Raw genomic sequence first — 72,089 nt, forward strand, 5'->3', positions numbered from 1 at the left:
GTATTTAAATAACTAAACTTCTAAGAGAATTGCCTTAAAGCTTTACACATAATTGAGCAAGATCTAGCTGAGATTTTCGAGCATTAATGTTTGATATCTACATGGTCCTAGACGAAAAGGATACGGATCCTACATTTAGCACTGTGGCCATCTTGAAAAACTTGTTCTCAATGCACATGAATAAATGCTAGTTTTGTCACTGTGCTGTTAATAACAGTTTCGGTATGAATCCTACTTGGTCCAAAATAATATGGTGCCAATGTGAAAGCCAAACGGATGATTATACTGACAAAAAGATTTTCACTTGAAGACCTTTGTTTATGCCTGATTGGTCCGGTGTAAAAAAGTATTGATGTGCATCCAGAAATTTTCATTATGGTTGTTATCTTAAAACATGTTATTATTGATATCAGCCCAGATCAGCTGCATCTTATATTTTTACTAAAACGTTCTTATGATATATTGAGATCTTGTTGGTAATTTCGTTCATCCAGTCTGGAACATGAAACAGTAAGCAATACTTTCTAAAATACTTCATGTGATGTTCAGTGTTAACAAAACTTAGTGCCATTCTGACTTACAGAATGGTCTGAAACTAAAATCGTGCAAATGTGGGATTTCAATAAATCCATCATAAACTTTATATTGAAAACCTTACTATCACTATATCTTCACTAAACAATTCCCTACAATATCCAGTAGGTCCAAAATGATAATGCCGATGTGATGACGTTAAATTACTACCATGATGTTTATGATGAGAATCCTGTCAATGCTTCTTTCCCTAAATATATGGTTGGATTGATAATGAATTTCTCCAAAATGCCTTATGATATCCAGTTGGTCCTAAATAAAAAAGGTTCCATTAAGTCTTCCGACATAATGGTCATGGCAGCTATGTTTAACATCGTGTTATCAGTAGTGCACTGATAGTAACATCAATGCTGGGTTTTGTCTGAAACACAAAGTTGGTCCTCAGTGAAAAGATCAATGTGTCATCCAAAATGTTAGAACAGTTACACCTACTTATCCTATGCTGATCATCCTGCCAATGTAGTTTAATTTCTGCAATATATATGGTCCTGTAACCAAAAAGGATGAACCAAACCACAATATGCCTGATTCCAATGCCTTGAACAAATACAGCATATGATCACATGCACATTATGGATGGTTGTGTCAAGACAGAGTTTTCATTCAAACACTATAGCAATGGAAGACAGAGTTTTCATTCAAACACTATAGCAATGGCTTTGAATGATACATTCTATGTTGCACCACATTGGTTACAAATGAAAATATTGCAGAATTAACTACCACTGTATCCATAGTTTTTAGAAGGTATTTGAAAACAAGACCTAATTAATCATGCTGTCATTTCAAAGGTCATTGCTTACATTTTCATATTTCATTGACCATATGACCTCAGTACAGTGTATAGAAAGTGATTCATTTTGACTAGGCATTGCATTTAGTAATAGGTTAGTACTACAATATGTCTTTATAGCCAATGTATTAACAAAGGAATTCAGCTGTACTGGCTTGAGGGCATAATGACAACAAATATAAATCAACCAGTTTTGGTTAGACACAAACTGAGGGTATATCTGCATTATATTTTGAATGATGCCAGTTAAAAAAATGTATTATTCCAGACAAAAGTAATTGTAAATATAACATAACCTAGAATGCTGGTAATGACATCAAAGGAAGCACCATGAAACATAAATCTACCGGACTCACAGTACTAATTAAGTTCCCATAGTAAACATATGCAAACACCATGCTATCAAAAATTCAATAACAAAATATTTGAGTGTTCATGATCAAACCTATAAAAAAACATAGATGAAACCTGTATGTCAGCTTCTGTGTTGATGAAAGGATATGAGCCGTAGCATTTTCTGGACCTGCATTTGTTTGAAACATATGCTTTCAATTCCACACCAAAGAATCAGGTGCTAATTTTAGTAATGAGTGTTCCTAACTCAAGACTGTTAAAGGACAGAAATTCCATCATAAAACAATGTTTCTATTTTTTTCACTTACAACTAGGATAAGCTCTCAAAAAGATTCTTTTCCTAACATATAACTTATATTATTAACCAATCCTGGTCAGCTATGTTCACCCATTTCCAGGCTGGTTCCCATTTTTTCATATCACTAGCACCGTGTCCTACAGTGAACTTAAAACTGTCATGTGAATATGAAGACTTGAAACAAAGAAGAACATATTTTGCTACTATATTTGATTGACTGAGTTTCCCAAAATGATTGGAGATGGTTGCCACACCCTGCAGTTAGAACGAATTCAAGAATAGGATTAGACATCTTCTTTGGAATTTATTGGTCCCTACCACTTTGTGAGATTCTTTCATAATTCTTTGAAGGGTTTCACTATTTATTATGACAAGTTTGACTTGGCCTTGCATGCTGTAAATTATGTAAGGGTGGGAAGGGGGAATGAAATCTTTGTTTAATTATATAAACAAATGCTGCTACAAAGCAGAGCTGCAACACCTCATCTTCCTGAAACTTAGTTTTTAATAGCAAGGTCCTTTCCGACCAATATGCATTATTAATTGCATTAGTTATGGTATCTTAGATACACAGAGGGCATGTTTGAGGAAGACTGACCATGGAAAAGGGAAATGTAAGACACAAATAATAACACACACACACACACACACATATATATATATATAATTTGTATTGTGTGTTATTTTTGGAGATGTGACATTTAGAAATATTTTCATTTTTATTCACAATAGTGTCCATTGAATGTTCAATTTATATTGCAGGGAAATGAACTGGTTGTTGAATTAGAGTTAAAACACTGGTTGTGCATGTATTTCATAAAAATGATTACTTAGCTTGTATTGTATCATTTACAAAATAATATATGCAAAACTCTTTTCTATTGGAGAGAAAATAATAAGATAAAATGATAAAAAACAAAAATAAAACTAGAGAAACAATATCCAAGAATAACCTAATCTGCAACATGTTTCAGTTTCACCAGGTCACTCATTTATTATAATTTCATGAAGTTCTGCAACTGGTAAACAACATAATCATTCAAGGAATTTGTATAATTCTGCAAAACCTACACTTTTAATAAAATGGTTAGAAAGTGTTTTGATGTTAAATAGTGTGAACATAATGGAGCTAATTTTTCATGCCTTTAACATTATGGCTTGATCAATAACTCATAACACTGCACTCTTCTGACAACCATGTCTGACGGAAATATCAAAACTTGCAATCTCACAAAGGGTTTGCTATTGCTACTGACTCAGCTCTTTGTGCAGACGGGGGTAATTTGATTTCCAACTGACAAAAACACAACACTTTATAGATTTTTGGCATAGTGATAGAAGGATGTCTGGACTAATTAGATCTGTAAAAGGACATCTTAATGGGCTTCAAGGTAATTGGCAATGGATGTGCAGTTCAACATAGTGCATGTATTTCCTTGATAATGGACCAGCTGTGTTGCCAAGTGCTTTGTACCTATCTTGTGTTTTATTAATTTAGAAAAAGAGTGCATACGGTTACTGATATTTCTACAGAACTATTCTACAAAGAACTCTTTGTATTGTACAATATTGGATCATACAACAAATACTGAATATCTTACATAATCCTTGTGATTCTTGGTAAGATTAAGGTGAGTGGAACACGTATATATATGGCAAAAATGTTATTATTCATGTCTGTGTGTGCTTTTAGGATTGTAAACCTAGCTCTAACACTTTTTCAGTCGCATTGCTACAATGTCTGCAGTGTGGCAGTTTGTAGTGATGTCTACCACTGGGACATCATGCCACAGACATGTAGCACAATGTCCCACCCACTCACACTATCCATCCAGACCTAAGACTAATCTCTTAAAGTGGAGCACCTAGCGAGGCAGCTGTTAGTACCGTTTTGCAAGTCTTTGGTATGACTCGGTTGTGATTCGTACCCACAACCTGCTGCATCTGAGGCAGATGTTCTAACCACAAGCTCACCAGACTGGTCACTTTTATTCAAGTTTATTCATTCTATCATGAGCTCAAACCGTGAATATCTATCTTTGGAGCATTTCACAGTGCTAACTCTAACATACATGTGGATTCTCCAGCCTATAATGTGTTCATGCTGTCACTCAAACAACTCCTTATAAAAGTAAGTTACATACTGATATTCCGTAAACATAAAACTATCCGTCCATAGTGAAACAAATAATGAACACATGTTCAAGTACGGGGCCCCGAGTGGCCGAGTGGTCTAAAGCGCTCTCCGTTCCGGATCACTGCTATCTCACCTCTGTCTGCATAGGTTTGAGTTTAGGATTAGGCCAATGTGGGTATGTGAGTTATCTTGCCAGTAGCTTCTCAAGGGTCGGTGGTTCTTTCCAGTGTTTTCCCAGGTTCTTCCTCCACCATTAATACTGGCCGCCATGTATAGCCTATCGTGTGCTGAAAAATGGCGTTAAACCCTACAACAGCAACAACAACATGTTCAAGTACAGTTCATAGAAGAAGAAAAAAAAAATTCTTTCCTCAGAGAGAAAATTATAAATGTTAATTTGGATTTATACAATAAATGGGAATGCGTTTTGTACTTATATTTAGTAACAGGTATGCTATTATTTTACCTATGCCATGTTTTCAGTACATTAGTAAATCTTTTGTGTAGAGTCTCTCTTAATAACACTCTCTCTCTCAATCCTGATAGATACAAGATAGTGTTTGTTTTACATTTTTAATAGTTTACCTATTTTTGTGTATATGACATTATTTGTGTCACATATGTGTTTCTTATTCTACGGCTGGCATCAGACGTGTCTCACATTTGTGACCAAAATATGTCTGGTATATTGAACTTTACAAATAAAATTAGTCTCACAGCTACAGTAAAACAGTGGATTAATAATGACAATTCAGTGTTCAACCATTTGATAATGGGTTATTAATATTTATATTGTCAACTTCCTTAAACTGTCAAAATGATTAATTCAGGGCACACTAGAAGCACTCATGATAAATTAATTCCTCCAGAATTCTACATTTGACAATTTCGCATTTGGATATATAAGGCATAATGTAAAAGTTTAGAAAAAGTATATATGAATGAAAGAAGAATTAGGAGGCTGAAACAAACTTTTTTTAGAGACTATGTAGATAAAAGTTCATCAAGCAACATAATTATATGGTGTTAGCATCATTGTGTTTATTAAAAAAAACATTACTAGTTTGTATGTATATTTTACTTCAAATCACTTTAAGAACCTACTCATTAGCAAAAGAAATGATAGTCAAAAATGAACAAATTATTTTATTGCCATTGATCTAGTTATTACGCCACTGAGATGGTTATAATGAAACTCATGTTGTTATATCTGCAATTTATTTATGGGTATGAATTCATTATATGACTCGTTATATGACTTGGCTAATTACAATAATTTCAATATTAATATAAGCATTAAAACTAAACAACAATTAAGGAGTTACAAGTGTCTTCCCTCACTGATAATTCATGAAAAGGCTTAGATATGCATGCAAAATATAAAAAAAATACAAAATGTAAGACACATCAAATATTGCATCAGTAATGTCAATGAATATCCACTGTGTGCAACTTACTTCATAATCTGTGTTAATGACATCACTTATTAGGCAATAAACATAAAACAATGTCTTCAATGAATCTCTCCTAAGTTGGTTTTGATACTCAACAGTTCTCAGGCCTTGTTACACATGTATTTTCATAAATTTCTTTGGAATCTGTAAATAAGAGATAATGTATATAACCCTAGATTTATACTAATAAACAACTATATAAATCAGTGTATTCAAACTAATACATTTTGATAAGAATATAAGTGCTTTTAGGAAACAAAGAAAAAAACAGGGTGAAATGAAATATGGTTTGATAATAATTATCATTACATAATAACTAATAATCATGGACATCATACAGAGTTGTGACAAACATATCATTAACACATCCTCAGTTAAGTAATTTTAAATAATGCCTACAACCTTAAAAAAAAAATATTTTTTAAAGTTTAACTTACAGACGTATGTTTGTCACAGCATTTTCCGTTTAAAGAAGATATGGGGCTGATATCAAACTTGTCTCTGTGTAAATTAAAGTAACACTATCTATCTAATACTGAACTGAAGTTTTACATCTCTTCTACTGACAAAGGTCAACATGAATTTGACATTTGTAATTACTATATAACCTTTAGAAAGATAGTTTTCACTGACTACAGAAAACTTAAATTGCAAAAGTCATTTCACTTAAACAGATATGCAACATAATCAAACTTTTGTTTGCACTGAATGGTTATCATTGATACATTAAATTGGAAGCATTTACTGATTATACTAATATGGACACAGTCAATATATATGATCAAAACACTGTTCATTGATAGTTCCAAATTAGACAGCCTTGTGTAGTTTACACATTTTTTGCATACTTAGTGAAATAAATATGAATAAAATTAGACAATGCCATATAAATTGGCAAACCAAAATGAGATCAATTTCCATTAATATCTGATGTACAAGAAAACAGAAGAATATCTAGCATTGATATTTGGAAAACATTACAACAGACTGATACATCTGCCTCCTGTAGATAATTATATAAACTATGTCAAACGTCAAATACTGCCACTGTTTTTTTAGACCTACAGTAGGGAATCATGTAAGATTCCACAATCATATGAATATAATTAGTCTTTATTACTTCTGGGGCAGTTGAGTCCAAGAAAATTGAAATAAATTACTGATGAAGTTACCTTTGGATGTTTTGGGAATCTTCAGTGAGCTATACATCTGGGTGTCACTGTTAGCATAGGGGTGCAATTTTTCATAGGAATCACTTTCAGGCGACCTTAAGCTGTAAATTGAAATATTATTAGATATTTAAAATATAAGAGTGCTGAAAAGGTTAAAACAAAGTGCTCAATTGTTTACTTTTACAAACATTTAACTACCTGAATATGTAGGTTCAGCTAAAGACTGCTTCTCTCTTGCCAGTGATCACTCCTGTGACATATTTATATATCTAAGTTTAAAAATAACATTCAATATTAAAAGACAAAATGCGATACTGATTTCTTAATTGATGAATCAATTTATACTATCAATCATACAATTAATATTTGAAGATTATACACATGCAAATATTAATGTATCGTCTCTTATGTAATATTCCAATGATGTTCCAATACCTTTTATCGACATTTCTGTTTTCTTCTAATGTGATACCTGAGGAGAAATGGGAAGTGTGAGTTATAGCATCATAAAATAAGTGAAATACTTCACTCCAATAATCAGAATATTTTGTATATTGCTTTAGCCAAAGAGACAAATAAATAATGGAAATGAGATCAAAAAGACCTCACCAAATAGCATTAACTTTCATTTATATCAAATGGGTAACCAAAATTTTTAATTAAGTGACGAAAGTCTTACATTTTAATAATATACGAGAGCTGTATTTTCTCTGTTCTGAAAGCTAACTTGTTAAAAACACTTTTTGCTTTTTTAGCAGTTTACAAATTATAATACATTTGCATCATATCTAAAACCACAGAGTAAATAATAGAGAATGGAACAACTACACTATCAATATGTATATTATATATTATAATATGTATCATGCATATTCTGTATTTTACTCTCTCTTTCCCTCCCTCCCCCTACCTGCCTATCTCTCATATTATATGCTTCATTCATGTTGGGGAAAGGCTGAACCTCAGTAGGTGAACTCATTCCCCCATCCCAGCTGTTTCATTACCATTATAATCAAATAAGTGTAAACTTAAAATAAAAAATACAACATAAAAAGATATTAAATAAATGAATTCAATAAACAATTTGTTTTCTTCAGAAAGACATTATTCACCATTTCCAATTATTTGTCTGCCTTTGCAGCTTTCAATGAATTACTAACATACATCACCCTAAGAGATCCATTAAGAAAATTTCACCTTTGTATAAGGTTAGAGTGTTTCATGATCACAGTTAATTATTTAGTGATACAATTCATTCATTGTGCTGAATGATTAAGTTAGTCCCTAGGTGTTTACAAAAATTTCCAAATTCTGATTAATTAAAACAGCCAAGAGAGTTCCAGGAGGAGCAATTATTTATTATGAGTGTTAATCACGAATGTGATAGGATTCTTTGTCACATGACAATGTAAATTTTCATTTAGAAGGATGGAATTATACAAGGATAAATTTATCATGTTAAGAATGTATTAACATAGCTTAATAATTTAAAGGTTCAAACTTTATAAGCTTTGAATGCCATCTTTCTAAGAAACCATTCAAACTTTATAAGCTTTGAGTGCCACCGTTCTAAGAAACCATTCAAACTTTATAAGCTTTGAGTGCCATCTTTCTAAGAAACCATTCAAACTTTATAAGCTTTGAGTGCCACCGTTCTAAGAAACCATTCAAACTGTATAAGCTTTGAGTGCCATCTTTCTAAGAAACCATTCAAACTTTTTAAGCTTTGAGTACCATCTTTCTACGAAACCATTCAAACATTATAAGCTTTGAGTGCCATTTTTCTATGACACCATTCAAACTTTATAAGCTTTGAGTGCCATCTTTCTATGAAACCATTCAGAACACATGACTTGAGCTGACTGTTCAGACATTTATACAACTAATGGCAAAATCTATCACATATGTTTATTTACCATTAAGTTGTAGGTATTGGCTTGCTTCAGTTTCTTTGAAATGCAGTCCCTCATACTCTTTTCCACTGTCTCCATCTTGTTTGACAGAACTGGAGTTGGCATGATTTCTTCTTGTGATTGAAATGAAACACATGTCTTATATGCAATTTTTTGTATAAATAAGGACGAATGTTTCAAGCTTAGACTAAAATAAATCTACAAAATAAAGATTTTACTATACTGACCTTTGTGGTTTTCATATCTTTAATGCATGGGCTTTATGAAAGGTAGTTATTCAAGGTAAAATAAAAGTATACACCTCTATAAGACTTGTAATGTTAACATTTTTGTATAGTATATCATTTTTCCATTTAGAACTTTTATGTGACCCATGCCCTGTGTGATCCAAATTTAGAGCAATATCTTACATAATATTTCATATCTATTTTAGAGGTATAGGCAGGTTTTCTAAATATTGTTTTTACATTTACCACATATTTTATATTTTAATTAGTTTTAAAAGTCTTGCTTTATTGTCAAATCAAATATCTGTTGTGTATATGTTTTAGGATTCTCTAAGGAAACATTTGTTTAGTTCACTGCTCATGAAAACGTTTGGATTTTTTACACTATACTTTCAACAAGATTTTGTATTTTTATATAATATTTGTGCTTTTGCTTTGACTTCTTGTTTGATATTTGTATTTAAATCATGTACTTATTGAAGCCTAGCTAATTGGGTATGTAGGTGTCTTGATCCTTCTCTTTGAAATGACCCACCCACCCCTTAATTAACAAAATATATGTGTTACCTTGATGTAACCATCTATGCCAATGTGACCAATAAACTCAATATTGTTCATTTATTAAAAACACAACTGTACAGTAAGAGGACCTTGTTTAACAGAGAACGTGTTTTTAACAAACGGAGAAGAGGAAGGTCAATGGATAATTTGATACACATGGAAATAAAACTGTATGTGTTAATGGGTTGTATACGTAGCTTTTAACACAGTTCCAGTATTCAGTGTGTGAATTGTGTATAGCTGAATATATGAGGGAAGGCTTAATCTGAATGAATGGTCAACAAAGAAATTAAATTCCTGTCAGCAGCAAATAAAATGATTCCTCATGATGTAGGATAATTGAACCAGTCAATTGATTTCAAAGTTCAAGCAGAAAGTTATTTTTCTCAATTGATGGAAGCTGATGGTATATCCTGATATTACATTCAATTGTCTCAGTTTCTGGTAAAGTTGTCTATGGAACATGTAACAAATTTCCAACTACTAACCGAACTATAACCTGAAAATGATCTTTTGATTATTTCGCTTGCTGTTTGATTTATTTTAAACATGCACCTTGAAATTTACCCTGAAGATGCAGCTAGATCATTATCAGAAGATGCATTGAAAATTTGTCCAATGGTAGTGTCACATACACCTTTGCATGGACAATTATGATATCACCACATTTCCTTTCTTTCTGTTATGTTGTCTATATTGTAAAGATAGCCTTCAAAAACCAAAATTCTTTTTTCCTTTTGTGATCCAAGAAAGTCAAGAGACATACTGAATATTTTGCTGTTGATAAATTAAACAGATTTAATATCGCAAAGCTTAAATACTATCTCTTTCAAAAACCAACGTAATGAATAATTAATAACCAATTCAAAGATTATATGTATTTCAGCTACTCACAACTTGAAGACTAATGGCTGATACAAATATATAAAAGTAAACTGTTTCATTGAACATGTGTAAAAGTTTTAATAATACCCAGTAACAACTGATGGATTAGGGAAAAGCTTTAACTTAGGAAAGTTTCTATTGCAAAACATAGTAATGGGTCTTATTTGGTAACTGTAAATAAGGTACATAATTATATCAGCAGTTCTTTACTTTATTGCTGCATTTCACACAGTCTTTCCTTATGTCTATCAAAGAATGAGGCTAAACTTCAAAAGGATTATGTCTTATTGAGTAGATATTAAGATATCACTTTATTATGTGTGTTGTGTTGGTATTATATGGCAATTACTATTATTCAGTAATATTAATCTGGATCAGAAGAAAGTTTTAAAAATATGTATGTCTGAGCATGTGTTTGTGTGATTTGGATTTTTAATGTAGCTTTAACAATTTCTCAGTCATATCGCTATGATGTCTGCAGTTTGACAGTTTAAAGTGATGTCTAGCATTGGGGCATAATGCTGCAGACATGTAGCATGATGTCCCACCCAGTCACATTATTCTAACACCAGGCCAACCAATCCTAACACTAACCTCTTTATGCTGAGCGCATGGCAAAGCAGCTTTTAGTACCATTTTTATAAGTCATTTATTTCTTTAAAATACTAACTTACATGTATAGTCTTACATTTCACCAGGTTAAATGTGTAGACCTTCCATTGTTTACTACTTGCAAGTAACGTTGTATTATTTAGGTGTGTAGATCCTTGAAATCTGATGGTGGAAGGAAGGACACATTTATTTAGAAACAGGTTAGTTAAGAAAACAAAACAAGTGTAGACTGAAATAGCTTAATTTAATCAATGTAACATTTTTGGGTGTAACACCATTTTAGCCCATAATGGGCAATTCATGTAGGTATATGGTATAAAAGTATTTGCCTACATTTACACACCTAAATCCCTAAAGAATCTATTCGAATGTCATAAGTACTATAGGTAAATCACCAATATAAACAGCATGACAGCGCATATCAAAGCCATTGGATTAGAATTGATCACGTTTTCATTTTCACCATGATCCTTCTGTCAATGTATGCTTCATATTCCAACAAATTAAAAAGAACCTGTTAGAAAATATATGAAATATTTACAATTAATGTCTTCAATGGTTAAATACAGTCAAGAGGTTTGCCTGAATTGATGGAGCTATTCAGGTTTCTTTTAATACAGCTAAGTGATACATATGAGTGTGAATCTGTTGGAAAAATTGCTTTAGACATATAAAACAAAACTTCAGTTTTGATTAGTATTATACAACCATACAAATGTTTCATATTGTAACACCTTAATAAATTGTAATTAAAATTTGCCCTGATGCTATGTATTGTTCCAAACATAATAAGTCTAACGTACATTGGCAAAATACAACTGTATACTTTGCAATTTAACATTTGGTCAATTTAGGTCATTATTCATTCAATTAACCCCAATTACAACCCTTTTGAAGTTCTACCTGGTATTATTATATTTTGGTTATTATTAATAAAGAGACAATGGATTATCAAGGGTATAATTTATAGCTAGGTACATCCCTATACATTAAAAAAATGGCACTCTTACTCATGCATTTGCATGTCAGTACCAATATAGTTCCCATTTTAACACCATAGTCATGCAGCAATGTGTGATATCCACATTTTAAAAACTGACTAGTTTCGGACTTAATGATGTCTCAACATGAATCTCACCTTTTTTCATGCTCCCTCAATACATCATTGCCTGAAATTGAAATCAATAATTCTTTCAGGTATATTATCCTTTTTTAATTTCCAAAAAGTTACAAGTAGACCTTATGTGACCAGAGACTCAATTTAGAAATGCAATAACATAATCTTAGAAATGTATTAAATATAGTACATTATGTGTATTGTGTGCATATTAGCATTAAAGTACATGGTTTTTCAGAGCTAAATCTTCTCCTATGAAAAGTTTTATTACTTGTAATATAGATATTGCTTTTATTGTGTTTATAAAGAGCTCTTTGAAATGTTAAAGAAAAATTCTTTATATTAATGGACAATAACGGATGTCAATGTCTGAGTGTAAACAGTTAATAATATTTGCAAGGTGCAATTGAAAGACAGAAGACATAAATAAAATGGACAGAATGGAAAATACACATATTTACACGGGAAACTTAAAAGACAAAATGTACAATTGTAATAGATCCCATACATACATGTATTAGATAATTATAGACCATATTACACATAGATAATATACAATGATAATGGGTTGTCACTGAATATGAAATAGGCCAAGTATCATATCGACAAATGAAGATGATTCAATGTTCAATATACAACAGAGTTAAAAGTTTACTGCTAGTTAATCAAATTTCAAACATATAAAAAGGGATGAGAATAGTCAATGATATAACTCGTGTCTGTTTATTTTCTTCACTTATCTGCACATGCATTTAAAATGATACATTTTGAGATACTGATAATGATAATCTTCCTTACCATGTTCACTTTGTGTTTTATGTCGATTTCTTCTCCAAAGAAATATGCCTATTCCTATGACAAAGATACAGACAATTCCAGCACTTATGCCTCCGGCTATCCCAGCAACTGGCAAGCCAAGGCTTTCAGATGTACTTGGTACTGCAATAAGAACAACAGTAATTTAAATTACATTTATCATAGTGTAGACTTTGTCCAGTTGGTCACTGAGAAAAGTAATTTGATTCCTTTAGTAAGATCCCAAATAATCACAGCATTCCTTGGTCAATGTTTAGTAGAATGCGTTGCAAATTGAGTTCACTTTAATAAAGACTATAAATTAAATAATTGCTGATGCTTAACAAAGTCACTGATCTTTATGTCCTGCACCATGACAAAACACTAGTTTCCCTATGCCTACATTATGATCCTGAAATAGTTCAAGAACCAGCTTGTATAATAAGGCTTAGGAATAGGTGTGCACACTTCAAAATGAAAGCCTGGTTTACCACTTGCTTACCTTGTCATGATCAAATGAGTCAATGTACATGACAGACCTATGATGAAATGGGAACCAAAGAAGGTTACAAATCTCACCGTTTAATTTAAGGGGCTGGGGGTGAAATTTTCTTTGAAGGTGGCATATGTTGTTTTCATGTACCTAAAATCATTATTGTTTTCAACTAACAAAAGGGATATAGTAAGTAATTTTTTAACATATTTAAGGGCCATTGTACTATTTTTAAAGACATTTCCATGTTCACTCTAAACATTAGGTAATCAGTCTCTACTTTGGCTTATGTTTTTAATACATAAGCTGATACTTTGCCTGCCTGTACAGACAAGTTTAATAAATAATGGCTTATTACTGAAAGTATTGAATTGGGATGAATTTGTATCTCTCCTCACATATCACCTTTTTATCAGATATTTTTTTTAAATTAAGATTTCAAACACAGTATCACTAAAGGCTGCTGTGACTAAAATAAGATTTTTTCCTGCCATCTAGCTACCATATGGTTTGACACCCTCTCTCACTATTTAAATAATCTGCTTTGTTTTCAAACTTGTGTGTGTGTGAGTGACAGAGTGGAATGTTTTAACTACATGTATAGTGAGGCTTGCATACAGTGAGCACACGTAAGATAGGAAATGTTTATACATTGATGTGCTCTCACCTCATCTATGCATCATAACACAAAAGTTTAATGTACATCCACAGAACAGTTACACTCAATACACTCCAATTAGTGAGAAGCAATAATTTGGTTAGGAAACTCCTGGACATTCACTGGTTTGCAGAAAGTAGATGACTGTTATATACATGTTTTTAATAGGAAATTTGTCAGGGGGAAGTAATAATGCTGTTGCAAGTAGTTGGTAGCTGGGACAGGTTTGACTAAGATATATATATATATATAATTGTAAACTTTATAAGTATAAATGTAATATTTTCAGAAGCCAAATCACTTTGATTCTGTCTTTATAAATGGAAAATTACAAAACAAAAACAAACAAGACAAACAATATTGTATGCCTATGTTTTGTTGAAAGCATATTTGTATGCTGATATGTCATATGTGCTATAAAAAGTACACATATTCTGAAATAATGGGTACTACAAAATATGTCACGGAACTATAACCAACTGGTTTTCTTGTGTATTTGCATTCTGGATTAAAACCATTGAAAATAAAAGACATGAACAAATGCAATCTAAATTGGGTGTAATGTACTTATCAGTAGCAGCCTTAACATAACGTAAATGACCCAATTTCCATAGTGCTGGAAAAAAGAATGTTATCATGTCACATCCATATTACATAGTCCTGAAAATAAGAAATAAGAAATACAAAAAGATAAAATGAAATAAAATATAGAAAATAAGAAAATAAGAAATAATAATATCAGTAGATTAATATAATGACGAGGCATATGTGACGTTTCAAAATTCAATAATTTCAACTTTACTTTTATTACAGTATAATGAAAAGCATACATGATATAAAACTTTGATAGCTTGAGCTCCATTAACAGGTTAAGCATGTGTGATGCTATAAATAACTAGGATAGAAATATCTGCAGAAAGGAAACAATCTGATGGGAATAACATGAAATAATATTCAAATTCAGGATTTACCTGATGCAAGTTGAAACTTAATAAAACAGTATATATATATATATATATATATATATATATATATATATAAATAACTATGCTCTACTCTCTCATTTTATTATAATTTAACAGCAATATTTTTGAAACTCTACAAAATGAAAAATGGTCTAAAGAAAGTGGGTTAAAGTCTTTACAGATATAGCTGTTACACATTTTGTTTCTGTTGAGGACCATAGGCTCAGGCCTTTTGTTATTATAACATATAATCTGATGATCCCAGAAATGTGTACCTTCAACAACCACTGCTCCAAGTTTTTTCAAAAAATTCTGATGATGATTGGACAAGTTTTAATTTTCTTCAAATTTTCAAGGACAACGGCATAGGTAACAGGGGGTGTTTTGAATGTAGATGGTCTAGAAGGTCTGGGTCTTTGTTGTTTATGAATCTGAAGTGAAAGTGACCTTCATCCTAGGCTCTTTGTTGTGTAATAGGTCAGGTGACAGTTTGTATATAAGATGCAGGCTAGGCAATTATGTATTCCTTTCTTAATATCAGTCTGTAGAATCACATATATTCTCTTCAGTTATAATTTGAGAGGATTTATTGAAGTAAATTAGTCACTGGAAAAGTGCTCATTAACTTTTGAAGTAGACCACTATCATAGGATTACTGAGGATTCATTGAAAGACATTTTTGGTTATATCACTGTGATGTATCAAGACTGTAAATCAGGATATTCAAGATTACTGGAATTCATTCGGAACATTCTGTTCTTTTGAACTTGTGATAGAACAAGTATGTTTATTTGTGATTTAGTTCACAATCATGTACATTCATTTTAAATTTCCACTGTGCATTCTTGGGAAATGCGTTGCTGAATGCTTGTCAAATGTTACAAAAACTTGTTGGGTTCGCTTCTTTTACTTAGTTTAAGACCATAGAATCATCATACATAGAAAAAACTCGTCATCCATTTTTTAGAGTTAAAATTCTTTTATTGATTGTTCTATTTTTAGTATCAGTTACCATATTGGGCTTTAGACTTTGGCATAATTTAAACAAATTTTAAAGGTACTTATGCCATGATGTATTCTGTGAAGAATAGTCTCTTTCTGCTCAGGATTTTGAACAAAAGCGAAATGATTTAAAGACTTTATGATGTTTAATATCAACAGCCACATTTGGTGCAGGTGGGAAATATTTAAAATATTTATGTACATTTGGAAGATATTTATGCATGATGCTTCTGTCATATTCAATTTAGTATTCGTATTCCTTCTGAAAGATCTGCATAAAGGCTTTATACTTTCTAAGGAACTGTGGGATGGTGGATTGGCAAATATTATATAATCTTGAAAGGTACAATGCCAGACTGCTCAAAGGCAGAACTGATGAAATCAGTCAAGTAACATAGCTTTGAGAAGGAACTTTAATAAGATGTATGGATGGAAGATGCTCAGTGGATGCAGGATCATACTTTCTTGGCCTTAGGATGATAACTAAGTAATGAAGCCAATCAAAAATAACACTAGTTGATAAATTTTTCATTGTTTAACCAATATTTGATCTTCAATGTCAATCGGCAGATTTAGTCAATGATTTATGGTACAAGTTAAGCTCCATAAATTTGTACAAATTAGTAATAATGATGAGAGTTATTAGACATGTTTTCTTTCTTCACTTAATGAATGACATGATTTTACTAGTATGCGTACTTTTGGGATTTAATTTAACTTCTCCTAAACTGTACAAAAAATTAAGTGAATCCATGAAAAATGCATGCTATATTATCCTGTCTAATTGTCAATTATTCATTAAGTTCCTTAAATACTGAGGAAATTGTCCCTTTTATCAAATGGAGAGAGGAATATCTTAGCATACGTTTTAGTTCTGAGGTTGACTGAACAAACATTTCTCCCATAAACACAGCATTTTCCCATAGAACATGCTAGTTCTCTTACAGTAACATATTTTGATGCAGATACTGCAGTATGAAGTGACCAAATATTGTCTGGTTTCTATATAGTTTTCAATAGCAAAACCCAATAGTTTAATATTTATCTTTAACAAAATAAACACCTAGTATATCAAAACCAATACACACTTGCGGTCAAACTCTCCCGTGCAAACTCTCATCGACACTTGCCATGGAATAGCTAGTATTTCATGGATTAAGTAACATAATGTCATATTCTGTGAAGGTGACAAAGAAATAAAATAAAGAAATCAAATCACACCTGTCTTAGTTGTCTCATTGACTGTTGAAGATACCTGCGATCGATTATAAACATTCTCTGAGTAAATCCTAAATTCATATTTAGTACCATCCTTGAGATCAGTAATTGATGTATTCAGGGTGACATACTGTACACGTCCTCTTGGTTCTAACTTATTCAGCCAATTGGTCTTTCCATCCTCCCTGTACTCAATGACAAAGGTTTGTGAGGCTCCACCATGGAATCCTGCTTGCCATGTCAGCTGTAGACTATGAGTAGTGACACTGCCAGGAACAACACCAAGGTTGACTGGTGTCTCTGGAGAACCTTGTAAAAGAAACCATTCATCCCCACACATTTAAATGTGTAAATGATATTCAGATTGACAATAATATATTTAATATGTATCTATCACTCTAAACCCCTGATATTATAAAAGTCACAAAACCTGGATCAATAAATTCTACATTTGTAAACTGGCAGGAAACATTGTGCTTCTAGCCCTAACCCCTCCCTTCACTCCAATCCATTTGACCCAATTTAGCGTCGGGGTGAATAGATCTAAGAGGTAAAAAAAATGTAATAAATGCCACAACATGTTTAAAATCAAAATTTTATATAAAATGACAAGAAATATAGCACAAATGTTCAGACTTTAAAGACTAATCAATACTAAGTACCAGGTTATGTGCTTACTTCACAGACGTAACATGGCAACAATCTACAATGACACATATTACAATACATGACCTTATTGGGCAACACAGATGAATCAAGATGTGCAAATGAACTTGAATCTGGTTTAACACAGATTTATTATGTGACATAGCTTTGTTATGCATTCGTTTTATAACAGACAATCTTCAGTTTGATGACATACTTGATAATATTACAAGAAGGAAAAAATCAGCAATATACCACTAGAAAACAAGAACAATGTTGGAGAAAGCTCTATTTCTTCAGAACCAAAAATCATGCAATGACCATTGATGGTATTAAGAAATGTGACTTCGATAAATAAAACAAATTAACAAAAACTGTCAAAGTAATTAATTAATATCATCATATACAGAGCATTTCTGTACATTGTGATCTATGCCATAGTGAATAAAGCAGCAACTACAGTGCTTAACCTGGACGGAATATCTACATAGCATTTGGGGGAATTGGGATAATGAATCAATGTGCATCTTGAGGTGAAATGATGCTGGTCCAAAATGTGGAAAATTGCATTCAAATACATTTTCACATATGGTCTGTGTGGCACCAATCACAGAATACTGTATCCTGGATTTAGATTTTCTAAAACAATTTGAAATCTTCACAACTAGGGAAGGACATTGTTATCACTGGCAATGTATGGATCTCTGCAAAGGTCAAAATAATACAGTTTGTTGGTCTCAGATGGACTACACATCCTAGCAACAATGAGAAAGGCCCATGACACCAGTACATCACATTATCTCTCTGATGCAATCCTTGATGATATTGTTCAAGAGGATGAAGAAGAACAAGTCTGCCTAGTGAATATCTAGTTTGGTGTGGGGGCATACTTTACTCTTTCCCAGATGAAAAGTAAAATAAGGCATATATGGTGAGAAATCATCTATTGCCTTAAGTCCAAGCTGTAACTCCTATCAGACCCATGCACACTATTCCTCAGTCCTTTTTGGGGAAATTCTTAGCTAACAGGACATCAGTGTGACCGGATGAATGGAATCTGGCAATAGTAACAGGTAAGTAATACATTATCAAAATTAGTTTAATCAAAGGCCATTCTAATATCAGCAATACATAATCTGTTACTACTGAATACACTAATGATCTGTGATGGAGAGCGCTTTAGACCACTCAGCCACTCGGGGCCCCAACTGTCAAAGCAAACAAGATTATCACATTTTTTAGCACTATTAGTCCATTATTCATTGCTATTTTATTCTTCCTTCTAAACTGTTGTGTCCCCCCAAATTTAAATGAGGGAGATAAAGTAAACCCTGCCCTGGGGATACGATGTGCAATACTGGCTTAGTGTTTAAGTTACAGCCACTTAAAGTAAAATTTGTTCTGAAAAGCAGTAATTAGTTGTAATGTGTCTGATATCTGAGTTAACTGGATTCTTATGATTACTTCATTTTTCTAATGGTCTATGCTAATTGTGTTCTTGATTTGCATTGTTTATTTTTAATCTGACAATATATGCCTACTTTTATGATTGTTGTCACTGCAGGTATAATGCCATTTTTCAGCACAGGATAGGCTATACATGGCAGCCAAAATAACTGGCAAAAGAAGAACCAGGGGAAACCACATTGGAACTGCAGACTGCAGAGACATTTTAAAGGTTTCTAACTTAGGCTTGAAAATTTTAAGAGTCCCATCATGAACAGAAACTTTCTAAAGGTTTCTAAATTTGGCTTGGTAAGTTGAGGAGTCCCATCATGAACAGACTTTTAAAGGTTTGTAAGTTAAGAGTCCAATCACACACAGTTCATAATAAGGAATAATTCCTGAAGATGCTGAATAGTGATTAATTTAAGAAACATGGACAAAAAATGATTTCCTGGTAATCAATCCATTTAGAAAAAATTTTTGATGAAAAGCTTGTTTGGTGCCTCAATCAGGTTTTCGAGTATAATTTGTGCTGATCTTTGTTTTGTAGTCTTGAAAGTCAGTCAATAATGTGTTGGAACAATTTCCCCAAATGGTAACCAAATAGCCTTAACATGACAAAATATAAGCATTATAACAGCGAATCCTTATAGCCACAGAAAGATATTTATCTTATAATAACAGTAATGGAATTTTTAGAATTTACCACTTTATGTACATTATCAGCTAGGTCATTCACTGTAGAAATCTGTCCACATGGAATAATAAACAAGAATGACTTGCTACATTTTCAATTTCACATCATTTTATAGCTAAATCAATGTCTTTGTCTGTGATCCTGAAGTTGTTATCAGCAGATTTCTTTTTCCATTTATGTGCATATCATTTTACTGGCACCAATCTTTGACATTGTTTAATTTGCTAAATAAGTCCTGATATGACAACATTTATGAGAGATCAATCCTCAGTAATGAAGCATGTGAACATTTGAAACACCTGTAACAAAGGATAGATAATTTGTGAAGACAAAAAATAACAGAATTACAACCAGTATGAATTGTATAAGCATGCACCTGTATTTGAGCAGCATTGGATGCATAATGCATTATAATCAAAGGCTTAAAATAGATGTTACTGATCTACAAATATACAAGTGTACTGAATGAGAAAGGGAGCATTGTGAAATTTACACAATTTTAATGCTCTAGTTAAGGTATAGCTTAGAACTTATATAACTGCAGTTTGGTACTTATAGATGAGATGTACTTCTGAACCTTGAAAATCTACATGCTGGCATCAAATTGGACTTTTGAAAGAATACATCAGCTGTGTTGCAGAACTTATTTAAATCAGCAAGCAAGTCTAAAATAAAAGACACTCTTTTACCACTGCTGTCTTTGTATATATAAACAAATCGAAAAAGAAAATAGAAAAGTAGTTCAATCCACAAAGCACTTTGAGTGAATAAACAAAGACAAATACAAATGTTTCGTTAATGAAAAATATGTACATCAATTTATTTAAGAATGACTTACAATGGTATGTGAAGGCTAATATTCTCAAAACATAATGAAACTATCATACTTGAATATCCAAATTGCAGTTTTGTTCCAACCCTCACCCAAAATGACACTGACAAACTCCTGTAACAATCCAAACAATCCAGCTAGAGATAGTGGCTGGCAAACTATAAGATGTATCTTTCAGAGGAAGAAAAGAGTATGATCATAACCCTTTCTTTTATCTTTAGATTTAAACAGATCCATAAAGCTTGGTCATCTCAAGCAGAGTTAAGACTATGGCATGGAATGTCAGTGGGAACAAAAATGATGATCATCCCAAATAAAATGGACCTCAGTGGACATACCAGGTCAAAAAGGGGTGTTACAAATATCCTTACCTGTTGTTTATTCAACAGAATTAAAATGACATTACTATCATAGACATTTGCATTATGGATTTATTAAATGTTGTAATTAGCAGTCACTATTCCAGTATGGATTTATTAAAATTTGTAATAAACAGTCACTATGGATGTATTAAATATTGTAATAAGCAGTCAATATTCCAGTATTAAAACTCTAAATCTGCTAATGTTAAATCAGACTACCTCAGTTTTCTGGAGTTTCTGTCCACTATTAAGAACATGATTATTTTAGAGGATATGGCAAAATGGGAATGAGTCTAGTTCAAACTATATGAAACAAGAAAGTGAATATGTATTAAATCAATTAATAATTCCATAACCTGAGCTTATGTGATTATTATCAGCCTTCCATGTCACAAGTCTTTTGTACAGGGATCTGAATTCCTCATACTCAAGTAAGTGCTTATGTCTAAAATTTGTTTTACGTGTTTGAGTCTAAATTGTGTTCATCTGTTGGAGAAAACATAACTGTGAAAAATGTTGGTGTGATTCATTAGTAACACCAAAATAAAACTTAAGGAGTTTAGAGCTAGCTGATCTATAGCTCTTCAAAAGTGGCAATCATTATCTTTCAAAGAGAAAATAGACAAAAATAAATTTGAATGATATGAGCATGGTTTTCCTCCTGCTGCAATTATATTAACTCTTTTTGTGAATTTACATTAAATGACAGTTATATTCTGGGGTCACAATAAAGTATTATTACCTCTGGGTTTCAATTCTAGGGTTACAAATACTGGTTCACCAAATCCATTGTTGATTTCCACCTTGTAGGAAGTGAAATGTTCCTGATCAACATAAAATCCTTCAAGACTTGCTTTGTATCCTGGAAGACGAACTGTCTTTTGGTGATATTGAAGTTCCACTGTTACATTTGATAAATAGATCCCAAAGTTACTAGAATTCTGCAGCAGCTCCATCGTATCATTCTTATAAATATACCATGTAACAAGAGGCTGAGAGAGGCCAAGGTAGAACTCAATGTACATCTGGCCAGATTTTCCTGTCTCTACATCAAAATATCTGGCATTAGATGTAATTACTGCTTGATCTGTAAATATAATGCTTTGTTCTGAATTTCAATATACTAATGAAGAATGAAGGTATAATGCTCCTTTAAAATATCACTAATAATTTATGCTGTGTTTAACTCACATGTATCCCCAATGATTCGCTTAATTACAAATTCAATTAAGGTTTATAGCAGTGACATTGTTTGTGTGATTTACAATATTTATAAGTCCTGATATATAAGGCCCTCAAACCCAAAACTCAGTTTGCCACCAACAGTTATACCATTTTGTTGTTGGGGCTGTGATGTTATTAACATTCACAAGTCCCTTTTTGAAGTTAATCACTTGGATCATCTAAACATACAAAAACTTGAAAATCTTGATCATAAAAAGACCACACTTGTATCAAATAGTATACACTGACACTTAAAAGCATTTTAAAAGTGCCCCCTAGCTATTACAAATATATTGTACCATGCAGAATGCAAATTTAGACTCCAGTGACCTTGACCTATGTCTTGTGGGCTGGTTAAAATGAAACATCCTGCCTCTTGTATTATCTGTGAGCCTTTATTGACATAAAGATTCACTCAATCATCCTGAAAATAGTTCTCTGTATTGTAATCAAGAATTGAGATTCATCTAATCACTATGATTCACAAATCTGAAATTGACAGTGCTTCTCCTAATATTTCATCCTATTCCATGAAGCAGTATTAAATTCAGTTTGTGAAGGTTAATCTAATTTGAACAGCAACAGCCATATTTAATGGCAGATTGGTATTATTTACATGATTTTAAAAGCCCGGACTTGATTTCCCTTAAATTTGATCATTCAAAAGATTTTCTACTTTTAGTAGCTGCATCAATACTTAATGAGAATTTCTTTGTTTGTATAAATATGATATCCTTTTATGCCAGGCTGTTGTTGTCAAATTTGGTAAAATTCTTATCAGTGATTTCAGAGTAGTCCTATAAAAATTTTCTCTATTAGTTAGTAATGGTGGCTGTTGATGACAGCTATTGGCACAAACTTGAAAGGCTTCCATGTCATGATGATTTGTCAAATTCAGTCAAATTATTTTTAGTGGGTGTTTTGTTAAGCAATTTTAACAATTTTAAAATTTTAAGCAGTGGCAGCCATGCACAAATAATGATGATGATAATAATAATAATAATAAAGAGGACTTTGTATAGTACCTAATCTTTAGAAGCTCTAAGCGCTTTACAACATTAGACAACACCTGTAAGATAAAAAACATATAATGACATGATTACAAAAACAAACACCATGAAATTAGAAAACATAAAAAACATGCTGAGAATATTTAAGGTAGGAAACATTATTAGGTATTTAAGTTTGTTCTTGCAGTCAGAATAAGTGAGTTTTGAGAGCACTCTTGAATGGGATCACTGTGTCTTTGTGTCTAAGTTCAGTGGGCAATTCATTCCACATTGCTGGGCCCTGGTATGCAAAAGAACGCTGTCCATATGATTTTGTTTTCATAGTGGAAATAATGAGTATACGATTGTCGGAAGAGGAGCGTAAGTATCTTGCTGGTGTGTACAGATGGGTGAGGCCGGATAGGTATGTCGGACTACAGTCCGTCAGTGAAGCTTAGCACAGAGAACAAATTTTGTGTTTGATTCTGGATCAAATGGACAGCAATGTAGGGTACAGAGCAGCAGGGAGGTGTGCTCTGATCGTGGTACTCTAAGTATGATCCGAGCAGCTGTGTTTTCACCTTTTTGAAGTTTCTGGAGCAATTATTGAGATGAACCAGACATAACTGAGTTACAATAGTCCAGTCTTGAAAGTACTAATGAACATACAAGTGTTTTAGTGGCATCAACTGAATGATATTTGCAAATGGAGCTGATGCATCTCAGCTCAAGATATGCAGCCTTGCATATGTTCATGACATGTTGTTGCAATGTGAGACTACTGTCCAGAGTAACACCTAGGTTTTGTAATGATTGCATGGTTTTATTGTTGGTGTTGCTGGTATTTATTGTTTCAGGTAAAGGATATGAATGAGAAAGTCTTTGTATTGTGATAAGAATGGCCTCAGTTTTATCATCATTCATCTGCAGCTTGTTACATGTCATCCATGATTTCACATCAGAAATGCACCTCTCTACACCTTGGATGGTAGCATCAATTTCAGCTGGGGGGCTAGATATGTATATTTGGGTTTCATCAGCATACAATTGGTGAGACAAGCCATGCATTTAAGTTTTTTTTTGTAAAATTGTCAAATTATGTTGAAGTAACTTTAAAAAGAATTCATTTAAGGGTTTTACTTGTCTTAGTACTGCTGACCATATCTGATGGTGGATCTGCATTATTGGTACAAAGCTTCATGCCAGAATAATTTATGCCATCAATCGGGTTGAATCGTATTTAGATGACTTTATTAAGACATTGTAAACTGCAATTGTGAATAATATGTCACTATGGATGTAGGACCACAGCACAAGCTCACATGCCCAACAGTTGTAGGACTTGTATATGAAGTATAATATCACTAAGAGATAAACTGTCATAACTCCAGTGTCAAGAAAAAGCAAAAATGTACTTTCTCAGTTTTATGCTGAAAACTTTTAAAACCCAATATTTTCAGAAATATCATGGCCAAAATAATGAAAGATACAAATCTGAGGAAAACTTTGAGAGATTTCATTTAACCAAGGACATGAATCATATTCTTTTAATCACAACAAGGAAAATGAAAGCATGTAAATAAAGAATGGGGCTTGATCATGATGACCTGACCGACATATGCCTAAAAAAACAAATTCAAGTTTATGTTTGTTTTGTGTTTTATAGCACAGCTACAAATTTTAAATAGAAGGTAATTTAGTACAAAAGTAATTGGAATAAACATCCTTGCACATGGAGACACCACAATAGCCGCCCAAAAGACTGATACAGTCGTATCATTTGAAACCTGCATTCTTTCAATCTTTAATTTGGCTTGCCAAAAAATGTTGGTTAGTAAAAAGCTTTCTGTAAAAATGCCTAAAACTTTGTTTACAGTTTAGCTCTCAAAAATATTCAAACTTTTTTCTGCATTTATTAAAATCCAATTGATAACAAATATAGTATCATTCAGCAATAGTGTTATGTATATGAATATTTTTTTGTAACTCCTGGTACATGAATTTATCCAATTTTTGCAATTTTTATTCAAGGCTGTAAATTGAACATAATACACTTTTAGTTAGAAATGCCTACATGGCCAGAGTCTGTTAAGAGCTTAATAAAACATATGATCTATAAATTATATGCTTACATATGTGTTGACAATTACTAACAATAATCTTAATAATAGACTTAATGACATCTTTGGGTTAAGTTTTCATTGGCTGATGGGGTTTATATAGTTCTAGAATAATTAAGTAACTTCCCATTGGTTAGGTTAGGTCACATGAATAGGCATTTTCATGACAAAATGAGTGGTGAAATCAGTCACATGGGATATACTGTGTCATAATAGAAGGTGTTTATAAGGAGAGAACTGAGCAATCCAATTAATTACTATTTTGGAGTCATCCTCTTTTCTTGTGTTCCTATTGTAAGTCTGCAGACTGGTTTTATGTTGCATTTATATATTATTTGAGAGGAAAAGCCTTTGTTTCAACTGTTCAGTGGAAACAGAAAGTGCTTATTATTTGGACATTACTATTATTCTCAGATTGTTGTGAATTATTTGATGTATCTTGACAAAGTAATGATTCTTGGCAGACCAGTACATTTCTGGATCTGACATTTATTTGGATCTTTTCATTCTTTTGGCAATTCTGTCAAATTCAAATCTGTAACTTATGAAATAAATGGCCAAATGGTACAATATATAGAGAGTGGGAGAGGAGGGGTAAAGAAGAACATAACTGTAGACAAATAGTTATTGAACTAAGTAATTAGCTTTAACTTCGAAAAATCGGTTTCTATATTGAGGATCAGACTTTCAGCCATTGGGATTCCAGTGGAAATCCCCATTATTAATTGATACAAGGTGTTGGCATAAGGTCATGGGAGCCACTAAACATCCTGCATAGAACTCCAACCAAATCCTTCCCCCAACTTTCTTGACATAACATTTGTGTGCATGTGTTTTGATTAAATTAAATAGGACAGGACAGCAAAAAAAGTAAGGTTATGCCATCTAATTATGAAAATATTATGACTCAAATCAATTTCTAATTCATATTTTTGCACTTTACTGAAGATACACTTAACACAATATATCATTTTTAAGAAAAGGCAAAGGTTACACAGGTTACAGTGAACTTCTTTTCAGAGAAAGGTGTAGTGCTCCACATGATGCATCTAAATGCCAACTAATGAACAGCAATGTCCGAGACCTCAATCCAAACCTTAACTGAATAGTGACAAATGATGGATGGAAGGACACCATTCAACAATCCAGAATTGCTTTGTTAACTGAATCTATCATTTTCAAGATGCACGTTCCATTGCACTGCAGCTTATCTTGTAACTAAATAAAAACATTAACTCAAAGAATTTAAATATTTTAAATGTGGAAACTGTGTTATTCATTTAGAAATTATATGTATGTTATAAAAAGTTACCAAATGTAGTTGGGCAAACAATAGTTGAGAAACTATCACTACAGTAAAACTGCTATATATTGTGCAATATATCATTCACGCATTTCTTCTAAGGAAAGGACATTCACTACATTATCTGTAGCACAAGAAATTTGATGTTGATAATATACATTCCTTACTTGTCAACTGGATAAATGAAAATCTCTAAATTAAAACCACTACTTATTTTTCTTTTTGAACTTCTATTTTTGAAAAGTAATGGAATTCTAAGCTATGCAGAAAAACAAATATTATTTTCCTCAAAATTCAAAAAGATCTAAAAGGTTTGAAATTTAAATGTTTCATACGAATAAATAAAATAAAATTCATGATCTAGATTCTAAAAATGCTGATTCAAGATAATACACAGCTTTATAACTGCAAGAACTATGATACAACTACAACATTTCATATAAGACCTGTCAGGCTTCAAAATATGAATGTATGTAACACTCACCTGCAATCCATACAGACACCATGTCTTCCATGATTAATTGTCCTGTAGTGTAGTGTATGATCCCATTGTTGGCTTTACACACATAAAATCCAGTATCTTGGTAAGTCGCTCCTTCTATAGCAAATGATACCTCACTGCCTGAAATTCTTGTTAGCTCCAGTTCCCTGACTATAGTTCTGTTTTCATCAGGTGCCATGTGAGTCAATTTCGAAAATGTGTAGTTATTGGGTACACCAATTGCAGTACAGTTAATAACCACTCTGCCTCCTTTTGAAGTATTTGTTGCTTTCATTGTCAGAACTGGAGAGTCTGTAAGGCACAAGGTAGGTAACATGATGCCTATGGTGTACATGATGCTTAAACAATAAAATGTATTCATTCCACATGTGATCTGCAAATTGTAAATGTATAAATAATGAACTGTGAGTAAAGTAAAACAACCACCACCACACTGAGTTAAAACCTTTGACCTTAAGAATCCCCCACAAATTCTCTATAATATTTGTCATCTCAAATTAAATGTACTATGCAAAGAATATTTTTTTGTTTTTTTCCAGTGACCTTGACCTTTGAATAGGGATGCTAAAAATGTATGCCATGAAAATTACCGAGTCTAAATATGACAGACATGGAAAAGGGCAGACAAGGAAAATACATACACTGGACAATTTTCTTTTAGTTAATGTGCCAGTTATTTTCCATTGAATGCATTTTTTATTATTTCACTTGTCCTTCTTCTCCAGTGTTTGTATTTTCTAAAAGATAGCTGCCATTTTCTAATGCATGTCTGCAGAAATTGGTCTGTTATTGTCCACTGTCTGCAATTTCCAATGTTGTATTTGTCTTTTTTTTAAAATTGTAATTCATCTTCCATGTCAGCAATTTTCATGGCATGCAATTTTTGCATATCATTTTTGAAAACAAAATATATAGCCTTCTTTCTTATACAAAGTGGAAGGCATTTACAAAACTAAGTGAAGGTACACAGTCAAGAACTGACATTTGTATGCTGAAACCATGTTTCAATGTTCAGTGTTCATGCAGTGATCTAGTCATACGATCTTTGACGCCAAGTGCAAGCCACCTACAGTGTTCAGTCACCATCTAAGATGTACCAATTTTTGGAAAATATTTGCATTTCTATCAATGAACTTGACACTTAGAAGTTAAGTCCAGGTCTGTAAAGCAGAACTTACTTGTAGAAACCAATTTTCTTTTTGTTGCAGCTACTATACCCTGATTTTTGACCTTTTAACACAAAATTTGACATATTTCTTTCTAAGCTCAAATGTGTGCTAGTTATAAGTGTTGGTTACAATGGTAGTTTATGGTGAAGTTGAATTACTGTAAAGAAACAAACAAAAGCGCAGAAAGAAGATGTATGGATAGACAGACAAAGAGATGGATATCAAAACATATGTATGGATGGACAGACACAGAGATGGACATCAAAACATATGGATGGACAGACACAGAAATGGACATCAAAACATATGTATGGATGGACAGACACAGAAATGGACATCAAAACATATGTATGGATGGACAGACACAGAAATGGACATCAAAACATATGTATGGATGGACAGACACAGAGATGGACATCAAAACATATGGATGGACAGACACAGAGATGGACATCAAAACATATGTATGGATGGACAGACACAGAAATGGACATCAAAGCATATGGATGGACTGACACAGAAATGGACATCAAAACATGTATAGATGGACAGACACAGAGATGGACATCAAAACATATGGATGGACAGACACAGAAATGGACATGAAAGCATATGTATGGATGGACAGACAAAGAGAGGTATATCATAATACATTCCCTACATAATATCATGTCAGCCAGACCATCTATTGAAGAAAAATAGCTGTAGCAAGATTTATTGCAACATCTGCTCTTGTGACAATGCTGGAAGGTCACTATATTTACATTTAGGACTATGAACATATAGCAAGTAGCATTGTGAAATACCCATGTAAATAAGGTCATGCCTTCAACAACAGTAGCAATAACAAGATTAACTTGTAATACTGTCAGCAAGGCAATCATACTGGTGGTCTAAATGACACTACTTTCTTTTAGAACTACTTTACATGTGATAAGATGACTAGTACTGAAAAATCCTATTTCAATGTGATTATCCATGCAGGACAAGCAGCAATAACAATATTTTCCAATGTGTTGGAGGTCCAATTGGTTGTTTTCATTTAGGGACCAACCATTTAATGTTTATTGTGATGGTGGGGAGAGGTGGATGCGTGCATGGGATATTTTAATTTTTTTATATTTCCAAATTCAAATAGTTTGAATAAGTATTCATCTATGATGTGTCCAAAAGAAATGAATTACATCCATTATATCATTTTTAGAAAGATTATTTTGAGGTACAAATATCTTGGTTAGAAAGACAATCCTAGGCTCTCCCTCCACAATAAAAGCAAATGGTTAGTTCCTAAGACCAAGCTGCTATTAGACAAGATATCTTTATGAGAAACACCCCACATTGCAAGAAACATTTGTTCAGGAGAAATAGCTACATCAAAATTTTCAAAATCGCCAGCATTGCTGAGGTCCCAGTGTCACCAATTTCATCTGGGACCAACTATAAAAGAGTCTTAACAAAATGTCTTTTCATCAAAACCTAATATGCTGATGCAATCAACCATTCAAGTGTTGGAAGCCTAACAGGCACACTTTATAACATACTGCATATCACAATAAGTCTCTTTGTGAAAACCACATATAGCTACACCCATCTTTTCAGGAAAGGTAATGTTAACCACATTTTTTAACATGGTGGATGTGGCAGTCAGTGGGTAGGAGGTTCAAAAAGGCACTATTTTCATTCAGGATCAACTAGGCCATAGGATGGATGCATGTGTAAAGTTACACAGAACTCCTACAAGGCAGTTAGAAGGAGCAGCAACAAGAAATGTGTGTAAAGGACAATAAAGAACTGCCAATAGAGGATTTTCTGTACACTGAAAGTTGGAACAATATACTTCTCATCTCAAATGGTATAATTATTTGAATTTAAGTTCACATAAAGCAAATGAGGCAAAATATAACAATATTAAAGATTAGCTAAAGATTGTATACTCATTGATTGAACAGTTAATAATTTCAGTTAGGCATAAAGTAAGCAATACTGTTATATAGATTTTTTTCTTGCTATAAAAATTTAAAACAGCTTTATGAGAATCTTTGATCACACAATAAACAATGCGTTTTTGAGTAAAAGCTTAACAATCTACCAAACGATGAATCCAATCCTGAGATCAACACAAGCTGGGTGTCATCTCAAGAAACAATAATTGCAAAGGACTCTATACAATGTTGGGAACAAATGGCAATGCTGCATAACTTTAAAGTAATGCTGAGAGACTAATAGCAAGCTTGGAAATGATGATTTTCCATTGGGACCTGAAACAAGCAATTTACCACTGAATAAAACTGGTGTAAAACTTTCCATATGCAATGATTCAAGTACACCACTCAGACCTGTCTCATCTGCCAGTAGTGATATCTATCCCTATGTATTGATTCTAGTAGTATGCTAGCCAGACCTGTCCTATCTGTCAGAAGTGAAAACTTTCCCAATTTATTGATTCTAGCACATCACTCAGACCTGTCTCATCTGCCAGTAGTGAAAACTATCCCTATCTATTGATTCTAGTAGCATACCAGCCAGACCTGTCCTATCCCTCAGTAGTGAAAACTTACCTAATGTATTAATTCTAGCACACCACTCAGACCTGTCTCATCTGCCAGCAGTAATACCACTAGGTATTGATTCTAGTAGTACAAGAGCCAGACCTGTCCTATCTGTCAGTAGTGAAAACTTACCTAATGTGTTGATTCTAGCACACCACTCAGACCTGTCCTATCTGTCAGCAGTGAAAACTTTCCCAATGTATTGATTCTAGTAGTACGCCCGAGCCAGACCTGTCCTATCCCACAGTAGTGAAAACTTACCTAATGTATTGATTCTAGCGCACCACTCAGACCTGTCTCAATCTGCCAGTAGTGAAAACTTTCCCAATGTATTGATTCTAGCACATCACTCAGACCTGTCCTATCTGCCAGTAATGAAAACTTACCTAATGTATTAATTCTAGCACACCACTCAGACCTGTCTCATCTGCCAGCAGTAATAACACTAGGTATTGATTCTAGTAGTACAAGAGCCAGACCTGTCCTATCTGTCAGTAGTGAAAACCTACATAATGTGTTGATTCTAGCACACCACTCAGACCTGTCCTATCTGTCAGCAGTGAAAACTTTCCCAACGTATTGATTCTAGTAGTACACCCGAGCCAGACCTGTCCTATCCCTCAGTAGTGAAAACTTACCTAATGTATTGATTCTAGCGCACCACTCAGACCTGACTCAATCTGCCAGTAGTGAAAACTGTCCCAATGTATTGATTCTAGCACACCTCTCAGACCTGTCTCATCTGCCAGTAGTGATAACTATCGCTATGTATTGATTCTAGTATTAACCAGCCAGACCTGTCCTATCTGTCAGTAGTGAAAACTTACCTAATGTATTGATTCTAGCACACGACTCAGACCTGTCATATCTGTCAGCAGTGAAAACTATCCCAATGTATTGATTCTAGTAGTACACCAGCCAGACCTGACCTTTCTGTCAGTAGTGAAAACATACCTAATGTATTGAATCCAATTTTACACCACTCAGACCTGTCCTATCTGTCAGTAGTCAAAACTTACCCTATGTATTGATTCTAGCATGCCAGCCAGACCTGTCCTATCTGCCATTAGTGAAGTGCACTTCTGCCACTTAATTCGACATATTGCTTTGCTGTTCAACTAACTACTCAGTGCTCAGGGAGAACAATTTGGACGTGCATATTGGATTTATGCAGTTTCAAAAAAATTTGCAAATTAATTCCCTCAAAGTTATCTTACAGATATTAAAATGGTGATGTACTGACATATGCAATAAAGACAACAGACACTTAAATGGTGATGTACTGACATATGCAATAAAGACAACAGACACTTAAATGGTGATGTACTGACATATGCAATAAAGACAACAGACACTTGAATGGTGATGTACTGACATATGCAATAAAGACAACAGACACTTAAATGGTAATGTACTGAGATATACAATAAAGACAACAGACACTTAAATGGTGATGTACTGAGATATACAATAAAGACAACATACACTTAAATAGTGATGTACTGACATATGCAATAAAGACAACAGACACTTAAATGGTGATGTACTGACATATGCAATAAAGACAACAGACACTTAAATGGTGATGTACTGACATATGCAATAAAGACAACAGACACTAAAATGGTGATGTACTGACATATGCAATAAAGACAACAGACAATTAAATGGTGATGTACTGACATATGCAATAAAGACAAACAATATAATTACTATTGAGCTCACCCTTTATTGGCAAGCAATATAATAATTAATACAGAGCATTAAATTCATGGTAAGATTAAACTCATTTCTGTAAGTTGAAAAACAATACCAACACTGCACAACAAGTCTGATGGAGACATATCCTGTGGCTTTACTTTCAGTGTTATTAAACCAGCAAGTGTAGTCACCAGCCTTGTCCCTGTACACCTGTCTGAGTGCCAAGGTTATCCCAATGCTCTCCTGTACTGCTGTTACCCCTTTCATCCAGACTTGTGTACAGCCAGGAAAACAATCAGCTGAGCAGTTTATATCAGGTACAGATTCTCCCTCCAGTTTTTTGTAAACATTAGTGGTTGGTGACAGATGTGGAATACCAGGACCATCTGAAAAAGTAAGTGTGCCAGTTAAGACTTTGCATGGTGTTACATACCAAAACCAAAATAAAATATTTTGTATGAACACTACTGGGTACCAAGTATGCAGCTTGTCCTGAGGATTTGGCTTTCCAACAGTGGGATTTATTACAAATATTACATTGTTTACATTCATCCTTAAGAAATAATGATGTGAATTAACTGAAGACTGGTGAGCATACTCCCCACCTACATCTACTTTGGACTAAACTTAGCCCTATGTCATATTTTAAAGATATTTTTCCAAATGCATCTAATAAAAAATACCTCAAAAAAGTTTTCTAATCGCTGGTCTCTAATGCTTTTAACATGAAATGATGAGTGTGCTTTTGTTTGTGCATATATGGGTGTGTGTGTATGTGTATTGTTAACTTAGCTTTAACAATTCTTCAGTCATATTACTAAAGTTTATTTAGCATGGCAGCTTATAGTGTTGTCCAGCACTGAGGTATCATGCCACAGACAAATAGCATCATGTCCTACCCATAATCACATTATCCTGACATCAGACCGACCAGCCCTTACACTAGCTGTGTAATGCTGAGTGCCAAGAGGGGCAGCTGCTACCACCATTTTTATAATTATCTGGCATGACTGGGCCAGGGTTTGGAGCCACAACTTCCCGCATCCAAGGCTGATTCTCTAGGCCACCAAAGTGGTGCGAGATAATGATGACATCATATACAGTGGAGAGTGTCAAACAATATGCATTAAATTCCATATAACTGGTGATGTTTTCTTTTTTATGATAATGTTTGTATAAATGCCTAAGTCAGTATTTAAAAAATATTGGATACAACCTCATGTGACAGAGGAATGCTGAGCATGCTATGGCATTCTGTGCCACACAAATGAGGGACCAATATGTGTTAGGTCAATAACCATTTTAATATAATTACTTAAAATAGGCATATTAATCATTCTGTTATGTGGAGAAGTAACACAACAACAAATTATTTCAATGCTTTATTGAACATTAAAGCAACCTGAATAACATGCAGTAATACATGCCAGCATGCACTAACAATGGATGACTCTCATTCAACAATACAACTAGCAGTTTAATAAGATATGTCTCTTTACTGCCAGCATGCACTAACACTGGGTGATTCTCATTCAACAATACAACTATAAGTTTATTAAGATGATAGGATGTCATGTAGCCATAGAAACACGATGCTGATATTAGGAAAAATTGTGCACTACAGCAATAAAAACTGATGACACCAAACAAAGATGAACCAGAATATAATCACTGTAAGGTTGTTATGTAGCACTGTGATTGTCATGATCACAGGTAAATTTGAAGTTCAGTGTGCATCATGCTTGCTGCCAGGGCATTGTGGTCCATCAGTCCTGATTAATAACTCACAATATGAATTCATTTTGGAATAGCATGTGTTTCATTAAATTCTGAGTACAATATCTTGCTGTTATTCTTATGGGTTACCACCATTTATCAGCACATGATGGGCTATAATACTGTGGCCAAATTACCTGGTGGAGGAAGGTCATGGTATAAACCAGGGAAGAATCCCTGACCATCTGGTATCTACTGGCAAGCTTCCTCACATGCCCAAACTGGCCAAGTCTGAGATCTGAACCCATACTGACAGAAGTGAGATGGCAGTATCAGTACAGATGAGAGATTTATACAACTCAGACACCCTCTTTTACAGGATAATAATCAGAGTGGACAAAAAAAGGTGCACAGTTTAAGTGAGAGATACAATGTGGACCAATACAATTACATCAAAGATCAGACTGACTCTCTCTCTCTCTCTGTCTCTCACACTCTTATACAAACAGAAGCAAATGGAGTTCACTAGCTGTCCATTTTCAATATTTTTAAATCATGTACTTTTTATCTTCTTTCTCCTTGCAAAAATCAAATATTTGGATGTATTGAGAATTGCTTTATTTAATTTTGATGATACACTGATAGATATTTTTGGATGAGAACTAGAACCACGAATTCTCTAGCAATGGTGACATGTAGATAAGGTTACAACCATTGCCGATATTCATGCCCATCAAATTCATTAGGAAGTATGAATCCTTTACCACCACCATTTTTATTTATCCTTTATCAGGAGTTAGTTTGCTAAATGTGGCCACATGTTCATCATAGAAGAAAGTGGAGCATATTTGACTTAAATATTGTTAATACTACTGGCTACTGATCAGTAGAAACAATGTTAAACTAATGGGAATATAGGCAGATCAGTAGAAACTATGTTAATCTAATGGGAATATAGGCAGATCAGTAGAAACAATGTTAAACTAATGGGAATATAGGCAGATCAGTAGAAACAATATTAAACTAATGGGAATATAGGCAGATCAGTCGAAACAATGTTAAACTAATGGGAATATAGGCAGATCAGTAGAAACAATGTTAAACTAAAGGGAATATAGGTAGATAGTAGAAACAATGTTAAACTAATGGGAATATAGGCAGATCAGTAGAAACAATATTAAACTAATGGGAATATAGGCAGATCAGTCGAAACAATGTTAAACTAATGGGAATATATGCAAATTTTGTCTAACATTTACTAGAATTATGGGCCTCTCCTAAATATGAAAATTTCTCAGTGTAGATGAGATATTATTGTTATGCTAGTACAAGCTAATCAGGAGTCAGATCCTTAGAGCTGCAGGCATCCTCTAATTTATACAAACTCAACCCTATAGACATCATCACATGCCATATAACATTGACTGGGGTATTAATAGTTAGAGACTGAATGGAATTATGGACAAGCAACAACTGATTGAAGTCAGTTGCTAGATTATAACTAAGTAACCATCTTTGATAACAATAACTTTTTTATTTATTACATCAACACATCAACACTTAGAAGATTATGACATGATGAGGCCAAATAGAATACTGTGTGTTGCACAAGGGCATACAGATGCTGATTCAGGCTGATTTGATTGTGAGTGTTGAACTAAATGCATGATCCTGATCATGAATCCAATGCTTTAACCAGTGAGCCATCACAGCTCCATTTTACAGGTAGCTTAGGTTCAATCCACTCAACTCAGACGATTCATATGTAGTGTATGTTATCTACCCATTTACAGTGGCCAACTGAGGTTTAAGATTTTAACATTTCAGAAATGGTCACATCAAACACATTATTTCTTTACCTTCATTATTATTATTATGGCTCTTAGTATGGTTGGTAATATGGAAAACTTGTACTATCGTCATGTGTGTGTGTGTGTGTGTGCATCTGGTTTGTCAGTCATCACGTCAAAAGCATTTTGAGAAGTTTGTTCTAATTATATGTGATCAATGATTTGTTCACCTTTGTAGTAATTTATTAAATACTTTTTTGGTATAAAAAATGATAAAATACTTTTAGTAATTGACCAGCCATATTAGGTTGGGCAGAGTTTGAGAAATGTTCTATGTAACTTGCATGATACATCTCATGGATGTCCATGCATAATAACCAAAACATCAACTTTGCAGACAAGATAATTAAGTTATTATATAAATGTATGGCAAATCTGATAAAAGCAAGTCTTTCCTCATTAGCAATTATGATTAAACAGGATATGGATATGTAACTGCAAACTCCTCCCTTGTCTTATTTTATTTTTATACACACACAAGTTCCTGCTCCTCCCAACCAGCAATCCCTCAGATAATCATTACAATCCCTGTTGTAGCATTATTAGTTTTGTTATTATATTGCCAATAGTCTCTTCTACTGTTCAATATTTTTAAACTCATTTTCAGTATTGTTTTATTTTTCAAATTCAGCTTGCTTACCATTTTCAACTTAAACAATATTGCCCTTATAAGTATATTCTCTCATCAATTTGACAATTTTAGGCAATAGGCATAACTTCCTACACAAAGTGTTTATTTATGATTTACTGTTTTGACCATATTGTTTCTTGAAGCTTTCTCCTCTAAGTTGTTCATGCAAATTACTGCACAGACATATGGTGAATGAAGTGGCTAGCTCAAGCACCTGCTTGTGTTTTTCAGGTAACCATTGTTCAAAGACTGTGGTACCCCTTGAATTGCGTGTACATTAAGTACCGTTTCTATCATACATGTGTGTCCTCACCTTTCTCTTTTCCAAAATAAACGGTAATTTTTACTGGAGTTTTCAACAAATGTAACATCATAAATAGAAAATGATACCCGTTGTCATGTAGTTCTATTATAGATTTACTATTCTATCTTGAGGATTAAAAGCCTGTCAGCAGTTGTACTAAGTTGTCATATAAAAATATTATTTTTAACGAGTATCAGTTATGTATCATTTACAACAATCCATTCATTTTATAAAAGGACAATGTTCCCAGTGCATTTTTCTATCTGGTATTGGTTCAAGGAACAATTTTATAAAGTAATTATGTGTACAGAAGTCACCTATGTATGAAGGCCAGGTTTGCTTTTTCCTATGGATGGCTGCTTCTTACAGGTGTGACTATACTTTGGACACTAATCTTATTTTAGGTAAATGATGTACTACAGTCACTGCTTTTCTAAGGGAAATTGATACACAGATGTAAAACATAGGAATAAAACATCTGAAAACTCTGGATGATGAGATAATATCAAAATGCAAACATGGTCACAATTTTCTCTGTGCATTTTATGTCATGATGTTTTATGTGACAGAACGGTCAAAATAAAAGGATATGAAACAGCCAAATGTGAAATCATAAACATGCTGTTGACACTGAAATTATGCAAAGAAAAAACAGAAAATATGATATGATTATTAACCAATAGATTATTTTTTTGTGGAGAACAAGATAAGGTCTGCATTAAATCCAACAATGTAACATAAAAGCACACAATTTAGTTCACTCTAAATAAACATGATTTTTAATGAAAAATACTTACAAATTATAATTATGTGTACAGTGCTTCCATTAACAGAAGCAGACGTTTTAGGGTTTGTGGCAATACAAAAATAAGAGCCCCACTTTAATCTGTCAAGAATTCCAAGGGAGAGAACTCCAGATGATATGGCACCTAGTGGTCCAATCCAATGGTAAGAACATTGTGGATGGCAGTTTGCTAGGCATGTGATATTGGGGATAAATGCTCCTTCTGTATTTCTGTAGGACGTGATGACTGGATCGAGTGTAAAAGGTTTATCAGGTCCATCTGAAAACAAAATGGAATCAAGATGGTTTAAATTTGAATCAGTATGGTATTTCAATTCCATTATGCTAATTTTAATGAAAACATTTTGTGAATTACATAATCTCAGCTAGGCAGTTACTGCACCCATGATGGGAAGAGAACAACTGAATCTCAAACGCAACTTTTGGCAAGCACTGACCTGTTAAGCACTGGATAATCTATAAACAATATGTGGCTAAAGAATTATCTTACTCAAATTATATGCATTAACCAAGGACTATGATGTCAGTAAAGGACTATGATGTCAGTGTAACCAAGGACTATGATGTCAGTATAACCAAGGATCATGATGTCAGTATAACCAAGGACTATGATGTCAGTGTAACCAAGGACTATGATGTCAGTATAACCAAGGACTATGATGTCAGTATAACCAAGGATCATGATGTCAGTATAACCAAGGACTATGATGTCAGTATAACCAAGGATCATGATGTCAGTAAAGCTGCTTGTACTGTGGAATAGATTTAGAAGAAGTATTTTCGAAAGTTTCTGCTTTTATTTAAAATGGCAGCTATATGTAATGCTATATATGTACCAATTAAATTAACTCTAAAAAGCCTTCATGCCACGTTACTACCTGTCAAACTTAGTGAAACTAAAGATTAAAGCAAACCTTTCTACTCAACAATTAGCAGACTAAGTTTTATGGCATTTAATTATACAACAAACAATGTATAGTATACTTTAAAAAAAAGCTCCTAATCACTGTCAAAAACTGCAAGTATACTCTTAAACACCAAAATATGTCAACATTTCCCAGGGTAAGGACCAAAAGGTATCATAATCTATTTTTCAAATCTGATGCCCTCAGAGTTATAATGGAACAACCTACCCAACTAACTGTGAAAATTTCCGATTTCAAATTTACTCTCAATTCACACATGTTCCAGGCCTTAATGTAAATGTCCTTCTGTTTAATGATTTCCAATAAATTAGGTTTATGGTTACCAAAATCACTGAGATAAACAGGCTTAATCCTGAATGTGCATATTAATTTATGTAGCTTGTTAGATCAATAGTTTAACTGAAATTAACTCATTCTCTTCATGTCATACTTCTTACCCGTTTTGTGATGTGATGCCTTTCAGATTATTGGATTAGATCATTTTGAAACATCAAGACTATTGGCAGGTTAGCTCAATCAAGACTACTGGTACATCAGCACATTTCATATTTGGAGTCATACTTTTGGACTTGTGATATAACTTGTATTTGGGACTTAATTCACCATACTGTAAGATGTTTTACATTTAGATCATTTTAACCTGGAGAAATAAATGCATTTGTTGATATTAATTTAGTCTTGTTGGTTTCACCTTTTTTGTTACTTAGTTTAAGACCATAGATTCATAAACTTTAGGTAATATTTCAAGAAAAATAGTGTTGATGCTTATCTTAATTGCTTTATAAAAAGCTCAGCTTTCAATCAATTGACCCTGATCACCACAATTTGCTAATGAGGATTTTTGTTGCTGTAGGTTTTAACACCATTTTTCAGCACAAGATAGGCTATACATTATGGCCAGTAAAAATGGTGTAGGAAAACCCGGAAAGAACCATCAACCTATGAGAAGCTACATGCAAGCTTTCTCATGTACCCACATTGGCTGAGCCAGAGACTTGAACCTGCACAGACAGAGGTGAGATGGCAATGATCCGTAGTGGTCAGCACTTTAGACCAGTCTGCCACTTGAGGGCCCTACTAATGAGGAACTTGTTTTGAGAATCTAGATGGGCATCCAGAGGTCAACAACTTCTATGTTGTGGTGTGTGTGGTGTGTCTGTCAGTTTATAGTGATGTCTAGCACTGAGGCATCATGATGCAGACATGTAGCATGATGTCCCACCCAATCAGAGTATCCTGACAATAGACTGACCAGTTCTAACACTAATGCTGAGCACCTAGCAAGGCAGCAGCTAGTATCGTTTTTACAAGTCTTTGGTGTGACTCGGCCAGGGTTCAAATCCCTGATATCCTGCATCTGAGGCAGATTCTCTATAAAGACTAGGTTTTGTAACAGGTTAAGTCTGGGATGAATCACAACATAGAGTCATGAGGAGGAAGAAGTAAACAGCTATTCATTTCTATTCCTATTTAAAATTCAGTCTGCAGATGATGTATTTACTGTTGTGTTTACATTTAGTTATATCATTTTTTCATTAGACAGAGCAGCAATTTATTTTTTTTAATCAATATATTAGACATTATTAGTGTATGTTTTTTCCATGGTCTCTCCATGTTCATTCCAATAATACAATTTGCAAACAAAATTTCTTTCTTCTGATGTGGGTTCATGGCAGCACCATCATTCTCACCAAAAACTGACTATTGCCTGCATTATATATATATATATATATATATATATATATATATATATATATATATATATATATATATATATATATAAAAACTTAAGTGCCTGCATTATATATATATATATAATGTAAACCATGTTATCAAAATGACTAGGAAGTGTAACAGTTGACAAGCACTGTCCAAACAATTCTCAATCAAAATCTTAAATGGTACAATAATTGCAAAATTAGGAATAAATTCACTGGAATTCACAAGAATGCTAAATACAGCATAAAAAAGCATACTATCTTACTATACCACTAAAACAGATGATGTAACAACCTAATGTTTCCAGAAAAGTATGGGGTAGGGTATCACTGATAGACATTAAAAGGTAAGGCACCACAGACAGATATTACCGTTTCTACTAGTACTACTACAACTACTTATTATTGTTATTATTATTGTTATTAGTATTATTATTATTATTGTTACAAATGAGAAGACGGAAATAGGTAATACAATTATATATATATCTATAAAGATATTAACTTACAGAGGACAACTACACTTATAGTTGTTGTAGCTGTTTTATATGGGATTCTGGAGTTAGAAGCTGTGCATGTGTACTGTCCAGTCTGGTTTCTTCCTACTGAAATGATGGACAACAACCCTGTGTTGCCTATGCTACTACCACCTGGACCAGTCCATCTGTATTGACAATCTGGGAAGCAGTCTGTTGAGCAGTTGAGAGTGAAAGAAGATGATTCAGCAACTTCATGGAAAGTAGTGTTAGGTGACAATTGGATACTTCCAATGTCAGGTCCATCTGTGAAAATAAACAAGACACCCATTGAACCTGATATTATTCTCCTCGATGACAGGTGCTTAGTATCAAAATGTATTAGCAAAATAGGACACATAGTCAAGGTAAGTAAAAGGCTTCCTGTCAAGGTTTGTAATATTAAAATTGAGTGGGCGTCACAAGTAATTAGCCTTTACAAACTTGTTTTGTATTTGCACAGACATGAAAGGCAGGCATAACAGATGCCTTTGATAAACATATAGACCTTGTAAGAGATTTAAAAACTGCTCCGGTGGCCTAGTGGTTAGAGCATCCGCCTCGGATGTGGAAGGTTGTGGGTTCAATCCCCGGCCAAGTCATACCAAAGACTTACAAAAATGGTACTAACAGCTGCCTCGCTTGGCGCTCAGCATTAAGAGGTTAGAGTTAGGACTGGTCGGCCTGGTGTCAGGATAATGTGACTGGGTGGGACATCATGCTACATGTCTGCCGCATGATGCCCCAGTGCTAGACATTACTATAAACTGCCACATTGCAGACATCGTAGCGATATGACTGAAAAATTGTTAAAGCTTCGTTAAAAATCAAAATCACATCACAAGAGATTTAAAGGTTTATCTAATTTTTGTCATAATGTCACCGAGTTGTATATTCTTAAGGTTTATGCATTATACCTGAATTACAACATGCTCAAGTTTCATTTCTGCAATCAGCGTTACCCAAGAGTGGTTTATTTATGTCTTACAGTGGTTTCAAAACACTGAGTAAGGTTCACCCCATGATGCACAAGCAACATGCAGTGCTTTCACTGAGAAAGCCAATAACCTTAAGCTCTCTCACTGTACAGACTGGAACTAGACAGTAATGTCACAAACATTTGTCAGAAAGCTGTCTACTTTATGGTAGCAAGAGTCAGCTGTGGAGGTACAATACTGCATTCTCATTTAGCTGCCTGTATTATGTGATATAATTGTTTGATGTACATGTATATTATATGTTGCAGTATTTATTCTAAATTGTACAAGTAAGCATACCTGAATCATTTAATGCTATATTATTAGGTATATTATTTTCTGTTTCCTAGTTAGCCATTTTATAACTGAACAGACAAACTGGATTAATTTAAATGTTGCATGGATTAAAAGCTGAGAAACAATAAAAGTTATCTTTTTGTTCACAAAAGTCTGCTTGGTTTTTCTGATTTTGTGTAAATATAGTCTTATATTAAAGATTGTAACCATTCATTTTTACTGCCTACTAGATGGATATCCATGTTTCAATTACTTGATATACATACAATAAAAGCCAACTTGACACCTAGTCAATTTTTAATTGGAATCAATCATAGTAACATCTTCTCAATATGCATATGAATATACTTGGATCTGATAACAAATAGTTAAAAAGTTGAACATATTGTTGAAATCTGGATTGCGTGACTACTTCATTATTAGTGAGGATAGGACAGTGCACTTGTTTCATTTGTTGGCATTGTGTAATGAAAACATCAGGTGCTACTGTATCAGTATAACATGTTAAAATGATCTAATGGATATAATGGCACTGAATCATAGTTTTGTACTTCTCATGACTAAGATTTTATGACATGGTTCTGTATCTGTCCTCAGCTCTTTCTATAATATTTTCAATTTTGAAATTGTCTCCTACCAGTTGATATCTCATTTCAATAATGACAATATTAAATAATGGCAGATACACGTAAATTGTATTACAATCATTACCAACTTGCTACCAAATTTGAAAGTCCTATTCCAAGCATGTTATTTGACAAATTTAGTCAAACCGTTCTCAAGTGGTGCATCAATGAAAGGAAATTTATTTTAAAGGTTATTCATTTTAAACTATGGCTCACTGTCACCATAGCCATATCTAATAACAGAACATTTGCTATTTGCATCAAGATAAAAGACCTTGATTGAAAGGATGTTCCAAGCTAAATACTGAGTATAAGAGCTTTTACTAAGATGTCAAAATATTTTCCAGCTGACATTAGCCATGTTTAATTACAGATCAGCATCATTGGTACTTGAATGGTCTTGATAACAGAATATTGTCAATTAGTCAAATGATGCTAAGCTACATATTGCCGAATATGTCTATAATGTCTGTAGCACTGGCCATCACTTGTAGAAAGGATATTTTTCCATGTAAATATGCTCGCAGTGTCTCACAAGCTTGAAACAATAAATTGATCCTGTGCTTTTTTCATCTGAAAAGACTATACTAAACTTATCCTATATGCCCATGCTTGATCAAAAGCTCAACCCACCTTTATAAAACCTTTGTTTACAAAGGATGTCTGATACAGTCTTCATACATTATGCTGATAGGAGATTTAGTAATCATACAGATATAAGACACAAGTCATGACAAACAGTGCATGACAGATGCAGGGACATGACATAAACTCTCAGCCATGTGAGCTAAAAAAATTGTCATCATTGCCACTATATCATTTATATCAAGACAGCATGTTCTCTGAATAGGATCTGATGTATTGGTAATAAAGAAAACAGGCCCCAAATCAGACAAATAGAACTATACTTATCAATTCAATACTACTGGTAATCCAACATTCTATACTATGTTCCATTTTGTATAAATTTGACTATTATTGCAAAAATATAATTAAATTACTACATGCGTCTCCATTATGTGCCCAAAAAGGAGAAGAAAGTATGTGTCACAATTTATAATTCTATAATGCACAAAATTATATGCACCATGCAGAAAAATGTGTTATAATAGAGGAGAACTGAAGGCAATGTCTCAAAATCTCCATGGTATTTCTACTTATGCACCAAAGTTAACGTTTTATGTTCCCATTCTTACAAAAGAGGCACATTTTCATTTTTTTATCTTCTTGGAAGACCATTTTTTAAATCTTAAATTAAAAATGTGTCTTAAGAAAAAAATCACTGAAGCATGAAAAAAGTTTGATATGTTTGAGACACAACAGCTAAAACATCATCCATTACAACCTGTAGTACTTGGTAACCCAAGTGCCATACAATATCAATTCTGGGCTAAACAAAATGCAGTACAAGTTGTCACCTTGCATAAATGGGTCAGTATTTTGATGTACAATGTTCAATCTTTGCCTCAGCTCTGGAAATAAGGCAATGATCTAGCCATGGTCATTATTTGTTACCTGTTCATATATTAACAGATTTGTGCTGAAAAGAACCATCATCCCGCCACCCTGTTTGATAGACAGGCACATAATATTAACCTAGAAGGTGTTAAACACCTAACAATACTAAATGTACTTACAAATCACTTTCAAAGAAATTGGACCACTCTGTGACACTGCTCCAACATGCTCCCATGCTTCACATACAAAGGTGCCAGCATCCTGTCTCTTTAGTGGATTGATAGTAAGATTTGACTGATCAGAGGAAAAGGAATATCGGTCACTCACAGTGACATTTTGGCCATTTTCCCTCTTCCACTGGTAGTGCATAGTAAGTCCTACACCAAGTGGAACACTTGTAGATTGAGCAGAACACAGCATTGCATAATTTAGATTTTCACTTGGGACTGCCACTTCCATTACTGAAACATTAACTGGAGCTCCTAAATAAATGAAAAATTCATAAGTTAATGAAAGAGTAGAGCTCAGTTCCAAAGCATGCCATAGCACACACACCCTCATTTTGGTCCTAGTGGATCATGATTGAGAGGTTGTAAAAAAAATATAATAAATACTTGTATCCACTTGCCACACAAGCATGTGTAAAATACTGAAGAAAAAAAAAGGTCAATTTAATTGCAATTTGTTTTGACCCCTCTCTGGATCAACAAGCTGAAGACCCAAAAATCAAGGTTCTTCACAGATATCTGACAAAACTAGGTATCACATTTTATGTATAACTACCCACCAGTTTAGGAAGATAGACATATGCACAGACAAACTGATTAATGAATGAAAAAAGAGACAGAAATAGCTAACTGCAATATTCCTGATGATTTGTTTTTGCAAAAGCATTAGAATAAGAACAAATCATTTTAACTTAAAAGCTGTAAATTCCCTTATAACCCATCTTGTACAGTAATTCTGTATTTACCTTTAATTCCATTAGTAAAATAACCCATTCCAGGATCTGTAAAATGGAAAACTACACAAAGCAACAATACAGTACTTTTAGTTTTAAACTATTTATATGGTCCTGCATTCAATGCACAAAAAAGATCTTTAAGGCATGAACAAATAGCAAAGAGTACAGTAAATTGCACAGCATATGCCGGCACCATGTTTTACAGTCCTCAAAAAATGAGAACCTAATATTTTGACACAGAATCCATTTTTCTTATTTTGGTGTCAGAGTCATCTTGGCCTATAACATATTTGGATCCAGGTGACCAGGTGATCTAAGTCACACACTTTACATATCACTCACACATCTTACCCCTGTCCTCATTTGGTAATGTCTTGACTCAACTGATAATGGAGTGTTAGAAATACATACATATATACATACATATGTACATACTGGGGACTCCAGGTGGCTGAGGTGATCTAGGGCACTCATTTTTACATCCTACCCCTGTCCTCATTTAGTAATGCCTTGACTCAACTAATAATGGTGTGTTAGAAATACATACATATATACATACATACGTAGATACTGGGGACTCCAGGTGGCTGAGGTGATCTAGGGCACTCATTTTTACATCCTACCCATGTCCTCATTTAGTAATGCCTTGACTCAACTACTAATGGTGTGTTAGAAATACATACATATATACATACATACGTACATACTGGGGACTCCAGGTGGCTGAGGTGATCTAGGGCACTCATTTTTACATCCTACCCCTGTCCTTATTTACTAATGCCTTGACTCAACTACTAATGGTGTGTTAGAAATACATACATATATACATACATACGTACATACTGGGGACTCCAGGTGGCTGAGGTGATCTAGGGCACTCATTTTTACATCCTACCCTTGTCCTCATTTAGTAATGCCTTGACTCAACTAATAATGGTGTGTTAGAAATACATACATATATACATACATACGTACATACTGGGGACTCCAGGTGGCTGAGGTGATCTAGGGCACTCATTTTTACATCCTACCCCTGTCCTCATTTAGTAATGCCTTGACTCAACTAATAATGGTGTGTTAGAAAGTATCCCCCTCCCCCAAATATACTGGCCAAGAGGTATAGCCTACCATATGATGAAAAATGGACTTAAACCCCACAAAACCAAATGGAGTCTATGACCTTTGGATCCCTCAAAACAATAGGTCTCTTCTGTACCCCAGGTGCAAGACATCAGTAAACTTTAACAACATCACACTGTTGAGAACTTAAATGTTTGATGAGAGACAATTTTTTCTACTTTCTTATCCTATGTTGTTTTGTCCGCAAGAATGAGAGGCCTCTTCTGTACTGCAAATGCAAGGCATCAAAAAGCGATAGCTGCACAGACAAAATTTTCTTCTTTGTGTCACAGTATTCTGGTCTCTTACCTTATAACCCCAAAATGCAAAACGCTACTTCCATGCATATGTGCAAGCCAAACACAAACTTAGGTCTAGGCAGGTAATGATGAGCTGATATCGCAGTGTGGAATTAACCATTTTGGATCTTGCAGTGACACAAATGCTTTGATCCTTTTGAGTTTGTAATCCATAGGCTTCTTTCTTACTACAACTTCAAACCATCCAAAAAGTATGGTAATGACAAATGACAGAACAAAATTTATTGTAGAGAAAACATTTATCTTCCAGACGCTCTATTTATCATACAGAAACCATTCTTCTTACAGTCATAGTGACCTTGACATTGTAACCACAAAATTAACAGGGTTCTTCCTTACCCAAAAATGCATGTGAACCCCGGTCATTTGTGACTGTAGATAAATAGGAACTTGTGCAGGTTTTTAAATTTCTGTCCCAGTCACCTTGACCTTTCACATGCAATTGGTGGGCTTCTTCTAACTTTATCTGCATGCCATTCAAATTTTAAACCAGATCTATAGTACTGAACTAACACTGTGCTCATACCATTTTTCTTTTTCCAGTCCAAGTGACCTTGGCATCTGAACTATTCACCTCAATATCAATGGGATTTTTTCTTGTCTTCACAGTGGAGAGAGAGAGAGAGCATCCCAATTATTAAGCAGAAATGATGCCACCATATTTCTGTGTCTTGATTGAGTTGACACAGCATCTCACAGAGTATAGTATAACATACGGATTCCATCCGATGACCAATGCTGAGTGGATGACGTGGTCTCAAGAAAGTCTGCATGGTTTACTGTTTATAATCCCTGCAATAATGCTCTAAAGAGGTTCAGAGAGAGAGAGAGAGAGAGTTCATGTAATTACTTATTTCTTTTGAAGCACTTTGCTAACATTTTTATACTGATAAAAGTGTAAACATTGCTAGTTCTAATGAAAATAATGTATGGTATATAATGTAAACTGACTTTTTTGATCATATTAACAAAATGTCAATGCCTCATAAATTTCATTACAACTATATTGCATGCAATGGATCTATTTATTTTTTTAAATTATGTTATTGGAATCTACAAATGCATTCATATCCTTAGTTCTGTTACAGCTCACATGATTTATTTTCAAGGATCACATGAAAGTCAGTGATACTGTACTCCTATCATTGAAAATATTATAATAATATTATTTCACCCTTCATCATGTTGGCTTTTTCAGTTGGCTTCACTATTTGACAATTGGCAAGGTGGATTATACTATGTGTGTGCAGAAATAATTCTGAAAGGATTAAAGGTTTTAATTGATCTTGGTTGGGTTCCTAATGAGCCCATTCAGCATGAAATAAACATTACTTATGTCATGCTTTCAGTGATTAAACTTGTTGAGACGGATCTATGGTCTTAAAATAAGTAATAATAAAGAGTGAAAACCAACAAGTTTTGTAAAATGTAACAAATTTTTTTTCCCTTAGAATACAAATTGAAAATGTAAAAATAACTTCCTCTCTGGCAAATTAAATCACAAATACTCATAGAATTTCTAACACAAGTCCTAATGAATAAACTTCTGAATAAAGTTTAGTGGTATTCCAAATAATTTCCAATGCTGAATATGTTGATGAGCCTGCAGTGACCAGAAGTCACTAATGTCCTAATGTACCAATGGTCTGAACTGTAATGATGTGCCAACAGTATTTTGTTGAATCATAGTAATATAATCCAAGGTGTCCTTGTTTGAATGCACTATAATTCCAAGTTGATGTCTCTTTTGAAGAGTACAGTATTATACAGCAGTTTGTATTTCCAGAGCAGAATAATTTTAATTAAATCAAATACAGAACTAAAGACAAAAATACAAAAGATTTTCAAGATCTTACAGCAAGAATAAATAATTTTAGATAACCAAGATTATAAAGCCCTCTACCTGACCTAGGTCATAATTAGCATTTTCTGAAAATACTATGATTTAATGGAATTTTTTCATTCTAGAACATTCTGTTACTAAAAGTAAAACATAGATATACATAACAATTCACTCCATAATACTGTTAAGTTCCTCTCACATTTTCATTTCCAACTTTGATAATTAAATTATTTATTAAGTGTTGCAAAACTTGTTGATTTTGCTTCTTTCTGTAACTTAGTTTGTGAAGATAGATTCATAGCATGAATACATTTGTGAAAGTAGCATCCTGCATAACTCCTTTTAATAATTCACAATATATCAATCAATTGTATATATAATCTTTCTAGCACTTTTGCATTATCTTTATGGATGCTCTTCAGGTGAATACATCCTTCCTTTACAGACCACTCCAATGGCCTAGTGGTTAGAGCATCCACCCCAGATGTTGGAGGTTGTGGGTTCAATCCCCGGCCGAGTCATATCAAAGACTTCTAAAAATGATACTAACAGCTGCCTCGCTAGGCACTCAACATTAAGAGGTTAGTGTTAGGACTAGTCGGCCTGGTGTCTTGGTGGGACATGATGCTATATGTCTGTAGCATGATGCCATATAGTGCTGCTATACATTACTTTAAACTGCCACAATGCAGACATCGTAGCGATATGACTGGAAAATTGTTAAAGCTACGTTAAAAATCTAAATCACACACACACCTTCCTTTACAATATTTTCATAAATAAACAATTTGACATCATTTTACTGTTAGTCATGTTTAATTTGTTCACATAATGAGAAATGGAACTCTCGTATGTCTATAAATCTCACATGTATACAAAATAAAAAATTTGTAATGTTGAATTCTTATGTATATACATACTGATACAGTGTAAAATGTAATTCATACAAACTAAAACAATTAAAAAATTAAACATTATACTGCCATCATGATATGTAAGTGTATCACTGTGTTGATAGAATGTATCAATAATTATAATATAATTTTGTAAACTATTAAGGTCTAGGTGTAGAGTACATATGAAATACAGTTCCCTTTCCTCAATTAAAGATTCATTATTAGTTAATAATTTATATAAGGGAAAGGCTTTGGAGTTTAATCCTGAACAGTTATGTATATGTTTACTGACTTTTAATAACATGAGCTCTTCTGTTGTTTATTTGCTGGGTATGTACTGTCAGTCTCCTTAGTTCATTTTTTATCTGACCTATGTAAAACGCTTCACATCTCACACATATCATTGGATAAATTGCAATTTTTGGATTCCATTGAGTGTCCTGTTGAACCTTAAATAGCTTACCATTTTAATATTTGATTGAGTTTTCTTCTATCATATTTGAATAAGTTCGGCATCTATTCCTACCACATGTGGTCACTCATGAGGCCTCTCTTTCAATCAGGTTAAATTTAGACCTGATAAGAATTTGTTTCAAATTTTGGTTTGCTTCTTACTATTAATAACTTTCTTTTTTTCCAAGACATTTTTCATTATATCACTACATTGGGTAATTATTCACATATTTGTACCATTAGTATATTTGTATTCTGCGGTTCACATGTTGTAACTAGTAAAGGATTCCATTTGATGATAGGTTTATGTTTCCATAGATATTTCCCTTGACTGGTCGATTTCTTTTTGCTTTGGGTATTCCTTGGTTATAATTTCCTCTGGGGAATTTTGCTTCCATGGGTATTTCTGTAACTTTGCCAGTCTTTGTTCATGTGTATGTTTCTTCTTTATATCTGTTATCACTCTTGATGCAAGGTTTAGGGACAAATTACTTTTAAGTTTTGCATGACATGATTAAAACTGAGATAATTATGTGTATCATTTGGTACACTATAAATAGTAATATGTGTTCCAGACAGTTTGATTAAAATGTCAAGGAAAGGAATGCTTATTTGGTTCTTTCTTTGTGAATTTTATAGCTGGATGATTTCATGATCTATTTGGAGGAATTTCCAATCATAACTTATTCCTTTATTTTTCATCATTCTGATGTCCGCATCAAACTGATGTAATGCTGTCCCTCTCCTCATTAATATGTTTTCAGTATCTTAACTGGAATCAGGATGATAGGTGTTTCCTTGCTCAACCTTGTCTCAATGTTTTTTTATATGTCACTGGCTTTTTTAAAATTTCAAGCCAACTTCCAGTTCCTTCATTTAAAGACTTTCCCCAAATGTCTCTGATAGATCTTCATATTCCTGTAACTTCCTGATGCATATTACTCACTTCTCATGTGAATTACTCTGGGGATAAATATAAATTATCATGTTTATTTTGGTCTGTCATTTGTATGAGTTGTCGGTTCATGATCAGCAATATGCTAGTTAACATTACAAATTTAATTTTGAATATACATGTGATATATAGATATTTGGAGGTTGTTGATTTCTTGCCATGTTAATTAATGTTATAATACCATCAAATTGAATATTTACAAAAATATTCTAAAGGAAGAGCATCCACAAAAATAATGCATAAATGCTAGAAGGAATAAAGCATGAGATATTTTTCTGATCTTTTGTTGCATTAAATAAGTAATATATATATATATATATATATATATATATATATATATATATATATATATATATATATATATATAATGAATGTTCAAGACTTTTGAAATCATGTTTTATTGTTCAAATATATAACAATAAAGATGGTATTCAAATATGAATTACACTTGATTTCTTAGTCTTTCCATGGGCAATCTGCATTAATTTTCTGTTCAAATGCCACTCAGTGATGTCAATCGGCCCTTCTTTAATAGTTTTAAACAGTGTTCAAGTAGAGGTGCAGTGTTGATTTGTGAGTATTCATCTCTCCTCTGTGGAACATAATCACTATGGAGAAGATTAAGTCAACACCCATAAAAAGAGGAGAGGAAAAAAATGTGAAATGTACTGCATCTAATATAGAACTAATGGTTTGTTTGGTGGCAAAAGTCACTGTTCTTCTTTCTGTCACAGTAACATTGGCCCTAAATGACTTTTTGACTTCAAAATTATACAAACCTTTTCCTTGCCATAAGTGCAAGATATTCACAATGTTCAGGCCTAGTCCTAGGATCTGCAGGTCCCAAGGCAGCATGCAGGTCCCAAGGCAGCATACTGGTCCCAATGTCCCAAGACAGCATGCGGGGCCCAAAGCAGCAAAAGCAATGAGCAGGACCCCAAGCAAATAAATTGGATTGTGGAGTTGATTTCCTGAAAGCACGGGGCCCAAGGTGGTTGCCTTGTTAGCCTTCCCCAAGGAGTGGGCCTGGAAATGTTGGTAGTAATAGATGGTGGGGTACTTGAGCTTTTTATGAAGAAACCATGTTTCTTTGTTCAGTCATTGTAACACCAACTTCAAACCTTTTGATTCCATGATCGATAATTTTCTTCCTTACCAAAAATACAAGGTATATAAATTGTTTTGTAGCCATTGATGATATATCACTCTAATTAGATTGAAGAACTAATTTTTCTTCTTTCACATACAGATGGATAGGCAGACAGATGACTGGACAACATCATAATACAATTACCTCTGCCTCATGGCAGGTGTGTACAAAAGTTATAGTGTGCCAAGGAGTTGACTGCCCTTCCTAGGAACAATTCACAGTCGTCAACCCAACCTACACCTTTTGAACCACTGCTCTAGTAAGCTAAGCACTAAGCCAATGATGTTCTGTCAATGGAATTTGTGACTTTCATAGTATCGCAGAAATATATGGACACCATATTTATTTTTCAACTTTCACAAAGAGCTGTAACAAAAACTTGTGCTTCCTTCATCTGCATTTGTCTTACGCTGATTATGTTTATTAAAATCTATCAAAACTGTTTATTATGAGCTGTTTCTCAAACCATATAAAATACATTGCAAGTCTCATCACTATATATGACAACAATAATAACATTAAATAATGTCTTACCTGCTATAAAAAGAACTTGTCCTCCAGCATCATCACTACCAGTAATTGGTTTGTAATAATATCTGCCAGCATCACCCACTGTGAGATTAAGTAGACGGAATGATACTATGCCAAGGGACATATTGCCAATATCTTTGACTCTGTTGATGTAACTACCAAGTGCAATGCCTGTGACATTATTTTCACCAAAACGAATGACAATGGAACCATTCTGATTAACAATGAACCGATAACTTGAAATATCCATCCAGTTTGTTCTCCAACTCATGAAAACATATCCCTGGGCTACTCCCACAGCAAGGTCACCTGAAGAAAAAAGAATATGATTTATTAAAACAGATAATTCAGTATTGAAAATTTAAATGATTGAATGTTAATAAGAAAATTGATGAAAATTCAAGTTACTAGTGAGCCTAATATATGCATATGAGAGAAATAATACTGCATAATGTAATTAATGTATTATTATTATTATTATTATTATTATTATCTTTTTGGGGGTTTCATTTCTTTTTTTAACAAGATATATGTGAGCTTTGCTGAGATTTAGAAGTAAATTTTCTGGTGCATCAGTGCCTGTAAATATGATACAAAATAGCATCCATAATTCATGACAACTTCAATCTTCACTGTCCAATCGTTTTTTATTCACATTACCCCACAAAAATCCTTGATATATGCCTGGCATGTGTAATCTAACCATATCTTGCCAACAGCATTGTTTTATATGGCTACATTTACATTCGAGTGTAGCTATATAGAATCTATTTTGGGGTTTGGACTGAGAGAATGAAATCCTGGTCAAGGGGTTACATAATTTGTCTCCCCACTTCGCAAGCTTCATGGGGAGATATATAATGTAACCCCATGACTGGGATTTCCTTGTCTTGGTCCAAACCCAATGTAGAATATTTTTCTCACCCAATATTTTCTTTAAAGTTTAAAGAACTCTTCACTCGTGTAATATAGTTCACATGCAAATGTTTACATATGGCTCAATAATACAAATATGTTAATGAGGGCTGTGGTGTGACCATTGCATCTGAAGTACACAGTTTATACGTATGGGCAAAGAAAAATAATAACATAAAACATCGCATAGTAGTGAGACATTATCACATTTAATATATGGATGTTATATGCAATTGACAACAAATAATTAATATTTATACAAGAAACCGTTTCATTTTCTTCAGTTCCAATTTGAAAAGTTACATAGTAAATAATGAAATGAAACTGGTTACTCAGCTCTACTGTAGTTTTACTTAGTACAGGCTGCAATGAAGAGTAACATGTTGCATTTGATTATATTGATTGTAAAATTATCCCCGTGTATAAAAGACCCTCCAAATACGGACCCTAGAAGATAACCATGTGCTAATCTTTCAAGTTCATGTCGGATTCTTTCAAATGTATTGTCCTGTCTTGGAAATATGGCAAGTGCTACAATGATATATGCTTATGAATTAATGTGCTGACGGATAAATGATTCTTTCTGGCTGGTAAGTGCATTATTTGTCATTACATATTGTAGGAATATTTTTGATTCAACTCGGGCACAATGGATATGCTTAACAAAATTAGAATAAAGCATGTTTGACATAGCACATTTCTGGCTGTTATTAAGTTTTCCATAGTTATCGTATGCGTGTGTGTCTTTGTCTCTCTCAAAATATTTTTGTATGGTGTGTTGTCAAAGATGGATTGATCTTTAATCACTATATGTTTGTTAAATATTTGTTGTTGTTGTTTGATTTCAGAACAACTATGTCAGACACAGCAGAAGACAACAAGTATTTTTTTAATTAAAAAGTAGTTCTGAGTGCGCGGACACCTTGACTGAGACAACTGGTCTGAGGCGACTAGACTGAGATAAGAAAAGTAAGGTTAGAAAAACACATAGATTTCTCTGTTGCATAGGTGATAAATAAAAACCAGCATATGGCACATGCCCTGGAAAAAGTTGCATCTGTCTGGCATATGTCAAAGATAGACGGTTAGAAAAAGAAATTTTATGCTCTGGAATGAATGCTGGTGCAAATGTGATCATCATAAATGCAAGAACTGCATTGCTATCAATGGCATTCCCACTTACAATTAAAATGCAATCCAAACGTAGAGCTCGTTAAAGGTATTTGTATAGCCAAATAGAATTAAAATAATTTTTATAGTCGTTTTATTCTTTTGAAATGCTTAGTAATAAAAGCATCTCTAATATTCTTGAATAATGACAACATAACAAATTTGGTAAGAAAAACACCATCTAAGTATGTTCACAAGATACCTGTCGACATAATACAATTTTTTGTTCTAATGCCACTTGACCCTGAACCCGATATAATTGTCAGAATATGACTGATGTGTGTATGACTTTGGAAGTCAGATCAGTACCACTTTCCTTCAAGACCAACTATACATCTTAAAAAGTCTTTTAGTGAAAGCCATATTGAGATGACTTCCATTCAGTTTCACATCAATCCTGCAGGGGAATAATGATAACAAACTTTGGTAATAGATGGATGAAAGATGGATGCTGGATGAAGGACAACAGGTCATCACAGAGGCATTTCTGCTCTTAACACAACTATGCTCAATTAAAGAAAAATAAATAGGTTTATCGTGCACATCAGTGATCTAAATCTGAAGCTGCTGAGTCCAGAATCATCTCATATGTTGTAGAATGTGGATTTTGATGCTTTGTGAGTTGTATATGACATTCATGGAACCAGTAAAAGGAGTATGGCTCAAATGTAATATTCTTACTATCTTAATTTTTTCAAAGATAGAGCAAAAACCTTTTAAAATGTTTTCTTGTGAAAAATCACAATATTTATTTATCCTGCAATCCAGATGATCGGGAATAATAAGGAGCCACATTATTCTTCTCATCATTGCTTTGTATTGCAATTTTGAGTATTGCTGGCCTTAGTAAAACACATACATGTACATCTGAATTTTTGTTTGTAAATGGTCTATTTGCAATAAGATTCAACAGGATTGAAGATGATGGTCATTTCATTGTTAGGGTATAATCAGGCTAATGCTGCAACATATCTGTGAGTGGCCATCCTATAAAATCTAACTAGCAAGTATGTCACCAGAGGAGATTAAATCTAGGTTCTTGCTGGATTCAATTTTGTTCTGTGAAGTGACATCTCTCATCTGCCTGACTAGGGCAAATTTAATGAGAAAATTGGAAAAAGTGAGTGTAGTCAGTTTTTTTAATATTTTTTTTAAAAAAACATTAAAATAGCTATTTTATTAAACCTTCAAGTTGAATAATAAACACATAAATCAATGAACTTTATGAAATTATGAAAGTGTGGTTAGCTTGATTCAATATAAGTGCTGAACGACTTTATTACTATAAATAGGTTACTGTTGAAATTAGGTGAAAATTATAGAGGCAGATGTTCATTCTTCCAATATTTACAGGCTAAAGCTAATACAAACTAACAAATCCAGCCCTCCCAGATTTAAACGTTATAGATAAAGAGCTAAAAGTTATCTGCCTATCTAGGTGACAGAGTTTTCTCCCCTTGATAATGTGATTGGTGCTAAATTCAGGGAGTCTTGAGTTACTACTGAAGCAGAAGGCACTCTCTGCATATTGATAACTGTGGAGGCTGAAAGGGTGTATGCATCATTATCAGGTACGTATCATCAAAATAATATCTTTTACAAGAAATAAATTGGTTTCTTCTTCAAATATGTTACCGATCATAATACCATAGAAATTAAGTACAATGTTAACGGCGGAGGGAGATACATTCCTTTACCATAGACATACCACTTCCAGTTGCCTAAGGTACAGTATATGAGACAGTTTCTAGACTGGAAAAAAGGTTCTTTATGTCAGAAACGGGCTTCAAAAGAAGAAATATCTCCGTCCTGCAAATTCAGCAGAAACCGAGTCATTATGAAGCTGTCAAACGATCTGGGAAGGTGACCTTTTCTGCCATGGTTATAGGTCCCAATGGATCAAGTTCAGACTTCAGGATGAAAGATCTATCAAGTAAATGCAGAAGTCTACTCGGATCTCCATTCCATGAGATAGATACTAACAAAGAACCGTTTTGCTCATATGTCATGTTTGTGGCAACTGTCCTAATGAGCCAGGATGAGAAGCCACTTCATTGGTGTGGGGTTATTTCCAAAATACGGAACAAATAACCCTCTTTATCCAGGACGAAATCGTCTCCGTTGATATATCCTCCTTTTCCTCTGTTAGGAATAGGAAGAAGAGTAATCTTCCTCAAATAACTGGGTTGATCTTCCTTAAGTACCACTTCGGTGCTCACACTGGGTAATGTAGATGTCCACAGTAGACAGGTATTCAAAACCTAAGTCTGATTACCCATGAGCCTGTTCTTTGCAAACAAGCAGTGGGTGTCATGAGTGATGCTGACCCATTTTGTTGGAAACGCACATTGACAAGTCCACTAAAGGGCATGTATTTGCTTATTCTGCCTGCTGTTCGCCAATGCAATGAGAAAGCAGGTCTTATATGAGCGGTAAACCAATGAAACCCTTGAGAATGGTCGAAAGGTGTCTTGTTCAACCAAGTTAGTACCCATGACTGAGTCCACTTGGGCAAGGATGCAGGTCACTGAATGTGTGCAATCAAAATAATATTGGATAGGTCTTGTTTGTCAGATATACTTTCTTCTGTGATGACGCACTTTACCAGCAACTGTGCATCGTAGGATTTAAATGTCATTGGTGATAACTGTTTGGTGCTAAACATTTCTCGTCGAAGCCATAAGAAGTTAGCTACTGGGATACTGAAGCCTCCAGTGGTGTACAGTTTTCTTGTGCACACTACTGTGAGAATAAATTCCATAGCTTTCGTATGCCACCTCGCTTGAGTGATTTCTCAGCCACTGGACGTGAGAAATGTTTGTTCTTTAGGGCATATTTTAATTAGATGCAGAACTGAGATTCAGCAATTCTGGGCTAGATCAAACGCCTACCATGATGGTTGCCTGAGCAGATGAGAGAATATCTCGATTTTCTGGCGATTTTGTTGCAAGACTGATGAGGATGTCGATCCAAGAGTCCCCATGTGAGTGGAGGAATTAGAACGAGAATATATGCATTATTTCAACATTGGCTGTTCCAATCAACAGAAAGAGCATCGACTCTCCAGGACTCTTGGTACGGGCAAGGTTATAATTTAAGCATTCCACCCTGTCAACAATCAGTCCTACTAAATAATGCTAAACCAGACAAAGCGACACAAAGCCTGAACAAGCCTAACAAAGATACACAAAGTCTGACAGTCATATAATGTCAAATTAGAACAGTGTATTTATATTTAAAATTATATTGATGAATTAAACAATAACCTAACTGAAAGACTAGTTTTCAACATAACTGTTCCAAATACAATGACCAAAGACTGGGCGACAAAGTTCGAATTCAAACAATGAAAAGAGTTAATAAAGTCCGATGAAATTCGTATTTGAAATGTTTCTTAGTATTTCATAAACTGTTAATCTGACTGATTATCGAAAGAAAATGCAATTTTTCAATGTATGTCATAATGAGTTATCAATTTTGTGTCTACTTTCGTTTATTGTCAACTGTGCATATCCAAGGCACACACATTCAGACAAAGTCATACAAAGTATATTAGATTTGCAATATACACGTAATGCGTAACAGGTAATTGGCAGCCAAATTCCAAATTTGTTGTATCTTACAAAAACATAAAAGCCTGATAAAATCGTAACTAAAATATTATTATTTTGAAATATTTCAAACTTGTGTCCTCACTGTACGTGAGAGAGTTGAAGATGTTCCGTTCATATTTTTACTTTGATCTAGAATAAGTGGGGATTTTGTTATGTTTTGTTATGTTGTTGGTTTTTTTTGGGGGGGGGCTTTGGGGGGATTGTTTTTTTTTTTTTTATTTCTCATCTTGCCTTGGCCTTTAGTTAGTCAAAACTTTTTCGGCAGCCTCTAAGACGGTACTTCGTTTTAAGCCAGTATAACTTGGAATATTGATCCTATTATAACCAAAACGTCATAATTAGCTGAAATGAAATTTTAGTAAATATAACAATATTTGTCTAAATATGAAAAATAATGTAGGTATAGTCTTTAAGTATAATAATATATTCTAAAATAGTACGTTCTGGTCTAATGCACTGTAAATTTGTCTTTACTGCATAAAAACACAATAGGAAAAGCAAAAGAAAAAAGTACGGTAGATATCGAGACTGGAAGACAGGTATAAAAGAACAATATGAAGGAATGTTGTTGTTGTTGTCTTTAACGCCATCTTTCTGCACACGATAGGCTATAAATCGCGGCCAGCATTAATGGTGGATGATTAACCCAGGACAAAGCCCGGAAAGAACCAACGAGCAACGAGAAGCTACTGGCAAGCTTTCTCACATTTTGGCCGAATCCGAGACCCTAACTCATATGAAAGAATATGTGCACTTTGTGTAAATAATGTGATCGAACATATCGAATATAATGTTTTCTTAATCTGTCCTCTGTATCTTTCGCTTAGAAAGTTTCACGGTGATCATTATTACTGGCAGAAACCATTCATGTATAAACTAAACGAAGATTGTACAGCTCTAAATTACAAGGGAAATATGTGCCTAATGCATTCCATATCACAGTATCTTCTCTCGCTGTCAAGTTATCTTTCTTTGTCTCTCTGTCTCTGTCTCTCTCTCTCTCTCTCTGTCTCTCTCTCTCTGTCTCTATGTCTGTCTCTCTGTGTATCTCTCTTTGTCTCTCTGTCTCTCTCTGAGGATTTTTGTGCGCACACGTTTATATCGCCTATATTTATTCAACCATTATTGCAACAGTGCATTGTATATAAATTATGTACAATATTGACCACATGCTTCTTTGCATGCGTCAAATCAATATGATTATTATATGCTCATTTTTTACCCCGTTAACTTTACATTGTCGAAATCGTTCAGTATTCCCCGATACTGAACGCGCGCGACAATACACATACAGCATTCACGTGAATAAAGGAACTACTTTCTATTGTAAACAAGCAATGACGCAAGACACCAGCACTTTTGATTTGTAAACAAATCACATACACTCGCGTAAGAGGCTCTTTACGTTGTTGTTATTTAAATTTGTTTCTGAATGAACAAAAACATGTTTCGTAGACTGCAAAAAAAACCTCAAAAAAACAGCTGTTATGGCACATTCCGCGTTAATACAATGTTACGGACTTAGGCTAGCTACATTATATAAAAGACGGACGATCATGTCCTTACAAATAAGATACAACTGACAAGGAATATACTGTATTCTTTATCTGGTGATAAGAATAGCAAAATAAAATACACTTACAGTTTTACATCCTGAATTTCCTCAAAATGTTTTTTCTTAATTCTGCAAATCCGAATTATATGAACCAGGTCTTAGATTTTCAATCTGGATTACACATTTCGAAAGTGTGCTGTAATTTCTATGATAAGTGCAACTGCATCCTCCTTACTGCACTCAAAATGAAATACACATTCAATTCCATTGCATCTTTTTGAAAATTGCAATTGAAAGACTTCATATTTTCCCACGTTATGACTTCAAACATTCAGTGACAGAAACATAAATACATTTGCAGACGTAAATACGCTTCTCCCGCGCCACTTCAATCCGATGTATTTCATGTATAATTTGCACAGATGAATCCAGACCAAAATCACAAACTTTCGTCGAATCGAAACAAAATACCAAAATATATTCACTCCAGATCAAATGGAAAAGTCGTTGCAATGCGCATTCATTCACAATATGACTGCAAATTTCAATTTTAACTAGACACGCCATTTTCTTTCGAAAGTTATGTCGACCGCGCGACTAAGTTCAAATTTATCTGGACGGAGCTATGTGAGAAATAATAATGATGTCATTTTATAATGTCAAATCTGCGCTTGTGTATTTAGTTTGGAATACGGCATTCATTCATTCACGTTGTTTCTTGTAGTGTATTTTGTTTATATAATTAAACCTTAGGTAGAATAAAAAAATGAACATATAATAAAAAGGTTACTGCATTTGTATGGAAAAATATGAACTCGTTTTGTCGGAAGGATATACTGCACTCACAAGTTCGTGCAGTATTCATTCTGAAAACTCGTTCATATTTTCCCATACAAATGCAGTAACCTATAATTATGCCATGTTCTGATATGTAAGATCAACTGGGTATGCAATAAAATTATAGTTTTGTAATATAGGAAAATTTTACAAAACAACAGGAATATAAAGGTCTGGGGACTGGATTTGTGTCTTACTTTGAGATTAGTCGCCACAGTTTAGTAATCAGACTGGATTTCATCTTGAGAATATTGATATGTAAATAACGACCCTGAGGGGGCCACACTCAACTGGTATCCCGTAATGACAAGAAGCATGCCTCTCACCAGTGAGTTGTGTTCGCATCTATACAGATTGTGATTGCCGGAGGATGTACTTGCAGAAGCATCCACGACGCGAGTCCGGCGAAATTGAACTGTTTTCGAGATAATACCTCATATTATGCAGATTGTGAAAAATGGTCCAACTGCTAAAGGTTCGACCTCCATTTGGACCACCTCTCCCATTATGCATAAATGATTGGAGCCTGCCCCCTACTAAAATATGTCATAAAGGCTGGGAGTGGTGATGGGGGCAAAGGTGATGTCATTTGAGATATGGTTGGTCTCGTGGAGATAAATCCAAGTAATAAATGTTCCAATAATTTCAAGTTCGAATCCTGATGGAAAATCCAAGATGGATGACGTATGCTGTAGTCAGAACTGTGCTTATCTACAGTTCCTTGTAGAAATACAAATAATGGCACTCCGGTGTTGGAAATCCAAATTAAATTTGTAAGTAATGTCTTTCCAAAATGTCTGTGTAAGCACTCCTCAAAATATTTTCAGAGAATAAATAATTAATCCTTTTGAAATCTAAAAGGATCTGAAGAAAACTATAGATCAAGATCTGGCTACAACAAATTAACTTGACGTTAGTGTAAGAAGCCCAGAAACTGGTGTTTATGAAAAGAAAGATTCAGGTCAACCAATTTTCTGATAAAATATCATATGCAGTGAATAAATTTATGTTATAATAGCATGTAAGAAAAATAAAAATTTATAACTGAAAAACAAGCAATTAAATTTTAAATATATATATATATATATATATAAATCAGATATACGTAACAGAATATATATATATATATATATATATATATATATATATATATATATATATATATATATATATATATAATGCCGCTCCGGTGGCCTAGTGGTTAGAGCCTCCGCCTCGGATACGGGAGGTCGTGGGTTCAATCCCCAGCCGAGTCATACCAAAGACTTACAAAAACAGCTACTTCGCTTGGCGGTCAGCATTAGGTGGCTAGTGTTAGGACTGGTCGGCCTGGTGTCAGGATAATGTGACATGACTATAAACTGTCACAAGTATGACTGAAAAATTGTTAATAGCTACGTTAAAAATCCAAATCACACACACACACACACACACACACACACACACACACATATATATAATCCTGTTTCATTAACTTAGCAGTGTCCGTGCAGAATTACACACTATGACAATTACATGCGCACCGCTTTATCTAATTACCACCAGTAATTTAGAATCAACAAAAGGTTATACTGAGCATTTTAATGAAAGCAATCATTCTGGAAGAAGTAGTGTTAAGATTTTCCAGATTACCTTCGTGACTGCCACTTTAAACATAAGATCTGTGCCATTTTTATTTAGGGCGAAATATTACTTTCCATTGAGGAGAAGTAGTGATAATCCAACATTCTGAAGATGGCCAATACATGGCAATACTGGATGTCTTATCTACTGGACATCATAAGACGTATTTTAGCGAAAACCGTATGCTGATAGGACCATCCATGTTTGAGCAGTACATGTAGCAATGAAAAGATTGTACATGTGATTCCAATGGCAGCTATACTGGATGTCATAGTTGCATTATTTTCATGTTCAACCAGCTATTGTTATTATAAGAAGTCTTACAATGAAAAACAAATGCTGACATGACCATCCATTCAGGAGGTGTAGCAATAAGAAGACTTTCAAAGTGGCAGTCGCATTGAATGCCAGATCAGCACTATTATCATTAAATTAAATATCATATGATGTCATGGTAAAATTTCCGTGTTAATATGACCATCAATTGATTAGCGACAGCAAAGATTTTCAAGATGTTCAAGACGGTGACCGTATTGTATACTTGAGCAGCACCATTTTTATTACGGACAAGCTAAGCAACGAGATAATAACAACAACACTAATAATGATGATCTGCTTTAGGCAAGATAAGTCAATGAGTTACAGTAACTAATCTGCTTTGAGGCCTTCTGATTTGTGCAGTATATAAAGTATATGCAAATTTAAGCGTTAGGATGAACCCTGTACCCTTAACATTCAAGAACCCGTGGCCTGTTTGTAAGTACAATCAACTGATACTAATACAATAGCATAATTGTCTTGTCGGGACCCTTATTTTATTTGTTCCCTACATGATATGTTATCTTTTCATCCATTTAACTTATTTCTTTCTTTTTTTCTTCTGTACCAATGATAATCCAATGAAACAGTATACTTAAATGGGTCTGCAGTTTCACACAGAGCTGATACAAGCTAAGTTAATGTAAATAAAGCAATAATCTTTTAAAAAAATAAATGAAAATTACGTAAATAATTTTTAGAAATCTCGTTATTTACGTATTTTAATTTTACAAAATGGCTACGACTCAATAGTCACAAACTTACAGAAAGAAGCAAAACCAACAAGTGTTGTAAAACTTAACAAATGATTTAATTATCAATTTTATACATAAAAATGTGAGAGGAACGAACAGTATTATGAAGTGAGTGCAAAATAATCCTGATAGAGGTCTATGAAAGTCTCTATAAATATTAAAACCAGAAATGTACTACTAGTCTGCCAAGAATGGTGACGTTGTCAATATGGATTGCCCAGAACTCCTTTAAATAATTCACAATATTTTCAGAATAATATTATATTCCAAATAAAGAACAATTTCTTTTTGAACTGAACCGTTGAAACAAATGTTTTTCCTCTCGAATAATATATAAGTACAACATAAAACACGTCTGAAGACTTATAACAGGGGCACAAGAAAGAAGAACGAATCCAAAATAGGAATGAATCTGATTACGCAGACTATGTTTCACAACATATCTGCACGTGGCAGATCACACTACTCAATTTATTTCAAAAATGCCTATTCATGTGACCAAGCCCATCCAATGGGAAATTACTCAGTTCTTCTAGAACAATCCAAACCCTTCCAGTCAATGAGAAATTAACCCAAAGTCATCAACAAGTCTTATTATTAATATTGTTACTAGTAATTATCAACACACGTAAGCGCCTATGTATAGATCCTATGTAATGGTATGCTCTTAATATCTCTAAAACATACCCTGGTCACGTAAACAGAAATCTTGCTGCAGACAACGAGAAATTACTACAATTTATGGCCATGAATACAAATTACAAACATTAGATAAAACCATGAATATATATATATATATATATATATATATATATATATATATATATATATATATAGTATGTATTATGATAATTATTAGTTGTAGGTAGTAACTGTTGAGCCAATAAGATGTCACCAGTCAAGAAGTAGCTGTTCAAAATTAATCAAGTAGTGAATGAAGGTTTTTAAACATTTTGCAGATACATAGATAAGTTTTCAATGCTGTAGGAGTTTGAGAGTGTATCAATTTATGTTAGTATCTACCTTTGTTCTCGGAATTAAGTATTCTATAGTTAAGCATTTCTGTAAGAAACAGCAAGACACAGCATTGTGTCAGATAAGGCAAAACATATACAGTCGTAACATTCTGGAGCCTGTGCTTTCAGTTTTGTACGTTGCCGAAAACAAATAATCGCTTGATGAATGGAAGAATAATTCTGCAGCAAAATGAGTCAAAGATAATAGCCAAGCTCCTTGATGACTGAGAAGAGCGGCCAAAGATTGAGACTCAGGTGTGGAATGGAATGTTTCGAAGTTGTTTTTTTATTCCTAAGGTGACGCTCGCTTTATGCCAATTCGATTAACGCGATCTCATTTTAACGCTATTTATAATGAAGAAATAATATTCAATTTGCGGCACTATGATGACCCATTTTACGCTGGTGGTATGTGCTGTGACTCGCGTGCTGCTCATGTACGTATTATAAGTATTACTTTGTTTGAAATAAGTATTACTTTGTTTGAAATAAGCTTAAAGAAAAGTATGTCTTGAAACGTATTGGTCATCAGTTAACTAGGCGTAACAAAATTAAAATCTTACATACATTTATCCTCTCCAGTTTCAATGTCTGTCACTTAACCTGGCATTTCTGCACTGACATGAAAAATATTAACCTTTGCAAAATTACAAGAGCGTGCTCTGAAATTTGTTTATGATGATTTCACAAGCAGCGATCATAAACATTTTCTTATGGCGAAAATGCCAAATCTAAATGTGTGCAAAACTCGGGTTATGGATCTAGAGGCTTTCAAAATACTAAATAAGCGTCCACCGAGATGTTTGAACATTTAATAAGTTTTGAACACAAAAAATATAATTCAGATATACAAATAGTTTAAATGTCCAAAGAATCAAAACCCCAACATTTCGCCAAGAAATCTTTTATATACGCAGATACCATTCCATGGAATGAGCTTTCAAATCACTTTAGAGGCCATTCAAATTTCACTTCGTTTAGATCGTTGATTATATTCTAGAATTGTAAAGACTGTAAATGTAATATTTGAAAATGATATTACCCCGCCATGATGACAATTAATATTTGTGTTAGCGTTTGTTGTTTATGTGTCCTTACCTTGTATACTAATCAAATACCATACTGTTAGCTCCTTTCTTTTTAAGTAAGGCGTAAGCGGCATCGCATTATGCCTTATAATCCTAACTTGGTGTTTCTGTATTTATTTTAAATGTCAATTTTGTCCAAGAATTGTATTCATTTTAATCCTAAATTATGCGGGTTTTTAAATAATTTATCCAGACACTAAATTCACCTTTATTCAATGACTTTAAAAATTCTTTGTCGGTTCGTGTCTCAGGTTATGTGGTGCGTGTTCTGTCCAATTGGTGGAGTATGACGTGTTTGGATGTCTTCTTAATCTTTCGTGATGCCTCATTGTATTTTATGTAATGTCGGTAAAAAGCTCACTAGATCTTAAATATTGCCGACGTTCAAAAAATCGTATTTCATCTTCTCCTTTCTTATGAAAATTATCATCTTACATTATCTTACCTTTTCCTATCTTACCGTACCTTACCTAAGACGACGATTAATTCAATCAGGCGTTATGGGTGCAGGATTTAAGTCAAAACATTTGATTCTGGAACTACAAGGCCCATATCACAGTTGGCCCACTAATATTTTCGAAGCATACTAAAATCGGACAATCCAAAACAATCCATTGCGTGCTCGGCCAATAATGTATTCGGCCTATCTGTCCTGGACTTAAATAATAGTAATATGGATGGTTATTTTTCAAAGGTCATTTAATATTATCTGGTTTTATTTTATATCATTTTATTTTAAATAGCTTGCATGTTTCTTCGTGTGTTATGCACTTATTTATGATTTTAGAATCCATTTAAAGTGCAATTTATCCTGGTCATGTGGACAGTCAGTACCGACTAGTACAGTAATATGTGTAATTTTCTAGACATTGATTACACATACGTTTAAATGGCGATTAATTATTTTATTTTGAGCCGCATACGTCCATATTCCTTGGGAGATCATAACATATGTACCCTGAGAAATACGCACTGCAAAATCAATGTTAAAGTACACATTTGGACGCGGTTAACCTAAAGGTGCGATGCAGGACAAACAATACTGACTGTCATGCGCTGTGAGTAGTGAAAGGGGTCACCCTAGGGACAATGGGAATTACCATTAAAACACCCTTGGGTCACTCTGGGGACTATGTAAATTTAACATTAACCACCCTGGGTCACTCTAGGGACAATGGAAATTTAACATGGGTAAAAAACCCTGGGTCACTCTGGGGACAAAGGAATTTAACATCGGAGAAAGGAAATATCCATGCTAGGGACATTCTAGGGACAAAGGCATTCGAACAATGGAAATTTAACATGGGAGATATTGCTGGGTCACTCTAGGGACAATGGGAATTGAACATGGGGAATAGAGTTTCGGCTTGTCTAGGGACAAGGGGAATTGAACATGGGGAATAGAGTTTGGGCCTGTATAGGGACAAGGGGAATTGAACGTGGGATTTTTTTTTTTTTTAAATTTTTTAAAAAAGAGGTAGGCAATGTAAAGTCAATCTCTTTTCGAGAAATGTGGGTGGCCCTGAAAAGGGCCTTCGGTTTTATGTTAATATTAACATAGACGGCATCTGTCACATCTTCTTCTTCTTAAACTCCTTCTAACTGCAGGTCCATACACAAGTACCCTCTTGAGGCATCCTTGTCTTTCTATGTAAACTCTTCTCATCCATAGACTAGTATCTGTCCTATCGTCAACAGTCCACTTGGACCGGACATACATGGGTATGTTCGTCCTGAACATCATTGTTGACACAAGGGTGGAAGATTGAACGTCGGTCCACATCTTGAGGCTCCGAGAACAGGTGAGTGATTGCGCTGAACTGCGCTTATTTATAGGGAGAGGAAGGATTGAAACGGATTGAGTTCATTCACCAATCCAAACACGCGTGACAAAATTCAGTCAGCCCGCATCCAATCCGAAGAGAGCAGTCTGTGACGTCACGTGGTCTATATAGATTCGCTAGCGCCTGTGTGCAGTCAATCTATGCGACAGTGATTCAACATGACGGAAACTCAGAAAACGATTCACTGGGGTGCACCAGCAGTGGAGACCGCCCAAGGGAACCCGGACTTACTTTCAGAAGAGGTACATTGGGATTTTGTGGATTTTCTTACCTCGCAAGAATTTGTTCCGGAACCTTCGTCTCATTCTTCATTACCGCAAGTGGAGAATTTTAGACAGAGACAGAAAGAAGAATTGGAGAAATTTATGCAACGACAAAAGGAAGCGGAACAAGCTTTTCTCCTACAGCAACAGCAACAGCAACAAGAAGAGGTAAGAAAAAACAATAACAAGAAGAAGTAGCAGCAAAGAAACAAGAGGGTGAAAATCAAACGGCCACGGTACTGTTGGACATTTTAGCGGAGTTAAGAAGTCTGAAACAAATGTATCAGACTTCTTTATCACGACCGAAGAGAATACGACCTTCCCGAGCTAAACACGCCAACCCTGTGACTAAGCCTACCGTACCACCCTTAGTGATTTCAACCCAATCATCATCATCAGAAGTAGGCCTCGGCCGTGGAAAAGGCTTAAGGCAGTTAAAGTTGATTGCTTAAACTCACCCCTACACCAAAAAAAGGCCCTTTTCAGGGCCACCCACTTCTCTCGAAAAGAGATAGCCTTTCAATTTGCCAATAACTCAAAAATCAACAAAACTTCAACCCATTTTACCCTTATAGTACGTGTCTGTGTATGAGTGCGTGAGTGTAGCTTCTTATTTAAAATCAAAACTCAAAGACACTTACCTTATATAATTAATGTATTCTTTTCTCCATAGTTACAATCCAATTCACAATTTACAACAGAACACTTTATAAACTACATTCACTTCTTCTGTTTCTTGTTTTACTCTCTCTTTTTTTTTTCAATTTCTTCACCGTCACAGTCTTTTCCTCCTCTTCCTCCTCACTTTCTTCCCTTCTTCTTTTCTTCTCCTGTTTCTTTTTCTTCACCTGGCTGCTTTCTTCCTATGAAGAATCTCTCTCCTCTTCTGAAGAATCCCTCTTTTCTTCTGACTCCTCTTGTTTCTTTTTTGGGCAATCTGGAGACCAATGTCCTTTTTCTTGACAATAATAACAGGTATCTTGACTTTTGTCTTTTCTAGCCCATTTTTTTCTTTTTTGACGGTCTGGACACTCTGAAGACCAATGCCCTTTCTTCTGACAGATATAGCAAGTATCTTGACTTTTATCTCGAAAGGAAGGAGAGTAGTCCGTCGGCTGGTCTGAAGAGAATTTTCTAATGACCCCTCGCAAAGCTCTGATGAAACGTTCCATCTGGGTAGTCTCTTCCATCGTTGTGCTCGGTTTGAGAGTGAAATGAATAGTGAAAGGACAAGACACACACCCTTTTATATACGCTGGTTTGCCATGACTATAAATTAGTCTATGGTGTTTAAACTTGAGTCATTTGACGTTTTGCACTCAAGATGAAACGATCCTATTCGTTCGAGAAGAAAGAAGAAGAAAGTAAGAGGCAGAAACGTGATCTAACGCCTCGTACCAGAGCTGAAGTCTTGGCACAAATTCATGCCAGTGATTTTGAAGGGGACATGAGTGAACCAGAATCCGAACCCTCTAAACAAAGTTCACCACCCTTAGTCAACCCTGAAAAGTACTATTCCATTCGAGAGAAGGAAAAGCGCTCCTCTAGAAAATTTAGATCCACGGCTAACACCTACACAGTGAAGTTTAAAGATTTCAAGGCCGACGTACCGTTGGAGAAAGCAGAAGGGTTTATCACCGAGATGTGGGATTCTTTGCTCACCGCATTCAAACGACAATGTCAACCCAAAGATGACGATCGCTTGACACTATCCATAGATCACGACGGTTTGAAATCCCCTGTTTGGATCGAGTTTAGCAGACCCGCAGAACTAACCCCTTCCAAAGTCATGGTCAAGATTCAACACGTACAACAATCTAATGATCAGTTTGACATCACCGATGGTAAAGCCACACTGAAAATGGCCCACGTCTCTCCTCCTCAAGGGACTGGACGCAAAAAGGTCTTATTGGTGGACGACCTTCGCAACACCAAAACAAGTCTCGTCCGAATTCACAATTCTCAAGACCAGATGTGTTTAGCTCGAGCCATCGTGGTGGGACGAACCTATGCCAACAAGAACGACACGGTAGAATGGAAAAGAGCCTGGGAGACTATTCGAAAATCGGACCGAGCCAAACAACGAAATGAAGCAGAACTCCTGTTACAACAAGCCGGACTGTCCAAAGACACACCCTGTGGCATTCCTGAGATGCAAAAATTGCAAGATGTCCTAGCTCCATTCTACACCTTGAAAGTGCACCCTCAGGAAATGCGCGGGCCTCTGTTGTTTCGAGGGAAAGACTTTAAGGATGGAAAATACATTCACCTTTATCATCACGATGACCATTTCGATACCATTACCAGTATCACTGGATTCCTGGGATATGTTTATTATTGTGAGAAATGTGACTATGGCCATAAAAATCGAGAACAACACAAACATTGTGGATTGAAATGCTCAGGATGTTTGGCCTCTCCACCCTGTCTGAGCGAAGGGCAAGAAAGAGTACATTGTCCTGCTTGTCTGCGCACGTTTGTCAGCCCTGCCTGTTACCAACAACGTCTGAAGACGCAAGGTTCACAGCAGAAATGTGCTTGTCAACTCCTGAGATTGTGCCCTACGTGTGGACAAGGCCTACGTACCAATAATACCAAGGCACACGTATGTTCAGGAAAAAAAATGTCACATTTGTCATCACATCGTGGACTTGGAACACGAATGCTACGTGCAAAAACACCGACCCCCACCAGAGAAAGAGGACGGTCACAAGAAGAAAGGCAATTTCATCTTTTTCGATTTCGAATGCATGCAAGAGACCGGCATTCACATTCCTAATTTCTGCGTGGCTCATCGAGCGTACGAGAAGTGCATTCAAGAACCTATCTTCAGTCATTGCCCTCACTGCAGTAAGATTCCCGGAGGGCGTGAAAAAATCTTTCGAGGACCGAACACGTTAGCCGATTTTGCCCAATGGGTCTTAGACCCCATCGACAAGACGTGGAGCCAAGAGAACATCGAACGTTACGGAGATTGTCATCGTCATGCCACACTGATGGCTCACAATTTCTCCGGATACGATGGACAGTTTCTTTTGAGATACTATACGGAACAAGGCATCGAATGTCCTAAAGTCACTTTGAACGGAGCCAAAATCATTTTCATGCAAGTGGGACAAGTGCAGTTTAAAGATTCGATGAGCTATTTGGCCATGCCTTTGAGTCGAATGCCTAAAACGTTTGGAATGACAGAAATGGCTAAAGGGTACTTTCCACACTCTTTCAATACGGAAGCCAATCAACACTCCGTTCTACCCCATTTGCCTGAGGCTCACTATTACGACCCCGACAACATGCGTACCGAACAACAAGAAGCTTTCTACGCTTGGTACCAGGCTCACGCCTCCGACCCTTTCGACTTTCAGGAAGAAATGTTAAAGTATTGTCGTTTCGACGTGGACATTTTACGACGTTGCTGTGGAAAATTTCTAGAACTGTTCATGGAACACGGAGGGGTCGATCCTTTGAAAGAAGCTTGCACCATTGCCAAAGCGTGTTCCTTAGTGTATCGACAACGATTCATGCCTGAAAACACGTGGCTGTCATCAGTCCTCAAACGACCCACTTTGTCAAACGTCAATACTCGGTCAAAGCCCTACGTTGGTTACATTACTTGTGCGACAAGGAAGACAAGTGGATTCAGCATGCCCGCAACGGATGGGGTGAAAAGACCATCGGAACGTATTCGGTCGATGGCTGGGAGTTAGAAAACCCCAAGATCGTGTACGAGTTTAACGGTTGCTTTTTTCACGGATGTCCCGTCTGTTACCCTGATCGTAGCACTAAAAATCAGTTTTTACAACGAACCATGGAAGACTTGTACCAGGACACTTGTCAGCGACGCCTAAAGTTGGAACAGGAAGGATACCAAGTGGTGGAAATGTGGGAACACGAATACGATCACCGTATGAAAACCGATCTCGAATTTAAACGCCTCGTGGAAAGTTACCAGTTCATGGACCCACTGAACCCGAGGGATGGTTTGTACGGAGGAAGGACCAATGCCACCTGTTTGCTGTACCAAGCCGACAAAGAGAAGGAGAAGAAATCAAATACTTGGACGTGTGCTCGCTGTATCCCTACGTGTGCAGATATTGTCACTTTCCTGCAGGGCACCAGCAATTGCTGACGGAACACATCGACCTGAAAAACATTCGACAATACGAAGGCTTGATCAAGTGTAAAGTTTTGCCTCCCACGGACTCGTACCATCCCGTCTTACCTCACCATTGCCAAGGCAAACTGATGTT

At 34.5% G+C, this 72,089-nt stretch overlaps 1 protein-coding gene across 1 annotated transcript; it reads right to left on the minus strand.

Annotated features, from left to right (window-relative positions):
* Positions 1-4,906: 4,906 nt before the first annotated feature.
* On the minus strand, positions 4,907-56,935 carry LOC149782416 (contactin-4-like). The gene is made up of 15 exons (XM_089935135.1): positions 56,779-56,935; positions 52,845-53,150; positions 44,790-45,092; positions 41,247-41,519; positions 38,086-38,352; positions 32,904-33,173; positions 27,351-27,659; positions 21,973-22,317; positions 17,252-17,557; positions 12,916-13,056; positions 12,139-12,169; positions 8,719-8,828; positions 7,238-7,274; positions 6,803-6,903; positions 4,907-5,774 (listed from the first exon to the last, which is right to left on the minus strand). Exons 1-15 carry the CDS (start codon positions 56,933-56,935, stop codon positions 5,722-5,724), a joined length of 3,009 nt encoding a protein of 1,002 aa, XP_089791261.1. The 3' UTR covers positions 4,907-5,721.
* Between the last annotated feature and the right edge of the window lie 15,154 nt (positions 56,936-72,089).

The sequence above is a fragment of the Sinohyriopsis cumingii genome, chromosome 15 (assembly GCF_028554795.1).
Source record: "Sinohyriopsis cumingii isolate HCF-2022 chromosome 15, ASM2855479v2, whole genome shotgun sequence".
In the NCBI taxonomy this organism is placed as follows: Eukaryota; Metazoa; Mollusca; class Bivalvia; order Unionida; family Unionidae; genus Sinohyriopsis; species Sinohyriopsis cumingii.

Excerpts from the sequence above, each read along its gene's own strand:
- LOC149782416 (XM_089935135.1), bottom strand. The coding sequence starts at position 56,935 with ATGACATATGAGCAAAACGGTTCTTTGTTAGTATCTATCTCATGGAAT. Across the intron at positions 41,520-44,789 it reads AATTTCTTTGAAAGTGATTT|ATGGACCTGACATTGGAAGT; the intron begins GTAAGTACATTT and ends TTATTTTCACAG. Across the intron at positions 27,660-32,903 it reads CATCAGACTTGTTGTGCAGT|ACTCTCCAGTTCTGACAATG; the intron begins GTTGGTATTGTT and ends TGTGCCTTACAG.